Source organism: Gobius niger, assembly GCF_951799975.1.
Source record: "Gobius niger genome assembly, contig: SUPER_10_unloc_3, whole genome shotgun sequence".
NCBI classification, from domain to species: Eukaryota; Metazoa; Chordata; class Actinopteri; order Gobiiformes; family Gobiidae; genus Gobius; species Gobius niger.
The window spans coordinates 6,657-67,604 of record NW_027639330.1 but is presented as its reverse complement, the minus strand read 5'-3'; the positions used below and the strand labels follow the sequence as shown (position 1 = coordinate 67,604).

Below are 60,948 nucleotides of genomic sequence, written 5' to 3'. Positions count from 1 at the left end.
TTGAACGTGATTTAGGTTTTAGTTTTTAGCTCGGACGACACTTTTAGACTTTGTATCTAAAGTAAATGATCTAAACGTGGTCGATGGGTGAACAGCTGGAAACATCTGAGTCGTTCATGATGTGAGATGTTTGGTGGCTAATGCTAACGGCTACAGGGAAAATACATTGAACGTCACAAAAATGTTTTGCTAAAGAAAAGGTGAAAATGAAAGACGTGGCTGATGGAAAGTTGTTTTTTATTGAAGTGGTTACAGTAATTACAGAAGTCACAGAATGAACAACGTTTCATCCACTCAGATCCAAATCACCCAGAATATACAAAGTACTTTTACATCATCTGGAGGCAATCTGAGCACTGACAGATCACCACCTCGTGATGTCATCAGGTGAAGGAACTACGAGGGTTAAGGAGAGAAACACAGAGCTGTAGGTTCTACTCTGTCACAGTGATGTTCCTCGGTAAGATCTTCAGAGGAACATCTTCATCTGTGTGTAAATATGTTCTCAGTCCCTCAGAGATGAACCCTGTGACTGTGTGGAGGTCTGTGTTTGTGTCGGGGTCAGTGAAGGTCAGTGTTTTTGTGCCAAAGTCCAGCTTCACTCGGACTCTCTGCAGCTTCTTCTTCACTGAGAGAGGTTTATCGTCTGAGGGAGAAAAGGCCCAGTATTCACCACAAAAGAAACATATGGACCAGTCTCTCTCCTCAGTGACGTCTCTTCTCTGAACAAACTCTCTCACACCCAAATCCCAGGCCTTACTCTCCCCGACCTCCACGTCCCAGCTGTGAGTCCCTGAGACAAACCTCTCAGATCCAAGTACATCATAATCTCTCCTTCTCCCTGGATTCTGTTGGACCTTCTGAGCTTCTCCTCGTCTCACTGAGCTCAGATCTTCAGACAGGATTATACGAGGACCTGCAGTGTTTGGATCCAGAATCACAGGGTAGAACTGCACCAGGCTCTTCATGTTCCTCCAGATGTTGAAGCCCAGGTTGCCCAGATGTTTGGCCTGGTCTATCAGAGCTCCTGGTCCCATGTCCTCCACCAGGGGGCGCTGCTGCAGCCTCTTTGCTGCAGTCTTGTACTGGAGCAGGAAGGAGGCGTCTGCTGCTCTCAGCAGCTCCTCTGTCTCTGAGACGCTCTGGGACACGGCCTCCATGTCTCTGCTCACGGCCGCCATCATGTCCTTCATCCTCTGAGTCTTCTGCTCCTCTTCCTCCCTCAGAGCCTTCATCCTGGACTCTTCCTCCTCCCTCAGGAACTGGTGCAGCTTCTCAAACTGAGCTCTGATCTGTGTCTGAGCGCGTCGGGCCTGGGCCGTGATATGAGCCTCTGAAGACTCCAACTGTGCTCTGCTCCGAGCCAGGACCTGAGGAGAAACATCAGAGAGAGTTAGAAAGAACCAGGACCTGAGGAGAAACATCAGAGAGAGTTAGAAAGAACCAGGACCTGAGGAGAAACATCAGAGAGAGTTAGAAAGAACCAGGACCTGAGGAGAAACATCAGAGAGAGTTAGAAAGAACCAGGACCTGAGGAGAAACATCAGAGAGAGTTAGAAAGAACCAGGACCTGAGGAGAAACATCAGAGAGAGTTAGAAAGAACCAGGACCTGAGGAGAAACATCAGAGAGAGTTAGAAAGAACCAGGACCTGAGGAGAAACATCAGAGAGAGTTAGAAAGAACCAGGACCTGAGGAGAAACATCAGAGAGAGTTAGAAAGAACCAGGACCTGAGGAGAAACATCAGAGAGAGTTAGAGTTAGTTACCCTCAGGTTCTCCTGTACAGGTGTGAGGTCTCTTACCTTCAGGTTCTCCTGTACAGGTGTGAGGTCTCTTACCTTCAGGTTCTCCTGTACAGGTGTGAGGTCTCTAACCTTCAGGTTCTCCTGTACAGGTGTGAGGTCTCTTACCCTCAGGTTCTCCTGTACAGGTGTGAGGTCTCTTACCTTCAGGTTCTCCTGTACAGGTGTGAGGTCTCTTACCTTCAGGTTCTCCTGTACAGGTGTGAGGTCTCTTACCTTCAGGTTCTCCTGTACAGGTGTGAGGTCTCTTACCCTCAGGTTCTCCTGTACAGGTGTGAGGTCTCTAACCTTCAGGTTCTCCTGTACAGGTGTGAGGTCTCTTACCCTCAGGTTCTCCTGTACAGGTGTGAGGTCTCTTACCTTCAGGTTCTCCTGTACAGGTGTGAGGTCTCTTACCTTCAGGTTCTCCTGTACAGGTGTGAGGTCTCTCCTCAGCTGCTCTCTCAGCTCCTGAGCCGCCTCCTCGATGGGTCTGAAGCTGTGGTCTTTGTGAGTCCTGGAGTCTCTGCAGACCAGGCAGACCAGGTCCTGATGGTCCTCACAGAAGAGCCGCAGCTTCTCAGAGTGAAGACTGCACTCAGGCTGTGCTGGAGATGGAGATGTTTGTCTTCTCTCCTCTGTGAACGTCTCCACCAGGTTCTTCAGAGCCAGACTCAGTGGAGGATTCTTCCTTGAGGACCTTCTCTTACAGACTGGACAGGTCTTCAGGGGTTTGTCCTTCCACCAGTTCTCCAAACAGACCTTACAGAAGCTGTGGCTGCAGCTCAGAACCACAGGATCTCTGAAGAGCTCACAGCAGATGGGACAGCTCAGGTCCTGCTCCAGTCTGGACGCCATGATGATCCACCTGAAGCCACAGACAGAGGAGCACATTTATGGAACCGAAAATCTAAGAGACTCAAACCACAAAAACAAACAAACACAGAGTTTAGACTCAGAGGGAAATAAATCCTAAATCTGATGGTTTTGTTTTGAATTTTCCTAAATCTGTGAATAAATAATGAATTAAAAATGTCTAAAGTTGTAGAGCCTGAGAGAGCGGGACGTGAACAGAGAAGAGTCAATCCTAAAGTGACGTGAACAGAGATGGTTCTTCTCCTGTCGCTTTGTTTGGACGTTTAGATCTTTGGCTCAGTTTGTTTTTCCTCTTTGGGGGCGGGGCCTGTCGCTTGGTTTTTCCTCTTTGGGGGCGGGGCCTGTCGCTTGGTTTTTCCTCTTTGGGGGCGGGGCCTGTTGCTTGTTTTTTCCTCTTTGGGGGAGGGGCCTGTCGCTGTGAGCCGCCAACACAAACACAAGGAATAATACATTTTTATTCTCAAACAAGATCTGAAATCCTGCCTGAAAAAAAAAAAAAAACATTTAAATCTGGGTCCAGATTTTTAGATTTTATTCCTGAAAATATCAAAAAATGTTCATAAAACGTCTTCATGATTGAATAATTGTTTTTCACATGATTTATCTCTTAAAATGTTCAGCTCCAGCAACTTATCCGTATTCAGGAAAATTCCCCCTTCTGTAGTTTCCCAGTTTTTGAATTCTGCCCATTCATTTGTATGGGGAATTCTGTCCATTCATTTGTATGGGGAATTCTACCCATTCATTTGTATGGGGAATTCTGTCCATTCATTTGTATGGGGAATTCTGCCCATTCATTTGCATGGGGAATTCTGCCCATTCATTTGTGTGGGGAATTCTACCCATTCATTTGTATGGGGAATTCTGCCCATTCATTTGTATGGGGAATTCTACCCATTCATTTGCATGGGGAATTCTGCCCATTCATTTGTATGGGGTTTTCTGCCTATTCATTTGTATGGGGAATTCTGCCTATTCATTTGCATGGGGAATTCTGCCCATTCATTTGTATGGGGAATTCTGCCCATTCATTTGTATGGGGAATTCTGCCCATTCATTTGTATGGGGAATTCTGCCCATTCATTTGTATGGGGAATTCTGCCCATTCATTTGTATGGGGAATTCTGTCCATTCATTTGTATGGGGAATTCTGCCTATTCATTTGCATGGGGAATTCTGCCCATTCATTTGTATGGGGAATTCTGCCCATTCATTTGTATGGGGAATTCTACCCATTCATTTGTATGGGGAATTCTGCCCATTCATTTGTATGGGGAATTCTGCCCATTCATTTGCGTGGGGAATTCTGCCCATTCATTTGTATGAGGAATTCTACCCATTCATTTGTATGGGGAATTCTGCCCATTCATTTGTATGGGGAATTCTGCCCATTCATTTGTATGGGGAATTCTGCCCATTCATTTGTATGGGGAATTCTGCCCATTCATTTGCGTGGGGAATTCTGCCCATTCATTTGTATGGGGAATTCTACCCATTCATTTGTATGGGGAATTCTGCCCATTCATTTGTATGGGGAATTCTGTCCATTCATTTGTATGGGGAATTCTACCCATTCATTTGTATGGGGAATTCTGCCCATTCATTTGTATGGGGAATTCTGCCCATTCATTTGTATGGGGAATTCTGCCCATTCATTTTAGGACTTCTGATACAGTTAAGTCTATCAGCGATTTGAACAGTTTCTGCGACAAAATAGGGATTTTCACAATTAAAGTTAAGTTATCCTTTATTAATCTCTGTAGAGCAGAATAATGCAACTAAATCGGGGTTTTCACAATAAAAGCACTATTATGCAACTATATGGGATTTTCACGATAAAAGCACTACTTAGCAATACTATTCCTAAGCCATTGCAAAAGTTTCTATTTTTAAATGAAAACTTCAAATGACAGAAAACTTGTAATACTTATTGTTTCTGTTTTATATCAGAAATGCTCAGCAACACGTTCAGATTTATCTGTATTTATTATAATTATAATTATTATTTTTTTAATTATTATTATTAGGCCCGAGCAAGGGACTAATTAATATCGATAAAGGGGGACGAAAACGCAAGAATTCACGTAGCAAACGTGAACGATACACAAGTAACAGGGGTCAAAACGTAGTGCTCCACAAGCTCTAATTTTGGGTGGGGTTCGGGAGAGAGAATAATAAAAGTTGGCTCTGTGGCGCCCCCTCAAACAGGAAGTTTACATTGACCCAATGGAGGAGCGGTCGCAAGAAAAATCATCGTACAAAAGTGATATTGGCCAGGGACATAGACCACGTCAGGACATGTAATAATGATATTATGACCCCGCCCTAAATGCTACAGGAAGTCGGCCATCTTGGCTCGAACCTCAAACCTTCAAAATCGTACCTCTTGAACTTCTGGCCCCTGATCCCCGAGTTTTCAATGGAAAGCCTCCAATTTTGGCCAACATGTCCCCAACCCCTGTGGCTTTCAAAATCATCAAGTACATTTATTATTGGGCGTGGTCATGACAAGGCCGCAACTGAGAGGCCATTTTCAGCAAATTTCAAAGCCTCATATCTTTCACAGACTTTGTCGGATTGGAACGGACCCAATCCGGCGCTCGTGCACATTCCCCACCTGGACCTAATGGTGGGAACACGCAGCCGCTATCGCCAAAAATGACTTTAACTTGGCTTGTAAGGGGCTTGTAAGTGGCTTGTAAGTGGCTTGTAATTGGCTTGTAAGTGGCTTGTGAGTGGCTTGTTAGTGGCTTGTGAGTGGCTTGTAAGTGGCTTGTGAGTGGCTTGTGAGTGGCTTGTGAGTGGCTTGTAATTGGCTTGTAAGTGGCTTGTGAGTGGCTTGTTAGTGGCTTGTGAGTGGCTTGTAAGTGGCTTGTAAGTGGCTTGTGAGTGGCTTGTGAGTGGCTTGTAAGTGGCTTGTGAGTGGCTTGTAAGTGGCTTGTAAGTGGCTTGTAAGTGGCTTGTAAGTGGCTTGTAAGTGGCTTGTAAGTGGCTTGTAAGTGGCTTGTAAGTGGCTTGTAAGGGGCTTGTAAGTGGCTTGTAAGTGGCTTGTGAGTGGCTTGTGAGTGGCTTGTAAGTGGCTTGTGAGTGGCTTGTAAGTGGCTTGTAAGTGGCTTGTAAGTGGCTTGTAAGTGGCTTGTAAGTGGCTTGTAAGTGGCTTGTAAGTGGCTTGTAAGTGGCTTGTGAGTGGCTTGTAAGTGGCTTGTAAGTGGCTTGTAAGTGGCTTGTAAGTGGCTTGTAAGTGGCTTGTAAGTGGATTGTAAGTGGCTTGTAAGTGGTTTGTAAGTGGCTTGTAAGTGGATTGTAAGTGGATTGTAAGTGGCTTGTAAGTGGCTTGTGAGTGGCTTGTAAGTGGATTGTAAGTGGCTTGTAAGTGGTTTGTAAGTGGCTTGTAAGTGGCTTGTGAGTGGCTTGTAAGTGGTTTGTAAGTGGCTTGTAAGTGGTTTGTAAGTGGCTTGTAAGTGGTTTGTAAGTGGCTTGTAAGTGGTTTGTAAGTGGCTTGTAAGTGGCTTGTAAGTGGCTTGTAAGGGGCTTGTGAGTGGCTTGTAAGGGGCTTGTAAGTGGATTGTAAGTGGCTTGTAAGTGGCTTGTAAGGGGCTTGTGAGTGGCTTGTGAGTGGCTTGTGAGTGGCTTGTGAGTGGCTTGTGAGTGGCTTGTGAGTGGCTTGTGAGTGGCTTGTGAGTGGCTTGTGAGTGGCTTGTAAGTGGCTTGTAAGTGGCTTGTAAGGGGCTTGTAAGTGGATTGTAAGTGGCTTGTAAGTGACTTGTAAGTGGCTTGTAAGTGGCTTGTAAGTGACTTGTAAGTGGCTTGTAAGTGGCTTGTAAGTGGCTTGTAAGTGGCTTGTAAGGGGCTTGTGAGTGGCTTGTGAGTGGCTTGTGAGTGGCTTGTGAGTGGCTTGTGAGTGGCTTGTAAGTGGCTTGTAAGTGGCTTGTAAGGGGCTTGTAAGTGGATTGTAAGTGGCTTGTAAGTGACTTGTAAGTGGCTTGTAAGTGGCTTGTAAGTGGCTTGTAAGTGGCTTGTAAGGGGCTTGTGAGTGGCTTGTGAGTGGCTTGTGAGTGGCTTGTGAGTGGCTTGTAAGTGGCTTGTAAGTGGCTTGTGAGTGGCTTGTGAGTGGCTTGTGAGTGGCTTGTGAGTGGCTTGTAAGTGGCTTGTAAGTGGCTTGTAAGGGGCTTGTGAGTGGCTTGTGAGTGGCTTGTGAGTGGCTTGTGAGTGGCTTGTAAGTGGCTTGTGAGTGGCTTGTAAGTGGCTTGTGAGTGGCTTGTAAGTGGCTTGTAAGTGGCTTGTGAGTGGCTTGTGAGTGGCTTGTGAGTGGCTTGTGAGTGGCTTGTAAGTGGCTTGTAAGTGGCTTGTGAGTGGCTTGTAAGTGGCTTGTAAGTGGCTTGTGAGTGGCTTGTGAGTGGCTTGTGAGTGGCTTGTAAGTGGCTTGTTAGTGGCTTGTAAGTGGCTTGTAAGTGGCTTGTAAGTGGCTTGTAAGTGGCTTGTAAGTGGCTTGTAAGTGGCTTGTAAGTGGCTTGTAAGTGGCTTGTAAGTGGCTTGTAAGTGGCTTGTAAGTGGCTTGTAAGTGGCTTGTAAGTGGCTTGTAAGTGGCTTGTAAGTGGCTTGTAAGTGGCTTGTAAGTGGCTTGTAAGTGGCTTGTAAGTGGCTTGTAAGTGGCTTGTGAGTGGCTTGTAAGTGGCTTGTAAGTGGCTTGTAAGGGGCTTGTAAGTGGCTTGTAAGTGGCTTGTAAGTGGCTTGTAAGTGGCTTGTAAGTGGCCCGCCCATCCTCCGTGAAAACAGCCAGAGTTCTTTGCCTGGCAGCATGTTGGACTCAGAGTTTCTCCTGAAATTCGTAAATTTTCCAAATTTCCCCCTTTATTCACAAAAGCCACAGTTTTAGACTCGTACGGATTTATACTAAGTTGTTGTTGTTGTTGTTGTTGTAGTAGTTGTTGTTGTTGTTGTTGTTGTTGTTGTTGTTGTTGTTGTTCAGGACATGACTGAGTAAAAGTCCACTGTGAGTGAAAGGTAAAGTTACAGCTTCATGTCGATCTTTAATCAATGAAGTTTGTGTCTCGTCCTTTATTTCAGAAATATTTATCTTAAATACGTTTTTACTGTATTTTCTTTGTAATATTAAGATTTTCACTTTATACAAGTTTGTTTGTTTTCACGACTGGAACACAAGTCAGACTTTAACACAAACAGTTACTCACAGGATTTATTTCACTTTACTTTTTACTGATTTCATTTATTTATTCATTTGAGCAGAAAAAGTATGTCAACATTTTACAGAAAGAAAAAATACAAAACAAGACTTTGTGCTCAAAAGGAGTAGGAAGAAGTTCAAGAACTTATAGTAAACCTGCCCCTTATCTCTCATTCAAGTAATCTTCACATAAACTTTCCGCTCATGCAGGAAACCGATGCACGAGTCTGTTTATGATCGTACAAAATGTCAAAGAATTTCATCATTTACAGTTACCAAAAAATAAAAATAAAGGATTCATCATTTACAGTCGTAAATAAATAAATACACCATATGGTACATTAGAGTTATACTAAGGCACATCTCTCTTTCGTTCTGATCACACAAAAATATGTATAATATCGCTCAGCCCTGCTGTACCAACTATACCCAATGTACAAGCTCCGTATAACCATGTAGAAACAGAAACTATCTGTCCAAAGTCACTCACTTAAGACTGACAGGGAAAGGGAGAGAAAAAAGACCTGTATACATCCTTGAAGTATACATACGTATACGTATACATATATACATACGTATATGTAATCCATGAACATATTGGAAACGTGTGTTTTGTGCTGACCTCACTTTGAGTTCACACAAAGTAATTTCCAAACGCACTAAAACTTACTGTTGTCAAAGCAAAATAATGCTTTAGGGTCTTAACTTTCTTTATATTTTCATATTCATATCCAGGCAAATACACACAAAAACACAAGTGTGTGCCTGTCTCAGAATGTAATAGTAATTATGATACTTCACTAGCATATTTTTGAAAGATAATGTCTTTACATGTTCTTTCAAAGTAACTTCACTCTGACGTGAGCTGCTCTGCCTCACATGCCCTTCCCTGTTCCAGCTTCATTCAAACACACTCTGGACTCACCTCAGTCCAGTCGCCGCCTCTTCAGTCTTCTCTACAGAGGCTTCAGAGGCTTCAGAGGCTTCAGAGTCTTCAGAGGCTTCAGAGGCTTCAGAGTCTTCAGAGTCTTCAGAGTCTTCAGAGTCTTCAGAGTCTTCAGAGGCTTCAGAGGCTTCAGAGGCTTCAGAGTCTTCAGAGTCTTCAGAGTCTTCAGAGGCTTCAGAGGCTTCAGAGTCTTCAGAGTCTACAGAGTCTTCAGAGTCTTCAGAGTCTTCAGAGTCTACAGAGGCTTCAGAGGCTTCAGAGTCTACAGAGGCTTCAGAGTCTTCAGAGTCTACAGAGTCTACAGAGTCTTCAGAGTCTTCAGAGTCTTCAGAGGCTTCAGAGGCTTCAGAGTCTTCAGAGTCTTCAGAGTCTTCAGAGTCTTCAGAGTCTTCAGAGTCTTCAGAGTCTTCAGAGTGCTCAGAGTGTTGGGGAGAGAGCAGAGTCCTGTTTCCTGTTTCCTGTTCTGGAGGGGGCGTGTCCAGTGACTCAGCTGTGGTTCTTAACCTCTTAACTCCGCCTGAACAGAGAGGATCTTTTTCCTCACGTCATCACATTGTTTTTCCATCATTTTTATGTTGGGTATTCAACTCATTTTTTGTCACATTTTTGTCATTTTTTCGTCCATTTTTTGTCACATTTTTGTCTTGTCTTTGGTCATTTTTTCTAATTTTTTTGTAATTTTTTAATCAATTTTTTGTCATTTTTTGGTCAAATTTTTATCGTTTTTTCATCTATTTTTTGTCCATTTTTTGTCAGTTTCTTGAGACATTTTTGCCACTTTTTCATCAATTTTTTGTCACTTTTTCATCAATTTTTCATCACTTTTTCATCAATGTTTTCTCACTTCTTTATCACATTTCCATCATTGTTTTCAACTCAGTTTTGTTGCTATTTCCACAGCTTTTTCCCAGAAGCTTTTGGATTGGGGTAAAGCCAGACTGGAGAAAACGTGCTCGGTTCAGGCGGGAGTTAAGGGGTGAAAGAGACAGACCCGGTGCTGTGAGAGGATGAACCTAATGTAACACGATGACTCCGATCACACACAGGTTTCTCATCTTTTCTCTCTGAGACTCAGAAGTTCTGCCACGGCCGGAGGTTTCGCAGACACAGAGGGAGGAAAAACAACACATTTGTGCCTAAACTGGTCACTAAATGTGTGCCAGGTTATTCTCGGTTTACTGGGCGGGTTCCCACACCTGATGTACACACAGGGCTCCACTCAATCAAATGTCCTTTTGTTTTCATTTCATCCCTTTTAAAAGAAGGTGAAAAACCTCAGTGGAAGGACAATGAGTAAAAATGTAAACATGTACAAATACACAGGGAAGTATTATTTAAATGCAAAACCCAGGCACGCTCTTTGGTACAGGGAGTGATCAGATTACATGCACATTCATCTACAGCACTTTAACCCATGTCGCTTTTACGGTACGTTTTATAAATGTTTTTAAAGCAGCGGTGCCTAAACGTTTTATCTCCAAGGCCAAAATGAAAAAGTGCCTTCGGCCAAACACGGCCATGACACGCATGAAACACATATAACTGCAAACATAGCCTATACATTTGCATCTGATTCTATCTATGCAAATCACATACTATATTTAAACAAATGTAAACTATGGCAAAGGCTTAGTTTTAGTCGAACAAAATCAACTATTGTAGCGATATATATAGAGCAGAATGTAAAACAACAACACCTGTATCTGCAGTGACTTTACCTTTAAGAAAATGCAACATTAGATCATTTTGAAAGTGTCAGTTCAGCGTAAATTCTTTGATTTGTCCGTTTTTAACATGAACCTTTATTGTTCTCAACGACCTTTGCAATAAAAGTTGGAAAACTGGGAAAGTTGATGCTACGACGCTCTGTGAGAAACACCGAGACACAACAGTGTTTCCTTAACTTTGTGAAAGCAGTGAAACAGCGCCCCCAATTAAATGCTGGTGGCCAAAAACTGTACTGCATCCATATTTACCATTAGGAATCAATGGAAGAGAGTTAGTACCACACACAGCGCAAAAGTAAGCCACCCTCTGGCGGGCCAACACAATTGTTTCGGCCCTAGGGGGGGCTGAGAGACAAGATTGCCCCCCCAAAACGCTATTTCTTTGCTTATTTCCTATTTATTTAACCCCTTAACTCCCACCTGAACCGAGCACATTTTCTCCAGTTTGGCTTTACCCCAATCCAAAAGCTTCTGGAAACAAGGTGTGAAAATAGAGACAAGCCTGAGACGAAAACAATGATGGAAATGTGACAAAAAGGTGACGAAAAATGACAAAAAAATTGATAAAAATCGGATTAAAAAAATGACAAAAAATGTATAAAAATCGGACAAAAAATGGACGAAAAAATGACAAAAAACTTAGAAAATGAGTTGAATACCCAACAAAAAAATGATGGAAAAAAAATCTGATGACAGGAGGAAAAAGATCCTCTCGGTTCAGGCGGGAGTTAAGAGGTTAATATTGCCTGTAATGCATAAACGATCCACCAGGGGTTGCTGCAGCGCCCTCAGCACCCCTGCTTTAAAGGGACTATACGGAGTTTAAAAATGGTACGTACTTTCCTCCCCTACATGTTCCTCCACGTCCTCACGTGTAGAATGAGCTCAGACCTGTTCACCACAACTGCCTCTACAATCAGTTACACACACGGCCTGAGGGGGCAGTAGTGAGGGACAAAATTTACCCCCAAAATACTTTTCCTGTGCATAAATCCTATTGATTAACCTCTTGACTCCCGCCTGAACCGAGAGCGTTTTCTCCAGTTCAGCTTTACCCAAATCCTGTAGGCCAGTGTGACGCCTCATTTGAAAGACCTACAAAACTAAATGGATCTTTTTCCTCACGTCAGATTTTTTTCCATCACTTTTTTTGTCGGGCAGTCGTCTCATTTTTGTCAGATTTTTGTGACTTTTTGTCAGATTTTGGTCAAATTCGTATCACTTTTTCGTCCATTTTTTCCTCAATTTTTCGTTAAATTTTTCGCACTTTTTTTGTCAAATGTTGGTCCATTTTTGTCACTTTTTCATCAAATTATTCACATTTTTTGTCAAATTTTTATCACTTTTCGTCCATTTTTTCCTTAATTTTTCGTCCATTTTTTGTCAATATTTGTAATTTTTTTGAATTTTTTTGAATTTTTTTGAAAAATTTTTGTAATTTTTTTGTAATTTTTTTGTAATTTTTTTGTAATTTTTTTGTAATTTTTTTTGTCACTTTTTCGTCCAATTTTTCGCACTTTTTTGTCAAATGTTGGTCCATTTTTGTCATTTTTTGTACATTTTTTGTCACTTTTTCATCAAATTATTCACATTTTTTGTCAAATTTTTATCACTTTTCGTCCATTTTTTCCTCAATTTGTCGTCATTTTTTTTGCACTTTTTTTGTCAAATTTTGGTCAATTTTTTGTAATTTTTTTGGTCACTTTTTCGTGAAATTACTCGCCTTTTTTGTCAAATTCTCATCACTTTTTTTCTCAATTTTTTGTCAAATTTTTCTCACTTTTTTTGTCAAATTTTTGTCATTTTTCGTCAATGTTTTCTCACTTTTGTCACATTTTCATCCTTGTTTTCGTCTCAGTTCTGTCTCTATTTTCACACCTTTTTTCCTGAAGCTTTTGGATTGGGGTAAAGCTGGAGAAAATGTGCTCGGTTCAGGTGGGAGTTAAGGGGTTAATATTGCCTGCAGTTCATAAACTATCCACCGGGGGGGGGGGGGGGAGCTGCAGCGCCCTCAGCACCCTGGGTTCCCACGGCCTTGATAATGAGCGACTGAAAACCAGACGAAAAAGCCACAAAAAAGAAATGGGGGAAAAAAGTGACGAAAAAGCAACAAAAACACGTCAAAGCTGTGATAAAACTCGAGGAAAAAGATCTGTTTGTATCAATTGTACGGCTTTAAAGGAGGCGTGACACTCCAGTCAAAGAGCTTTTAGATTTGGGTAAAGGAACACAAGGAAAATATACCGTGAGGAACATAAGTATTTGCCTGAGATTAACATTGTAGGTGCATTTCAAACCCTGATGTTCCGCTGTGAGGAAAGATCCTGCTTTAGTTTTCCTGCAATGGTTCAGTGTGTCCAGTAGGTGTCAGTGTTTGTTCTTGTTTTGTGTTTTTTTGTCACGTTTTCTTTTCTTCGCGTGGCTTTTTTTGTTGTGTTTTTGTTGCTTCTCTGGTTTGCTCTCTTCTTTTTCTGTCATTTCTATGCTTTGACTCAACGCGGTCGTCACGGCAACAGTTTCCAACAAGGAAGTGAAACTGTAAAGGTTTAAAAAAGGTGGAAATGAAAGACGTTGCTGATGGAAAGTTGTTTTTTATTGAAGTGGTTTCAGTAATTACAGAAGTCACAGAATGAGCAGAACAACAACGTTTCATCCACTCAGATCCAAATCACCCAGAATATACAAAGTACTTTTACATCATCTGGAGGCAATCTGAGCACTGACAGATCACCACCTCGTGATGTCATCAGGTGAAGGGTTAAGGAGAGAAACACAGAGCTGTAGGTTCTACTCTGTCACAGTGATGTTCCTCGGTAAGATCTTCAGAGGAACATCTTCAAAATATGTGTGTAAATATGGTCTCAGTCCCTCAGAGATGAACCCTGTCTCTGTGAGGAGGTCTGTGTTTGTGTCGGGGTCAGTGAAGGTCAGGGTTTTTGTGCCAAAGTCCAGCTTCACTCGGACTCTCTGCAGCTTCTTCTCCACTGAGAGAAGTTTATACTGGACTGAGGGAGAAGAGGCTGAGTATTTACCAAAACAGAAACGTATGGACCACCTTCTCTCCTCAGTGACGTCTCTTCTCTGAACAAACTCACTCACACCCACCTCCCAGCGCTGATTCTCCCTGACCTCCACGTCCCAGCTGTGAGTCCCTGAGACAAACTTCTCAGATCCAAGTACCTCATAATCTCCTCCTCTCTCTGGATTCTGTGGGACCTCTTGTTCTTCTCCTTCTCCTCTCACTGAGCTCAGATCTTCAGACAGGATCATCTCACACCCTGCAGTGTTTGGATCCAGAATCACAGGGTAGAACTGCACCAGGCTCTTCATGTTCCTCCAGATGTTGAAGCCCAGGTTGCCCAGATGTTTGGCCTGGTCTATCAGAGCTCCTGGTCCCATGTCCTCCACCAGGGGGCGCTGCTGCAGCCTCTTTGCTGCAGTCTTGTACTGGAGCAGGAAGGAGGCGTCTGCTGCTCTCAGCAGCTCCTCTGTCTCTGAGACGCTCTGGGACACGGCCTCCATGTCTCTGCTCACGGCCGCCATCATGTCCTTCATCCTCTGAGTCTTCTGCTCCTCTTCCTCCCTCAGAGCCTTCATCCTGGACTCTTCCTCCTCCCTCAGGAACTGGTGCAGCTTCTCAAACTGAGCTCTGATCTGTGTCTGAGCGCGTCGGGCCTGGGCCGTGATATGAGCCTCTGAAGACTCCAACTGTGCTCTGCTCCGAGCCAGGACCTGAGGAGAAACATCAGAGAGAGTTAGAAAGAACCAGGACCTGAGGAGAAACATCAGAGAGAGTTAGAAAGAACCAGGACCTGAGGAGAAACATCAGAGAGAGTTAGAAAGAACCAGGACCTGAGGAGAAACATCAGAGAGAGTTAGAAAGAACCAGGACCTGAGGAGAAACATCAGAGAGAGTTAGAAAGAACCAGGACCTGAGGAGAAACATCAGAGAGAGTTAGAAAGAACCAGGACCTGAGGAGAAACATCAGAGAGAGTTAGAGTTAGTTACCTTCAGGTTCTCCTGTACAGGTGTGAGGTCTCTTACCTTCAGGTTCTCCTGTACAGGTGTGAGGTCTCTTACCTTCAGGTTCTCCTGTACAGGTGTGAGGTCTCTTACCTTCAGGTTCTCCTGTACAGGTGTGAGGTCTCTTACCTTCAGGTTCTCCTGTACAGGTGTGAGGTCTCTTGCCTTCAGGTTCTCCTGTACAGGTGTGAGGTCTCTCACCTTCAGGTTCTCCTGTACAGGTGTGAGGTCTCTTACCTTCAGGTTCTCCTGTACAGGTGTGAGGTCTCTCACCTTCAGGTTCTCCTGTACAGGTGTGAGGTCTCTTACCTTCAGGTTCTCCTGTACAGGTGTGAGGTCTCTAACCTTCAGGTTCTCCTGTACAGGTGTGAGGTCTCTAACCTTCAGGTTCTCCTGTACAGGTGTGAGGTCTCTTACCTTCAGGTTCTCCTGTACAGGTGTGAGGTCTCTTACCTTCAGGTTCTCCTGTACAGGTGTGAGGTCTCTTACCTTCAGGTTCTCCTGTACAGGTGTGAGGTCTCTTACCTTCAGGTTCTCCTGTACAGGTGTGAGGTCTCTTACCTTCAGGTTCTCCTGTACAGGTGTGAGGTCTCTCCTCAGCTGCTCTCTCAGCTCCTGAGCCGCCTCCTCGATGGGTCTGAAGCTGTGGTCTTTGTGAGTCCTGGAGTCTCTGCAGACCAGGCAGACCAGGTCCTGATGGTCCTCACAGAAGAGCCGCAGCTTCTCAGAGTGAAGACTGCACTCAGGCTGTGCTGGAGATGGAGATGTTTGTCTTCTCTCCTCTGTGAACGTCTCCACCAGGTTCTTCAGGGCCAGACTCAGTGGAGGATTCTTCCTCGAGGACCTTCTCTTACAGACTGGACAGGTCTTCAGGGGTTTGTCCTTCCACCAGTTCTCCAAACAGACCTTACAGAAGCTGTGGCTGCAGCTCAGAACCACAGGATCTCTGAAGAGCTCACAGCAGATGGGACAGCTCAGGTCCTGCTCCAGTCTGGACGCCATGATGATCCACCTGAAGCCACAGAGAGAAGATGAGCAGCAGGAAGATCTCAGAAGAACAACAGCAGCAGAGGAGCCATGCAGCCAATCAGGATCCAGAATCACCTTTAACATCAGGAAGAATCAGAACCTGTGAAAATAAAAACTCATCGATCTCACGGAGTCACCTCCAGGCTCCTCCCTCATGACAGGCTCCTCCCCTCATGACAGGCTCCTCCCTCATGACAGGCTCCTCCCTCATGACAGGCTCCTCCCTCATGACAGGCTCCTCCCTCACGACAGGCTCCTCCCTCACAACAGGCTCCTCCCTCACGACAGGCTCCTCCCTCACGACAGGCTCCTCCCCTCACGACAGGCTCCTCCCTCACAACAGGCTCCTCCCTCATGACAGGCTCCTCCCTCACGACAGGCTCCTCCCTCATGACAGGCTCCTCCCTCACAACAGGCTCCTCCCTCATGACAGGCTCCTCCCTCACAACAGGCTCCTCCCTCACGACAGGCTCCTCCCCTCACGACAGGCTCCTCCCTCACAACAGGCTCCTCCCTCATGACAGGCTCCTCCCTCACGACAGGCTCCTCCCTCATGACAGGCTCCTCCCTCATGACAGGCTCCTCCCTCATGACAGGCTTCTCCCCTCATGACAGGCTCCTCCCTCACAACAGGCTCCTCCCTCATGACAGGCTCCTCCCTCACAACAGGCTCCTCCCTCATGACAGGCTCCTCCCTCATGACAGGCTTCTCCCCTCATGACAGGCTCCTCCGTCATGACAGGCTCCTCCCTCATGACAGGCTCCTCCCTCATGACAGGCTCCTCCCTCACAACAGGCTCCTCCCCTCATGACAGGCTCCTCCCCTCATGACAGGCTCCTCCCTCATGACAGGCTCCTCCCTCATGACAGGCTCCTCCCCTCATGACAGGCTCCTCCCTCATGACAGGCTCCTCCCTCATGACAGGCTCCTCCCCTCATGACAGGCTCCTCCCCTCATGACAGGCTCCTCCCCTCATGACAGGCTCCTCCCTCATGACAGGCTCCTCCCTCACAACAGGCTCCTCCCCTCATGACAGGCTCCTCCCCTCATGACAGGCTCCTCCCTCATGACAGGCTCCTCCCTCATGACAGGCTCCTCCCTCATGACAGGCTCCTCCCCTCATGACAGGCTCCTCCCTCATGACAGGCTCCTCCCTCATGACAGGCTCCTCCCCTCATGACAGGCTCCTCCCTCATGACAGGCTCCTCCCTCATGACAGGCTCCTCCCTCATGACAGGCTCCTCCCTCATGACAGGCTCCTCCCTCATGACAGGCTCCTCCATCATGACAGGCTCCTCCCCTCATGACAGGCTCCTCCCTCACAACAGGCTCCTCCCCTCATGACAGGCTCCTCCCTCATGACAGGCTCCTCCCCTCATGACAGGCTCCTCCCCTCATGACAGGCTCCTCCCTCATGACAGGCTCCTCCCTCATGACAGGCTCCTCCCTCATGACAGGCTCCTCCCCTCATGACAGGCTCCTCCCCTCATGACAGGCTCCTCCCTCATGACAGGCTCTTCCCTCACGACAGGCTCCTCCCTCATGACAGGCTCCTCCCCTCATGACAGGCTCCTCCCCTCATGACAGGCTCCTCCCTCATGACAGGCTCCTCCCCTCATGACAGGCTCCTCCCCTCATGACAAGCTCCTCCCTCATGACAGGCTCTTCCCTCACGACAGGCTCCTCCCTCATGACAGGCTCCTCCCCTCATGACAGGCTCCTCCCCTCATGACAGGCTCCTCCCCTCATGACAGGCTCCTCCCCTCACGACAGGCTCCTCCCCTATGACAGGCTCCTCCCTCATGACAGGCTCCTCCCCTCATGACAGGCTCCTCCCTCATGACAGGCTCCTCCCTCATGACAGGCTCCTCCCCTCATGACAGGCTCCTCCCTCATGACAGGCTCCTCCCTCATGACAGGCTCCTCCCCTCACAACAGGCTCCTCCCCTCATGACAGGCTCCTCCCTCACTACAGGCTCCTCCCCTCATGACAGGCTCCTCCCTCATGACAGGCTCCTCCCTCATGACAGGCTCCTCCCTCATGACAGGCTCCTCCCTCATGACAGGCTCCTCCCTCATGACAGGCTCCTCCCCTCACTACAGGCTCTTCCCTCATGACAGGCTCCTCCCTCATGACAGGCTCCTCCCTCATGACAGGCTCCTCCCTCATGACAGGCTCCTCCCTCATGACAGGCTCCTCCCTCATGACAGGCTCCTCCCTCATGACAGGCTCCTCCCTCATGACAGGCTCCTCCCTCATGACAGGCTCCTCCCACATGAGAGGCTCCTCCCTCATGACAGGCTCCTCCCTCATGACAGGCTCCTCCCTCATGACAGGCTCCTCCCCTCATGACAGGCTCCTCCCTCATGACAGGCTCCTCCCTCATGACAGGCTCCTCCCTCATGACAGGCTCCTCCCCTCATGACAGGCTCCTCCCTTACAACAGGCTCCTCCCTCATGACAGGCTCCTCCCTCATGACAGGCTCCTCCCCTCACTACAGGCTCCTCCCTCATGACAGGCTCCTCCCTCATGACAGGCTCCTCCCTCATGACAGGCTCCTCCCTCATTACAGGCTCCTCCCCTCATGACAGGCTCCTCCCTCACGACAGGCTCCTCCCTCATGACAGGCTCCTCCCTCATGACAGGCTCCTCCCTCATGACAGGCTCCTCCCCTCATGACAGGCTCCTCCCCTCACTACAGGCTCCTCCCTCATGACAGGCTCCTCCCCTCATGACAGGCTCCTCCCTCATGACAGGCTCCTCCCCTCATAACAGGCTCCTCCCTCATGACAGGCTCCTCCCTCATGACAGGCTCCTCCCTCATGACAGGCTCCTCCCTCATGACAGGCTCCTCCCCTCACTACAGGCTCTTCCCTCATGACAGGCTCCTCCCTCATGACAGGCTCCTCCCCTCATGACAGGCTCCTCCCCTCACTACAGGCTCCTCCCTAATGACAGGCTCCTCCCTCATGACAGGCTCCTCCCTCATGACAGGCTCCTCCCTCATTACAGGCTCCTCCCCTCATGACAGGCTCCTCCCTCACGACAGGCTCCTCCCTCATGACAGGCTCCTCCCTCATGACAGGCTCCTCCCTCATGACAGGCTCCTCCCCTCATGACAGGCTCCTCCCCTCACTACAGGCTCCTCCCTCATGACAGGCTCCTCCCCTCATGACAGGCTCCTCCCTCATGACAGGCTCCTCCCCTCATGACAGGCTCCTCCCTCATGACAGGCTCCTCCCTCACAACAGGCTCCTCCCCTCATGACAGGCTCCTCCCTCATGACAGGCTCCTCCCTCATGACAGGCTCCTCCCTCATGACAGGCTCCTCCCTCATGACAGGCTCCTCCCTCATGACAGGCTCCTCCCTCATGACAGGCTCCTCCCTCATGACAGGCTCCTCCCTCATGACAGGCTCCTCCCTCACGACAGGCTCCTCCCTCACGACAGGCTCCTCCCTCATGACAGGCTCCTCCCTCATGACAGGCTCCTCCCTCATGACAGGCTCCTCCCTCATGACAGGCTCCTCCCCTCATGACAGGCTCCTCCCTCATGACAGGCTCCTCCCTCATGACAGGCTCCTCCCTCACAACAGGCTCCTCCCACATGACAGGCTCCTCCCTCATGACAGGCTCCTCCCTCATGACAGGCTCCTCCCTCATGACAGGCTCCTCCCTCATGACAGGCTCCTCCCTCATGACAGGCTCCTCCCTCATGACAGGCTCTTCCCTCATGACAGGCTCCTCCCTCACGACAGGCTCCTCCCTCATGACAGGCTCCTCCCTCATGACAGGCTCCTCCCTCACGACAGGCTCCTCCCTCATGACAGGCTCCTCCCTCATGACAGGCTCCTCCCTCATGACAGGCTCCTCCCTCATGACAGGCTCTTCCCTCATGACAGGCTCCTCCCTCATGACAGGCTCCTCCCCTCATGACAGGCTCCTCCCTCATGACAGGCTCTTCCCTCATGACAGGCTCCTCCCTCATGACAGGCTCCTCCCTCATGACAGGCTCCTCCCACATGAGAGGCTCCTCCCCTCATGACAGGCTCTTCCCTCACGACAGGCTCCTCCCTCATGACAGGCTCCTCCCCTCATGACAGGCTCTTCCCTCATGACAGGCTCCTCCCTCATGACAGGCTCCTCCCCTCATGACAGGCTCCTCCCTCATGACAGGCTCCTCCCTCATGACAGGCTCTTCCCTCACGACAGGCTCCTCCCTCATGACAGGCTCCTCCCCTCATGACAGGCTCCTCCCACATGACAGGCTCCTCCCTCATGACAGGCTCCTCCCACATGAGAGGCTCCTCCCTCATGACAGGCTCCTCCCTCATGACAGGCTCCTCCCTCATGACAGGCTCCTCCCCTCATGACAGGCTCCTCCCTCATGACAGGCTCCTCCCTCATGACAGGCTCCTCCCTCATGACAGGCTCCTCCCTCATGACAGGCTCCTCCCCTCATGACAGGCTCCTCCCTCATGACAGGCTCCTCCCCTCATGACAGGCTCCTCCCCTCATGACAGGCTCCTCCCTCATGACAGGCTCCTCCCTCATGACAGGCTCTTCCCTCATGACAGGCTCCTCCCACATGAGAGGCTCCTCCCTCATGACAGGCTCTTCCCTCACAACAGGCTCCTCCCCTCATGACAGGCTCCTCCCTCACTACAGGCTCCTCCCCTCACGACAGGCTCCTCCCTCATGACAGGCTCCTCCCTCATGACAGGCTCCTCCCTCACAACAGGCTCCTCCCTCATGACAGGCTCCTCCCTCATGACAGGCTCCTCCCCTCATGACAGGCTCCTCCCCTCATGACAGGCTCCTCCCTCATGACAGGCTCCTCCCTCATGACAGGCTCCTCCCACATGACAGGCTCCTCCCCTCACTACAGGCTCCTCCCTCATGACAGGCTCCTCCCTCATGACAGGCTCCTCCCACATGAGAGGCTCCTCCCTCATGACAGGCTCCTCCCTCATGACAGGCTCCTCCCTCATGACAGGCACCTCCCTCATGACAGGCTCCTCCCTCATGACAGGCTCTTCCCTCATGACAGGCTCCTCCCTCATGACAGGCTCCTCCCTCACAACAGGCTCCTCCCCTCATGACAGGCTCCTCCCTCACTACAGGCTCCTCCCCTCACGACAGGCTCCTCCCTCATGACAGGCTCCTCCCCTCATGACAGGCTCCTCCCTCACAACAGGCTCCTCCCTCATGACAGGCTCCTCCCTCATGACAGGCTCCTCCCTCATGACAGGCTCCTCCCTCATGACAGGCTCCTCCCCTCATGACAGGCTCCTCCCTCATGACAGGCTCCTCCCCTCATGACAGGCTCCTCCCCTCATGACAGGCTCCTCCCCTCATGACAGGCTCCTCCCTCATGACAGGCTCCTCCCCTCATGACAGGCTCCTCCCCTCACTAACCTGATATCTTACATTCACATCATAAACTGCAGCTCGGTTTCGGGCAGGCGAGAATTACAGGTTCTAGAATGTGATGACGTCACCGAACCCAGTGTGGGCGGAGCCAGTTCTTCCTATTAACACTTTGAAAAGTCGTATCTTAAAAGGAAACGTGTAAATGACCAGATGAACATGAGTCACTGCATCTCTCTGGACAAGACCCAACATTTCCTCTAAACTAAATCATTTAACCTCATGTTACGTCATCGGCTTTAGAGCTGTGACGTCACTCAAACACTAAAAAGCGGCGGCTGCAGTAACTCCCTCCTGCCTTCAGCCCTGGACGTCCCAAACTAGAAACAGAAACAAACCCACTTCTCCCAGAATCAGAAACACCGGCCTGAGCTCAGACTGTTCAGACTCACCTCAGAGCAGACTTTAGTCTTCAGAGTGTTCAGGGTCAGAGTCTGCAGGGTCAGAGTCTTCAGAGTCTTCAGTCTCAGAGTCTTCAGGGTCAGAGTCTTCAGTCTCAGAGTCTTCAGGGTCAGAGGATGCTGTGGCTCTTCTTCTCTGGAATGATCTGCTCTGATGAGTGTTTGCTGTTTTGTGACTCCCACAGAAACCTCTGAGCTCATCACAGACTCTGATCTAAGGTGTGTTTCAGATGAAATGTGCCTCGACCGGATTCCAGGAGAACCCGAGGGCGGAGCCGAACACCCGCCATCGAGTCCAACAGGAAAGTCTCCCGTTTGTGAATGAAAGTGTTTTTAAAGTTTGTGTTTCTCCCACAGACCAGAGCACAGTGTAGGACAAAATATATCTGAAGTAGTTTTAACACTGGTAGTTTCCCCCCTCCCCCCGACAGACTCTCCCACCCCCATCGTGGACCCCTTCACCATCACCTCCTGTGCAGCCTGTGGGGGCGCTGCAGGGAGACATGCTTCTCTGATTGGTCGACCAAACTCCACTTCCTGTTACGTCAAAGCTGGCTCAGACTGAGGGGGGGCGGGGCTTCAGCCTTTATCCACACGACAGGCCCGTCTGTCCTGTTTCTCATTGGCCTTTGTTTGTTTTTAGCGTCATTCCAACTGTTTTACATGTTTTTACTTTATTTGTATCTTGCAGCACGTGTTGTTTTGGGCCCCCATCCCCTATTAGCCCCCCCAGGGCACCACGAGGGACTGGCTGTGGACTGGTTGGTAAAACTCCCATGAACCCCTGAACGCCCGATGAAGGGTGTGGAGCGGGTCCAGTGACCACAATGTAAATAACAAACCTGTGTCTGCAGTGACTTCATTCATTTAACTACAGATCATGTGACATTAGATCATGTGACATTAGATCATGTGACATTAGATCATGTGACATTAGATCATGTGACATTAGATCATGTGACATTAGATCATGGGACATTAGATCATGTGACATTAGATCATGTGACATTAGATCATGTGACATTAGATCATGTGACATTAGATCATGTGACATCAGATCATGTGACATCAGATCATTTTGAAAGTGTCAGTTCAGCAGAAACTCTTTCATAAGTTCATGTTTGTTCCTTTGTTGATCTCACTCTGCGACAGGAGGGAAACAGCGCCCCCAATGTGACGCTGGTGGCCAAAAAGTGTACTGCACCCATATTCACCATTGAGAATGAATGAGTCAGTTTTTTATTTATTTATTTTTTATTATATAGTATTAGTATCAGCATTAACCAGAGGCGGGGCAAAAGCAGGTCACTCTCTGGAGGCCCCGCCCACTTTGTGCACCCCCGCTCCAGAGGAACCGCCCAACACTGGCCTTTTGTTGTGAAAGGTTGTCAGACAGGAAGCGCCCTTTTATTGTGAAGGCAGGATGATGGGAAAACACCCACCTGTCCTCACGCTCAGGTGATTGGATACGAGTCTGTGTGATCAGAAAAATGTGACCCCCCCTTCTCTTTGCTCATGTTTGATGCTTTCAGAACAAACTCATGATTTAAAAGGACGTCTCTGGAGTAAAGGAAACAGAGCAGGAGGTGAAGGACTTTTATTTAGGATAAACTTTAAATGAACGATATCTGAACGAGACGCTGCTGATCTGAGGCTCTCGTTGTTCTGCATGTGGAGGGTCGGATCATGGGCTTCAGGCTTTTGTCTCCGCCCCCGTTGCACCGGCTACTCTCGATCATCCAGGCGAGACACAACGGCATCTCGAACACACCTGCTATTAGGCCGTTTCTGGAAATACTCCCACACTTTTGACGACTTTTGGCTGTTTCCCCCCTCGCTCGCAGCGTCTGCATCACGAGCAGAGCTGGTCATGTGACTGTAGAGGAGGCTGGTCACGTGACTGTAGAGGAGGCTGGTCATGTGACTGTAGAGGAGGCTGGTCATGTGACTGCAGAGGAGGCTGGTCATGTGACTGTGGAGGAGGCTGGTCATGTGACTGTAGAGGAGGCTGGTCATGTGACTGTGGAGGAGGCTGGTCATGTGACTGTGGAGGAGGCTGGTCATGTGACTGTGGAGGAGGCTGGTCATGTGACTGTAGAGGAGGCTGGTCATGTGACTGTGGAGGAGGCTGGTCATGTGACTGTGGAGGAGGCTGGTCATGTGACTGTAGAGGAGGCTGGTCATGTGACTGTAGAGGAGGCTGGTCATGTGACTGTAGAGGAGGCTGGTCATGTGACTGTGGACTCTGAAAATCAGCCATTTCCTCACATATCGACTCTAAAGGCTCCGCCCCTTTAACCTCTGAACCCCCGCCCTCAGCCTACGGGCCAGCGTGACGCCTCATTTGAAAGCTAAGACCCACAAAGTGAAGCCAGAGGTGGAGGTGGGGGCTCAGAGGCTCATGAACAAACCCCCCCGTACAGACGCCTGCTCGGACAGCCTTCTCTCCTGCGACTCCAGGCCCAGTTTCCAAAGGTTTTCAAGGACAAACCGCGGGAGAAACTGTGGGTTCGGAGGCGACTCTGACACTCGGATCGGGACAGAAACAGACTGTGGGTTCGGAGGCGACTCTGACACTGGGATCGGGACAGAAACAGACTGTGGGTTCGGAGGCGACTCTGACACTCGGATCGGGACAGAAACAGACTGTGGGTTTGGAGGCGACTCTGACACTCGGATCGGGACAGAAACAGACTGTGGGTTCGGAGGCGACTCTGACACTCGGATCGGGACAGAAACAGACTGTGGGTTCGGAGGCGACTCTGACACTCGGATCGGGACAGAAACAGACTGTGGGTTCGGAGGCGACTCGGACTCTCGGATCGGGACAGAAACAGACTGTGGGTTCGGAGGCGACTCTGACACTCGGATCGGGACAGAAACAGACTGTGGGTTCGGAGGCGACTCTGACACTCGGATCGGGACAGAAACAGACTGTGGGGAACGAGGCTCGCAGGACTTTTGAGGAGGAACTTTGTACATTTTCTTTGGGTTTTTCTGGCGGGTCGAACACAGATATTTAACGGAGACGGAGATTTTCTAAAGCAGAACAAACATAGTATTTTGTGATTCAACTTTAACTTATTCGTATTAAGACACGTCCGGTTTCAGAGTTTGTACAGAGAGGACTGTCTTATTTTACACTTTTGCTTTGTGTGGACTTTCACAATAAAACACGGGTACGGCGTCCTGCCAGGAGGCGGGGCCAGAGCGGTCGGGACTCTTTTTAAAGCCACCAATCAGGAAGCCCATCCAGAGGTTAAAGGTGAAGCACTTATGGAAACGCTCGCCGCTTCACGGGTCACGCCCCTAAAGCCCCGCCCCTAAAGCTCCGCCCCTAAAGCCCAGCCCCTAAAGCTCCGCCCCTAAAGCCCCGCCCCTAACGCTCAGGTTCAAAGTGTGAAATTGACCAGAGCGTTAAATTAAAAATTAAATAGTGGAGGGTCTGAGCTCTTATAGTGGAGGGTCTGGGCTCTTATAGTGGAGGGTCTGAGCTCTTATAGTGGAGGGTCTGAGCTCTTATAGTGGAGGGTCTGAGCTCTTATAGTGGAGGGTCTGGGCTCTTATAGTGGAGGGTCTGGGCTCTTATAGTGGAGGGTCTGGGCTCTTATAGTGGAGGGTCTGAGCTCTTATAGTGGAGGGTCTGGGCTCTTATAGTGGAGGGTCTGAGCTCTTATTGTGGAGGGTCTGGGCTCTTATAGTGGAGGGTCTGAGCTCTTATAGTGGAGGGTCTGAGCTCTTATAGTGGAGGGTCTGGGCTCTTATAGTGGAGGGTCTGAGCTCTTATAGTGGAGGGTCTGAGCTCTTATAGTGGAGGGTCTGGGCTCTTATAGTGGAGGGTCTGAGCTCTTATAGTGGAGGGTCTGAGCTCTTATTGTGGAGGGTCTGAGCTCTTATAGTGGAGGGTCTGAGCTCTTATTGTGGAGGGTCTGGGCTCTTATAGTGGAGGGTCTGAGCTCTTATAGTGGAGGGTCTGAGCTCTTATAGTGGAGGGTCTGGGCTCTTATAGTGGAGGGTCTGAGCTGTTATAGTGGAGGGTCTGAGCTGTTATAGTGGAGGGTCTGAGCTGTTATAGTGGAGGGTCTGAGCTCTTATAGTGGAGGGTCTGAGCTCTTATAGTGGAGGGTCTGGGCTCTTATAGTGGAGGGTCTGAGCTCTTATTGTGGAGGGTCTGGGCTCTTATAGTGGAGGGTCTGAGCTCTTATAGTGGAGGGTCTGAGCTCTTATAGTGGAGGGTCTGGGCTCTTATAGTGGAGGGTCTGAGCTCTTATAGTGGAGGGTCTGAGCTCTTATAGTGGAGGGTCTGAGCTCTTATAGTGGAGGGTCTGGGCTCTTATAGTGGAGGGTCTGAGCTCTTATAGTGGAGGGTCTGAGCTCTTATAGTGGAGGGTCTGGGCTCTTATAGTGGAGGGTCTGGGCTCTTATAGTGGAGGGTCTGGGCTCTTATAGTGGAGGGTCTGGGCTCTTATAGTGGAGGGTCTGAGCTCTTATAGTGGAGGGTCTGAGCTCTTATAGTGGAGGATCTGAGCTCTTATTGTGGAGGGTCTTGGCTCTTATAGTGGAGGGTCTGAGCTCTTATAGTGGAGGGTCTGAGCTCTTATAGTGGAGGGTCTGAGCTCTTATTGTGGAGGGTCTGGGCTCTTATAGTGGAGGGTCTGAGCTCTTATAGTGGAGGGTCTGAGCTCTTATAGTGGAGGGTCTGAGCTCTTATTGTGGAGGGTCTGAGCTCTTATTGTGGAGGGTCTGAGCTCTTATTGTGGAGGGTCTGAGCTCTTATTGTGGAGGGTCTGGGCTCTTATAGTGGAGGATCTGAGCTCTTATTGTGGAGGGTCTGAGCTCTTATTGTGGAGGGTCTGGGCTCTTATAGTGGAGGATCTGAGCTCTTATTGTGGAGGGTCTGAGCTCTTATAGTGGAGGGTCTTGGCTCTTATAGTGGAGGGTCTGAGCTCTTATAGTGGAGGGTCTGAGCTCTTATAGTGGAGGATCTGAGCTCTTATTGTGGAGGGTCTTGGCTCTTATAGTGGAGGGTCTGAGCTCTTATAGTGGAGGGTCTGGGCTCTTATTGTGGAGGGTCTGGGCTCTTATAGTGGAGGGTCTGAGCTCTTATAGTGGAGGATCTGAGCTCTTATAGTGGAGGGTCTTGGCTCTTATTGTGGAGGGTCTGAGCTCTTATAGTGGAGGATCTGAGCTCTTATAGTGGAGGGTCTGAGCTCTTATAGTGGAGGGTCTGAGCTCTTATAGTGGAGGATCTGAGCTCTTATAGTGGAGGATCTGAGCTCTTATAGTGGAGGATCTGAGCTCTTATAGTGGAGGGTCTTGGCTCTTATAGTGGAGGGTCTGAGCTCTTATAGTGGAGGGTCTGAGCTCTTATAGTGGAGGATCTGAGCTCTTATAGTGGAGGGTCTGAGCTCTTATAGTGGAGGGTCTTGGCTCTTATAGTGGAGGGTCTGAGCTCTTATAGTGGAGGGTCTGAGCTCTTATAGTGGAGGGTCTGGGCTCTTATAGTGGAGGGTCTGAGCTCTTATAGTGGAGGGTCTTGGCTCTTATAGTGGAGGGTCTGAGCTCTTATTGTGGAGGGTCTGGGCTCTTATAGTGGAGGGTCTGAGCTCTTATAGTGGAGGGTCTGAGCTCTTATAGTGGAGGGTCTGAGCTCTTATAGTGGAGGGTCTGGGCTCTTATAGTGGAGGGTCTGAGCTCTTATAGTGGAGGGTCTTGGCTCTTATAGTGGAGGGTCTGAGCTCTTATTGTGGAGGGTCTGGGCTCTTATAGTGGAGGGTCTGAGCTCTTATAGTGGAGGGTCTTGGCTCTTATAGTGGAGGGTCTGAGCTCTTATAGTGGAGGGTCTGAGCTCTTATAGTGGAGGGTCTGAGCTCTTATTGTGGAGGGTCTGAGCTCTTATAGTGGAGGGTCTGAGCTCTTATAGTGGAGGGTCTGGGCTCTTATAGTGGAGGGTCTGGGCTCTTATAGTGGAGGGTCTGAGATCTTATAGTGGAGGGTCTGGGCTCTTATAGTGGAGGGTCTGAGCTCTTATAGTGGAGGGTCTGAGCTGTTATTGTGGAGGGTCTGAGCTCTTATAGTGGAGGGTCTGAGCTCTTATTGTGGAGGGTCTGAGCTCTTATAGTGGAGGGTCTGAGCTCTTATAGTGGAGGGTCTGAGCTCTTATTGTGGAGGGTCTGAGCTCTTATAGTGGAGGGTCTGAGCTCTTATTGTGGAGGGTCTGAGCTCTTATAGTGGAGGGTCTGAGCTCTTATAGTGGAGGGTCTGAGCTCTTATAGTGGAGGGTTTGAGCTCTTATTGTGGAGGATCTGACCTTTATTGTGAAGGCGGCGAGCGTTTCCTGTGTTTCGGAGGCTGCAGTGCTGTACAGATGATGATTATTATGAATATTAAACTTGTTTTTTCTGCGTTTGGTTCCAGTGACGCTGCGTTCACGTCCGTCTGAAAAACAAACTCTGTCGTAAAGAGTTTCTCACTGGCTCCGAACAGAAAGAGAAGCTTCTAAATGTGCTTTTACTAAAGTGTTATGAAGTGTAATAAATGTGATGAGGTTTAACCTGTTCAGGACCGTCCCTGATCCGGGACTGACTCCAGGTCCATTTACTTTCATACAGTATTTAGGCAAATTATATTTCGACCAATATAAACATGTGGCACAGATTTTTAAACAGGCGCTTCTCCCCAAAACATCTATTCCAGTCATGGAACATCATCACTTAAATCAAAGCATTAATTAAGGACAGAAAAATTTAAAAAACTGAAAAACGAGCATTAAAATTAAGCATTTCTTTTCCATATTAAATTATTTGTGGTCCAATCATAGGTCGACTGGATGTTTTTGGTCCAAAATACTCAAGTAAAATATAATTCAACAAAAATTTCAACAAAATTCTCTTTTTGGAAAATTTGGCTCATTATTTTCAATTTTCACAGAAATTACCTAAAAATACTCCACAAATGAGAAAATCTTCTTGAAAACAAACCTTTTGTCAATTCCAGTTCTGCTCCCTTTTTCCTAATGACTATTCTCTTCAAAATGAGCCGTTTCCCAAAGAAATCCACTGATATTTGTGCTGGCAATGCTCAGTGCACATGTTAGCCACTCGTTAGCCACACGTTAGCCTCATGTTAGCCACATGTTAGCCTCATGTTAGCCACATGTTAGCCACATGTTAGCCCCATGTTAGCCACATATTAGCTACATGATAGCCACATGTTAGCTACATGTTAGCCACATGTTAGCCACATGTTAGCCTCATGTTAGCCACATGTTAGCCTCATGTTAGCCACATGTTAGCCCCATGTTAGCCACATGTTAGCCTCATGTTAGCCACATGTTAGCCACATGTTAGCCTCATGTTAGCCACATGTTAGCCACATGTTAGCCTCATGTTAGCCACATGTTAGCCACATGTTAGTCTCATGTTAGTCTCATGTTAGCCACATGTTAGCCACATGTTAGCCACATGTTAGCCACACGTTAGCCACACGTTAGCCACACGTTAGCCACACGTTAGCCACACGTTAGCCACACGTTAGCCTCATGTTAGCCACATGTTAGCCACATGTTAGCTACATGTTAGCCACATGTTAGCCTCATGTTAGCCACATGTTAGCCACATGTTAGTCTCATGTTAGCCACATGTTAGCCACATGTTAGCCACATGTTAGCCACACGTTAGCCACACGTTAGCCACACGTTAGCCACATGTTAGCCTCATGTTAGCCACATGTTAGCCACATGTTAGCTACATGTTAGCCACATGTTAGCCACATGTTAGTCTCATGTTAGCCACATGTTAGCCACATGTTAGCCACATGTTAGCCTCATGTTAGCCACATGTTAGCCACATGTTAGCTACATGTTAGCCACATGTTAGCCTCATGTTAGCCACATGTTAGCCACACGTTAGCCACACGTTAGCCACCTGTTAGCCACACGTTAGCCAAACGTTAGCCACATGTTAGCCACACGTTAGCCACATATTAGCCACATGTTAGCCACACGTTATCCACACGTTAGCCACACGTTAGCCACATGTTAGCCATATATTAGCCACACGTTAGCCACACGTTAGCCACACGTTAGCCACACGTTAGCCACACGTTAGCCACACGTTAGCCACACGTTAGCCACACGTTAGCCATATATTTGCCACATGTTAGCCACACGTTAGCCACATTAGCATTTAGCACAGACTTGTTGATTTCCCAGGTGACAGTGGTGCATCTGTGTCGACGTCCATTGTCTCCAGATCCACAGTGAATGAAGACGTGTAAAAGCTTTTCTGAGTAAACAAGGCGGCCATTTTGTTTTGGGGGAAGGTGTGACTGACGCACCTTTGTGCACTGAGATAAATATGGAAAAGAAATGACCCACTTCATTTTGCTGTGATTTAGTCCATGTTTGGGAGGTTAGTTGTTGCTGCTGCACTTTGTTTGACACATTTGTGAAAATATTTTTGCTTTTATCACATTTGGCACTTTGGTTTGTGCACGATGCTAATGAGATAGCACCAAAAATGGAAAAGTTTACAAATCCAACACACTTGGACCTAGACTTCTGAGATTGTGCACACATGCTGAGCACCTGTAAGGTTAACGCTGTACTCAGTTTGGAGTCTGTGCTATGAAGTGTATTTTCAGGAAAGATATTTAAGTTTATGTGTAGTTTTCGACATATAAAAAAGCTATATTTGTATTAATGTTATAACTAAAGAACCTTTTTACATGTTTTTGTCACAAAGTCTAAATGTACAAAGAAGCTGCTTCTTGTCCTGATTCCTATGACGGTTCACATAAGACAATAACAATAACAGTAATGTTAATATGGAGAGGGGACTGTTTCATTTAGCCGGCGAGAGGACATCAGAGCAGGTGGTCCTTAACAGGTTAAACCGGTGTGTTCAGTCAGACGGCCTCACAGCGCCCCCTCCTGGATCACGTGATGCTTCTAAAGGCAGAACCTCTGAGCTGCTGTTTCCGACGGGCGTGAACGCAGAGTGTGTCCGTGGCGTGGTGGGCGGAGCCTCTTCAGAATGACTCGTTGGTGAATGTGTTTGTAAAGCGTTGTACAGTCGGAGGAGCCGCTCAGGTCTTTTCTCTTTCACACGTTTGGGAATCAGCAATAAAGACTTTGTTCATGGGTTTGTGCTGTACATACGGGCTTTTCCTTTGGCTGTGGGGGGGAGGGGCCTCTGGCTGTGGGGGGGAGGGGCCTCTGGGGGGGAGGGGCCTCTGCTCTTTTGTTTTGGGGGATGTTTTGTACAGAAATAAGCGTTTACATGAACAGAGAAGGCTTTGTGATTGGAGCAAAGGTCTGAATAAAACCCTCTGAACATCTGCCTGGTGTTGGACCTTTGTGTCGGGCTCGTTTCTTCAGCTCGTTCTTCAGTTCATCACACAGACCATTCCATTCCAACCACAGAAGCTCCAGACGGGACGGACCATCACGTGGACGGCCTGAAGGTCAGATGGTCTCATGTGTGAAGGTGAAGCTGCTCCGTCTCCCTTTGTTTCAGGTCTTGTTGATCCTGAGCAGCAGCAGGGGCGGACGGGCCACATGTCCGTCCTGGAAGAGCACAGGAGGACCACCACTTTACCCAAATCTAACAGCTTAACCTCTTAACTCCCGCCAGAACCGAGAGGAGCTTTATCCTCACGTCATCAGATTGTTTTTCCAGCATTTTTTTGTTGGGTTTTCAACTCATTTTTGTCACTTTTTTTGTCATTTTTCCGTAAATTTTTTATCACATTTTTTTGGACACTTTTTGTCACATTTTTCAAATTTTTTGGTCAAATTTTTGTGACATTTTTTTTTTTTTTTTGTCACATATTTGTAATATTTTTGCAATATTTTTGTCGAATTTTTCGTCAATATTTTTCCTTTTTTATTCCTTTTTTTTTTCCTTTTTTTTTCCTTTTTTTCAATTTTTTTTTCAATTTTTTGTCACATTTTTTTATTTATTTTTTAAATTTTTTTGTCACATTTTTTTTTTAAATTTTGGTCTTTTTTTTATGCAATTTTTTTTCCAATTTTTTTTCAATTTTTTTCTTCAATTTATGTCGAATTTTTCGTCACTTTTTTGTCACATTTCCATCATTGTTTTTGTCTCAGTTTTATCACTATTTCCACAGCTTTTTTCCAGGAGCTTTTGGATTGGGGTAAAGCCAAACTGGAGAAAATGTGCTCGGTTCAGACGGGAGTTAAGGGGTTAAAAAAAAAGCCTCCAAAAACAAAAATGGGCTGGAAAAGCAACAAAAAAGCGGCAAAAACACAACAAAATGTGACGAAAACGTGACGACAAAGCGACGAAAACACAACGAAAAAGTGACAAAAAAAGCAGCGACAACGTGACAAAAAGTTACCGTGACTTTTCTAGATTTAAGTTTTCAAATGAGTCCTCACAGTGTCGCTCTCCAGTCAAGAAGCTTTTAGATTTGGGCAAAGCTGAACTGGAGAAAATGCTCTGGGTGAAGGCGGGGGGTCAGAGGTTAATGTGTATTTGTGGAAGTGTCATATTTACGCTGATTTGGGCCTGACTGACCCGTGACCCGTGACCCGTGACCCGTGACCCGTGACCCGTGACCCGTGTGACCCGTGTGACCCGTGACCCGTGACCCGTGTGACCCGTGTGACCCGTGACCCGTGACCCGTGACCCGTGTGACCCGTGACCCGTGACCCGTGTGACCCGTGACCCGTGACCCGTGACCCGTGTGACCCGTGACCCGTGACCCGTGACCCGTGACCCGTGTGACCCGTGACCCGTGACCCGTGTGACCCCTGACCCGTGACCCGTGACCCGTGACCCGTGACCCGTGACCCGTGTGAGAGACTGATTCACCTTCGTTTGTGTCGCTGCAGTTTTGACTCTTCATCTAAACGAGTCCATTCAAACAGAAAGAGGGAAAATGATGAAGAGAAAACACGCGTGACTTCAAACAGAACACGTATGAGCAGATGTGGGTGTGAAGGCTGCCCCCTGCTGTCTGTGTCGGACAATTACAGCCTGAAAACTGATCCAGAACAATCCTCACACTTTGTCCTCAGAAAATAACACAAACCTCCAGGACGAGGAGGAGAGTTTCAAACTGAGGCGGCCATGACGGTAACTATGGCAACTGTCGGCCATTTTCTGTGTGGTCGTTTCCTCTAATATGTCGTCATTACCGGGAGAATCCATGTTTCACTGCAAAAAGTGGATTCTAAGCAAGTAAACAATGTCTTTAAGAAATAAGTTCTGATTTTTTCACATTATTACTTTTGTAATAATGTCAAACTGAGCAAAGTTTTCTTGAGAAAAAAAATCTTATTTTAGGAAATAAAATCTGTCCATTTCTTGTTCAGATAAATTTGCTAAAAAAATGCAAATTTTTCTTGTAACAAGAAAGAAAAACTTTTTGAATCTTCTTCAGTTTTAGACAAAGAATATTTGTTCTTATTTTAATAAAAACTAAGATCAACAACTCTTAATGTAAGAACTGCTTCTCACAGAGATAAAACATTCCATTCTTTAAAGCTCCTATATCCTGCTATTTTAGCCATTCCAAAGTTAAGTATAGGCATGTATATGATATATTGTACCTCTACCATTATGGAGCCTCATTTTTGTGATAAATATAAGTGTTTTCTGGAGGTATTTTTCAAACCCGGAAGACACAACGCTTCGATTCAGTTAACTCCGCCCCCTCTCTCAGTTAACTCCGCCCCCTCTCTCAGTTAACTCCGCCCCCTCTCTCCGCACATACTTTACCGTAATATAAATAAACAGCAATAAGTGAAGTTACTTCACGATGCAGTTATACGGAGTTGTCATCTGCAACACAGCTTCATAAATGGCTAACACACATGCTAATATGCTAACACACACATGCTAATATGCTAACACACATGTTAATATGCTAACACACATGCTAACACACATGCTAATATGCTAACACACATGCTAATATGCTAACACACATGCTAACACACATGCTAATATGCTAACACACATGCTAATATGCTAACACACATGCTAACACACATGCTAATATGCTAACACACATGCTAATATGCTAACACACATGCTAACACACATGCTAATATGCTAACACACATGCTAATATGCTAACACACATGCTAACACACATGCTAATATGCTAACACACATGCTAACACACATGCTAATATGCTAACACACATGCTAATATGCTAACACACATGCTAACACACATGCTAATATGCTAACACACATGCTAACACACATGCTAATATGCTAACGCGCAAGCTAATATGCTAACACACATGCTAACACACAAGCTAATATGCTAACACACAAGCTAATATGCTAACACACAAGCTAATATGCTAACACACATGCTAACCCGCGTTTGGACTGACTCACCCTCTGCTCCATCACTGTTTACATTATGGGACTCGCGTTGGTTATAAAAGTTAATCCACTTTGGTTCAGGTGAAGGTTCACCAAACATCCATCAGAGACAGTCACAGAAAAACACTATTTTGGTGAAAGTCGCTGAATCCCGGAGAGAAAAACAACTTCTGACGGGAGTGGCCTCTTCTTTAGGAAGGTTGAATCATAGACTGTATAAACTCCTCGTCCTCGTAGCCAAACACGCTTCTTTTTCTCCGTGACATGATCGTTAGGTAAGAATAAAGAACAGGTGTGTCCAGTTATAACGAGCTCCATCTTCAGCTGCTTTAGTGTTGCTAAAAAATGTGAGTAATTTAGAACATTTTGCTTAAATCAAGCAACATTTAAGTCAAATATCCACATTTTTTCACTAAATAAGAATGTTTTCCTTAAATTACTCTATTTTTTGAGGACATTTTGCTTAATTCTAGCTTTATTTGCTTAAATTTAGTGTTTCTTTCTTGTTTTATGATGAGAAAAATATTCTCCAAATAAGAATTCTTAGCAAGTAAAAAACTCTGACCTCATTGGCAGAAGTTTTTCCTTAAAACGAAACAAAAGGTCTTGTTTTAAGATGTTTTTCCTTGTTTTTAGTCGGGCACTTTTTGCCGTCTCAGAGTTCACAGTTTTCTGCGTCTGAGGTGACGTTGGCCGAGAGGAAGGACTTCCTGCCTTCACAATAAAAGCACAGCTTTGTGACTTTTCTTTTCTGCCACAGACTTGTTTTGGATCAGTGTTTGAGTTTAGTTTGAGTGAAATATTTCTCCTGTGTTTGAGTCTCGTGTTTCTAACGTTTATTAGAATCATATTTATTCCTGTTTCTCCACATGAACAAAGCTCAGAGAATCTGAATCATCTGAGGCTTTTTCAAACTCACTTTGGATCATTTGACTTTCTTTGACTTTAGTCACATTTTAGTCTCAGGAACAACTTTAGTTTCAGTCACAAAAACATGACTTTGAGTCAAATGAAAGGAAATATTTGAGTGAAAAAACATCACATGAACATAACGTGTGTCGTCTGTACTGAGGCGTTTCTGTCATTTCTTTGACTCAACGCGGTCGTCACGGCAACAGTTTCTAACAAGGAAGTGAAACTGTAAAGGTTTAAAAAGGTGAAAATGAAAGACGTGGCTGATGGAAAGTTGTTTTTTATTGAAGTGGTTTCAGTAATTACAGAAGTCACAGAATGAGCAGAACAACAACGTTTCATCCACTCAGATCCAAATCACCCAGAATATACAAAGTACTTTTACATCATCTGGAGGCAATCTGAGCACTGACAGATCACCACCTCGTGATGTCATCAGGTGAAGGAACTACGAGGGTTAAGGAGAGAAACACAGAGCTGTAGGTTCTACTCTGTCACAGTGATGTTCCTCGGTAAGATCTTCAGAGGAACGTCCTCAGGTGTGAATAAAAATGGAGTCAGTCCCTCAGAGATGAACCCTGTGACTGTGAGGAGGTCTGTGTTTGTGTCGGGGTCAGTGAAGGTCAGTGTTTTTGAGCCAAAGTCCAGCTTCACTCGGACTCTCTGCAGATTCTTCTTCACTGACAGAGGTTTACCTAAGACTGAGAGAGACCAGGCCCAGTATTTACCATCATAGAAACATATGAACCACCTTCTCTCCTTAGTGACGTTTCTTCCTTGAACAAACCCTCTCACACCCACAAACCAGCGCTGATTCTCCCCGACCTCCACGTCCCAGCTGTGAGTCCCTGAGACAAACTTCTCAGATCCAAGTACATAATAATATCTCCTTCTCTCTGGATTCTGTGGGACCTCCTGAGCTTCTCCTCGTCTCACTGAGCTCAGATCTTCAGACAGGATCATCTCAGGTCCTGCAGTGTTTGGATCCAGAATCACAGGGTAGAACTGCACCAGGCTCTTCATGTTCCTCCAGATGTTGAAGCCCAGGTTGCCCAGATGTTTGGCCTGGTCTATCAGAGCTCCTGGTCCCATGTCCTCCACCAGGGGGCGCTGCTGCAGCCTCTTTGCTGCAGTCTTGTACTGGAGCAGGAAGGAGGCGTCTGCTGCTCTCAGCAGCTCCTCTGTCTCTGAGACGCTCTGGGACACGGCCTCCATGTCTCTGCTCACGGCCGCCATCATGTCCTTCATCCTCTGAGTCTTCTGCTCCTCTTCCTCCCTCAGAGCCTTCATCCTGGACTCTTCCTCCTCCCTCAGGAACTGGTGCAGCTTCTCAAACTGAGCTCTGATCTGTGTCTGAGCGCGTCGGGCCTGGGCCGTGATATGAGCCTCTGAAGACTCCAACTGTGCTCTGCTCCGAGCCAGGACCTGAGGAGAAACATCAGAGAGAGTTAGAAAGAACCATGACCTGAGGAGAAACATCAGAGAGAGTTAGAAAGAACCAGGACCTGAGGAGAAACATCAGAGAGAGTTAGAAAGAACCAGGACCTGAGGAGAAACATCAGAGAGAGTTAGAAAGAACCAGGACCTGAGGAGAAACATCAGAGAGAGTTAGAAAGAACCAGGACCTGAGGAGAAACATCAGAGAGAGTTAGAAAGAACCAGGACCTGAGGAGAAACATCAGAGAGAGTTAGAAAGAACCAGGACCTGAGGAGAAACATCAGAGAGAGTTAGAAAGAACCAGGACCTGAGGAGAAACATCAGAGAGAGTTAGAAAGAACCAGGACCTGAGGAGAAACATCAGAGAGAGTTTGAGTTAGTTACCTTCAGGTTCTCCTGTACAGGTGTGAGGTCTCTTACCCTCAGGTTCTCCTGTACAGGTGTGAGGTCTCTAACCTTCAGGTTCTCCTGTACAGGTGTGAGGTCTCTTACCTTCAGGTTCTCCTGTACAGGTGTGAGGTCTCTTACCTTCAGGTTCTCCTGTACAGGTGTGAGGTCTCTTACCTTCAGGTTCTCCTGTACAGGTGTGAGGTCTCTTACCTTCAGGTTCTCCTGTACAGGTGTGAGGTCTCTTACCTTCAGGTTCTCCTGTACAGGTGTGAGGTCTCTAACCTTCAGGTTCTCCTGTACAGGTGTGAGGTCTCTTACCTTCAGGTTCTCCTGTACAGGTGTGAGGTCTCTAACCTTCAGGTTCTCCTGTACAGGTGTGAGGTCTCTTACCCTCAGGTTCTCCTGTACAGGTGTGAGGTCTCTTACCCTCAGGTTCTCCTGTACAGGTGTGAGGTCTCTAACCTTCAGGTTCTCCTGTACAGGTGTGAGGTCTCTTACCCTCAGGTTCTCCTGTACAGGTGTGAGGTCTCTCCTCAGCTGCTCTCTCAGCTCCTGAGCCGCCTCCTCGATGGGTCTGAAGCTGTGGTCTTTGTGAGTCCTGGAGTCTCTACAGATCACACAGATCAGGTCCTGATGGTCCTCACAGAAGAGCCGCAGCTTCTCAGAGTGAAGACTGCACTCAGGCTGTGCTGGAGATGGAGATGTTTGTCTTCTCTCCTCTGTGAACGTCCCCACCAGGTTCTTCAGAGCCAGACTCAGTGGAGGATTCTCCCTTGAGGACCTTCTGGTACAGACTGGACAGGTCTTCAGGGGTTTGTCCTTCCACCAGTTCTCCAAACAGACCTTACAGAAGCTGTGGCTGCAGCTCAGAACCATAGGATCTCTGAAGAGCTCACAGCAGATGGGACAGCTCAGGTCCTGCTCCAGTCTGGACGCCATGATGATCCACCTGAAGCCACAGACAGAGGAGCACATTTATGGAACCGAGAATCTAAGAAACTCAAACCACAAAAACAAACAAACACAGAGTTTAGACTCAGAGGGAAATAAATCCTAAATCTGATGGTTTTGTTTTGAATTTTCCTAAATCTGTGAATAAATAATGAAATAAAAATGTCTAAAGTTGTAGAGCCTGAGAGAGCGGGACGTGAACAGAGAAGAGTCAATCCTAAAGTGACGTAAACAGAGATGGTTCTTCTCCTGTCGCTTTGTTTGGACGTTTAGATCTTTGGCTCAGTTTGTTTTTCCTCTTTGGGGGCGGGGCCTGTCGCTTGTTTTTTCCTCTTTGGGGGCGGGGCCTGTCGCTTGGTTTTTCCTCTTTGGGGGCGGGGCCTGTCGCTTGGTTTTTCCTCTTTGGGGGCGGGGCCTGTCGCTTGGTTTTTCCTCTTTGGATTTTTAGATTTTATTCCTGAAAATATCAAAAAATGTTCATAAAACGTCTTAATGATTGAATAATTGTTTTTCACGTGATTTATCTCTTAAAATGATAAACTTATCCGTATTCAGGAAAATTCCCCCTTCTGTAGTTTCCCAGTTTTTGAATTCTGCCTATTCATTTGCATGGGGAATTCTGCCCATTCATTTGTATGGGGAATTCTGTCCATTCATTTGTATGGGGAATTCTGCCTATTCATTTGCATGGGGAATTCTGCCTATTCATTTGCATGGGGAATTCTGCCCATTCATTTGTATGGGGAATTCTGCCCATTCATTTGTATGGGGAATTCTGCCCATTCATTTGTATGGGGAATTCTGCCCATTCATTTGTATGGGGAATTCTGCCCATTCATTTGTATGGGGAATTCTGCCTATTCATTTGCATGGGGAATTCTGCCCATTCATTTGTATGGGGAATTCTGCCCATTCATTTGTATGGGGAATTCTGCCCATTCATTTGTATGGGGAATTCTGCCCATTCATTTGTATGGGGAATTCTGTCCATTCATTTGTATGGGGAATTCTGCCTATTCATTTGCATGGGGAATTCTGCCCATTCATTTGTATGGGGAATTCTGCCCATTCATTTGTATGGGGAATTCTACCCATTCATTTGTATGGGGAATTCTGCCCATTCATTTGTATGGGGAATTCTGCCCATTCATTTGCGTGGGGAATTCTGTCCATTCATTTGTATGGGGAATTCTGCCCATTCATTTGTATGGGGAATTCTGCCCATTCATTTGCGTGGGGAATTCTGCCCATTCATTTGTATGGGGAATTCTACCCCTTCATTTGTGTGGGGAATTCTGCCCATTCATTTGTATGGGGAATTCTGCCCATTCATTTGTATGGGGAATTCTGCCCATTCATTTGTATGGGGAATTCTGCCCATTCATTTGCGTGGGGAATTCTGCCCATTCATTTGTATGGGGAATTCTACCCATTCATTTGTATGGGGAATTCTGCCCATTCATTTGTATGGGGAATTCTGTCCATTCATTTGTATGGGGAATTCTACCCATTCATTTGTATGGGGAATTCTGCCCATTCATTTGTATGGGGAATTCTGCCCATTCATTTGTATGGGGAATTCTGCCCATTCATTTGTATGGGGAATTCTGCCCATTCATTTTAGGACTTCTGATACAGTTAAGTCTATCAGCGATTTGAACAGTTTCTGCGACAAAATAGGGATTTTCACAATTAAAGTTAAGTTATCCTTTATTAATCTCTGTAGAGCAGAATAATGCAACTAAATCGGGGTTTTCACAATAAAAGCACTATTATGTAACTATATGGGATTTTCACGATAAAAGCACTACTTAGCAATACTATTCCTAAGCCATTGCAAAAGTTTCTATTTTTAAATGAAAACTTCAAATGACAGAAAACTTGTAATACTTATTGTTTCTGTTTTATATCAGAAATGCTCAGCAACACGTTCAGATTTATCTGTATTTATTATAATTATTATTATTATTTTTTTAATTATTATTATTAGGCCCGAGCAAGGGACTAATTAATATCGATAAAGGGGGACGAAAACGCAAGAATTCACGTAGCAAACGTGAACGATACACAAGTAACAGGGGTCAAAACGTAGCGCTCCACAAGCTCTAATTTTGGGTGGGGTTCGTGAGAGAGAATAATAAAAGTTGGCTCAGTGGCGCCCCCTCAAACAGGAAGTTTACATTGACCCAATGGAGGAGCGGTCGCAAGAAAAATCATCGTACAAAAGTGATATTGGCCATGGACATAGACCACGTCAGGACATGTAAAAATGATATTATGACCCCGCCCTAAATGCTACAGGAAGTCGGCCATCTTGGCTCGAACCTCAAACCTTCAAAATCGTACCTCTTGAACTTCTGGCCCCTGATCCCCGAGTTTTCTATGGAAAGCCTCCAATTTTGGCCAACATGTCCCAAACCCCTGTGGCTTTCAAAATCATCAAGTACATTTATTATTGGGCGTGGTCATGACAAGGCCACAACTGAGAGGCCATTTTCAGCAAATTTCAAAGCCTCATATCTTTCACAGACTTTGTTGGATTGGAACGGACCCAATCCGGCGCACGTGCACATTCCCCACCTGGACCTGATGGTGCACACGCAGCCGCTGTCGCCAAAAATGCCTTTAAATTGGCTTGTAAGGGGCTTGTAAGTGGCTTGTAAGGGGCTTGTGAGTGGCTTGTAAGTGGCTTGTAAGTGGCTTGTAAGTGGCTTGTAAGTGGCTTGTAAGTGGCTTGTAAGTGGCTTGCAAGTGGCTTGTAAGGGGCTTGTAAGTGGCTTGTAAGTGGCTTGTAAGTGGCTTGTAAGTGGCTTGTAAGTGGCTTGTAAGTGGCTTGTAAGGGGCTTGTAAGTGGCTTGTAAGTGGCTTGTGAGTGGCTTGTAAGTGGCTTGTAAGTGGCTTGTAAGTGGCTTGTAAGTGGCTTGTGAGTGGCTTGTAAGTGGCTTGTAAGTGGCTTGTGAGTGGCTTGTAAGTGGCTTGTTAGTGGCTTGTTAGTGGCTTGTAAGTGGCTTGTAAGTGGCTTGTAAGTGGCTTGTAAGTGGCTTGTAAGTGGATTGTAAGGGGCTTGTAAGTGGCTTGTAAGTGGCTTGTGAGTGGCTTGTAAGTGGCTTGTTAGTGGCTTGTTAGTGGCTTGTAAGTGGCTTGTAAGTGGCTTGTAAGTGGCTTGTAAGTGGCTTGTGAGTGGCTTGTAAGTGGCTTGTGAGTGGCTTGTAAGTGGCTTGTAAGTGGCTTGTTAGTGGCTTGTTAGTGGCTTGTAAGTGGCTTGTAAGTGGCTTGTAAGTGGCTTGTAAGTGGCTTGTGAGTGGCTTGTAAGTGGCTTGTGAGTGGCTTGTGAGTGGCTTGTAAGTGGCTTGTAAGTGGCTTGTAAGTGGCTTGTAAGTGGCTTGCAAGTGGCTTGTAAGGGGCTTGTAAGTTGCTTGTAAGTGGCTTGTAAGTGGCTTGTAAGTGGCTTGTAAGTGGCTTGTAAGTGGCTTGTAAGTGGCTTGTAAGGGGCTTGTAAGTGGCTTGTAAGTGGCTTGTGAGTGGCTTGTAAGTGGCTTGTAAGTGGCTTGTAAGTGGCTTGTAAGGGGCTTGTGAGTGGCTTGTAAGTGGCTTGTTAGTGGCTTGTTAGTGGCTTGTAAGTGGCTTGTAAGTGGCTTGTAAGTGGCTTGTAAGTGGCTTGTAAGTGGTTTGTAAGTGGCTTGTAAGTGGATTGTAAGGGGCTTGTAAGTGGCTTGTAAGTGGCTTGTGAGTGGCTTGTAAGTGGCTTGTTAGTGGCTTGTTAGTGGCTTGTAAGTGGCTTGTAAGTGGCTTGTAAGTGGCTTGTAAGTGGCTTGTGAGTGGCTTGTAAGTGGCTTGTAAGTGGCTTGTGAGTGGCTTGTAAGTGGCTTGTAAGTGGATTGTAAGGGGCTTGTAAGTGGCTTGTAAGTGGCTTGTGAGTGGCTTGTAAGTGGCTTGTGAGTGGCTTGTAAGTGGCTTGTAAGTGGCTTGTAAGTGGCTTGTAAGTGGCTTGTAAGTGGCTTGTAAGTGGCTTGTAAGTGGCTTGTAAGTGGCTTGTAAGTGGCTTGTGAGTGGCTTGTAAGTGGCTTGTTAGTGGCTTGTTAGTGGCTTGTAAGTGGCTTGTAAGTGGCTTGTAAGTGGATTGTAAGGGGCTTGTAAGTGGCTTGTAAGTGGCTTGTGAGTGGCTTGTAAGTGGCTTGTTAGTGGCTTGTTAGTGGCTTGTAAGTGGCTTGTAAGTGGCTTGTAAGTGGCTTGTGAGTGGCTTGTAAGTGGCTTGTAAGTGGCTTGTGAGTGGCTTGTAAGTGGCTTGTAAGTGGCTTGTTAGTGGCTTGTTAGTGGCTTGTAAGTGGCTTGTAAGTGGCTTGTAAGTGGCTTGTAAGTGGCTTGTGAGTGGCTTGTAGTGGCTTGTGAGTGGCTTGTGAGTGGCTTGTAAGTGGCTTGTAAGTGGATTGTAAGTGGATTGTAAGTGGCTTGTAAGGGGCTTGTAAGTGGCTTGTAAGGGGCTTGTAAGTGGCTTGTAAGTGGCTTGTAAGGGCTTGTAAGGGGCTTGTAAGTGGCTTGTAAGTGGCTTGTGAGTGGCTTGTAAGTGGCTTGTTAGTGGCTTGTTAGTGGCTTGTAAGTGGCTTGTAAGTGGCTTGTAAGTGGCTTGTAAGTGGCTTGTGAGTGGCTTGTAAGTTGGCTTGTAAGTGGCTTGTGAGTGGCTTGTAAGTGGCTTGTAAGTGGCTTGTTAGTGGCTTGTTAGTGGCTTGTAAGTGGCTTGTAAGTGGCTTGTAAGTGGCTTGTAAGTGGCTTGTGAGTGGCTTGTAAGTGGCTTGTGAGTGGCTTGTGAGTGGCTTGTAAGTGGCTTGTAAGTGGCTTGTGAGTGGCTTGTAAGTGGCTTGTAAGTGGCTTGTAAGTGGCTTGTAAGTGGCTTGTAAGTGGCTTGTGAGTGGCTTGTAAGTGGCTTGTAAGTGGCTTGTAAGTGGCTTGTAAGGGGTCTTGTAAGTGGCTTGTAAGTGGCTTGTAAGGGGCTTGTGAGTGGCTTGTAAGTGGCTTGTAAGTGGCTTGTAAGTGGCTTGTGAGTGGCTGTAAGTGGCTTGTGAGTGGCTTGTAAGTGGCTTGTAAGTGGCTTGTAAGTGGCTTGTAAGGGGCTTGTAAGTGGCTTGTAAGTGGCTTGTAAGTGGCTTGTGAGTGGCTTGTAAGTGGCTTGTAAGTGGCTTGTAAGTGGCTTGTGAGTGGCTTGTAAGTGGCTTGTAAGTGGCTTGTAAGTGGCTTGTGAGTGGCTTGTGAGTGGCTTGTGAGTGGCTTTGTAAGTGGCTTGTAAGTGGCTTGTAAGTGGCTTGTAAGGGGCTTGTAAGTGGCTTGTAAGTGGCTTGTGAGTGGCTTGTGAGGCTGTGTGAGTGCTTGTTGAGTGGCTTGTGAGTGGCTTGTGAGTGGCTTGTGAGTGGCTTGTGAGTGGCTTGTAAGTGCTTGAAGTGGCTTGTAAGGGGCTTGTGAGTGGCTTGTGAGTGGCTTGTGAGTGGCTTGTGAGTGGCTTGTAAGTGGCTTGTGAGTGGCTTGTAAGTGGCTTGTGAGTGGCTTGTAAGTGGCTTGTAAGTGGCTTGTGAGTGGCTTGTGAGTGGCTTGTGAGTGGCTTGTGAGTGGCTTGTAAGTGGCTTGTAAGTGGCTTGTGAGTGGCTTGTAAGTGGCTTGGTAAGTGGCTTGTGAGTGGCTTGTGAGTGGCTTGTGAGTGGCTTGTAAGTGGCTTGTAAGTGGCTTGTAAGTGGCTTGTAAGTGGCTTGTAAGTGGCTTGTAAGTGGCTTGTAAGTGGCTTGTAAGTGGCTTGTAAGGGGCTTGTAAGTGGCTTGTAAGTGGCTTGTAAGTGGCTTGTAAGTGGCTTGTAAGTGGCTTGTGAGTGGCTTGTAAGTGGCTTGTAAGTGGCTTGTAAGTGGCTTGTAAGGGGCTTGTAAGTGGCTTGTAAGTGGCTTGTAAGGGGCTTGTAAGTGGCTTGTAAGTGGCTTGTAAGTGGCTTGTAAGTGGCTTGTAAGTGGCTTGTAAGTGGCTTGTAAGTGGATTGTAAGGGGCTTGTAAGTGGCTTGTAAGTGGCTTGTAAGTGGCTTGTAAGTGGCTTGTAAGGGGCTTGTAAGTGGCTTGTAAGTGGCTTGTAATGGCTTGTAAGTGGATTGTAAGGGGCTTGTAAGTGGCTTGTAAGTGGCTTGTAAGTGGCTTGTAAGTGGCTTGTAAGGGGCTTGTAAGTGGCTTGTAAGTGGCTTGTAAGTGGCTTGTGAGTGGCTTGTAAGTGGCTTGTAAGTGGCTTGTAAGTGGCTTGTAAGCGGCTTGTAAGGGGCTTGTAAGTGGCTTGTAAGTGGCTTGTAAGGGCTTGTAAGTGGCTTGTAAGTGGCTTGTAAGGGGCTTGTAAGTGGCTTGTAAGTGGCTTGTAAGGGGCTTGTAAGTGGCTTGTAAGTGGCTTGTAAGTGGCTTGTAAGTGGCTTGTAAGTGGCTTGTAAGTGGCTTGTAAGTGGCTTGTAAGTGGCTTGTAAGTGGCTTGTAAGTGGCTGTAAGTGGCTTGTTAGTGGCTTGTTAGTGGCTTGTAAGTGGCTTGTAAGTGGCTTGTAAGTGGCTTGTAAGTGGCTTGTAAGTGGCTTGTAAGTGGCTTGTTAGTGGCTTGTTAGTGGCTTGTAAGTGGCTTGTGAGTGGCTTGTAAGTGGCTTGTAAGTGGCTTGTAAGTGGCTTGTAAGTGGATTGTAAGGGGCTTGTAAGTGGCTTGTAAGTGGCTTGTTAGTGGCTTGTAAGGGGGCTTGTAAGTGGCTTGTAAGTGGCTTGTAAGTGGCTTGTGAGTGGCTTGTAAGTGGCTTGTAAGTGGCTTGTAAGTGGCTTGTTAGTGGCTTGTAAGGGGCTTGTAAGTGGCTTGTAAGTGGCTTGTAAGTGGCTTGTTAGTGGCTTGTAAGTGGCTTGTGAGTGGCTTGTAAGTGGTTTGTAAGTGGCTTGTAAGTGGCTTGTAAGGGGCTTGTAAGGGGCTTGTAAGTGGCTTGTAAGTGGCTTGTAAGTGGCTTGTAAGTGCTTGTAAGTGGCTTGTGAGTGGCTTGTAAGTGGCTTGTAAGTGGCTTGTGAGTGGCTTGTAAGTGGCTTGTAAGTGGCTTGTTAGTGGCTTGTTAGTGGCTTGTAAGTGGCTTGTAAGTGGCTTGTAAGTGGCTTGTAAGTGCTGTGAGTGGCTTGTAAGTGGCTTGTGAGTGGCTTGTGAGTGGCTTGTAAGTGGCTTGTAAGTGGCTTGTGAGTGGCTTGTAAGTGGATTGTAAGGGGCTTGTAAGTGGCTTGTAAGTGGCTTGTGAGTGGCTTGTAAGTGGCTTGTTAGTGGCTTGTTAGTGGCTTGTAAGTGGCTGTAAGTGGCTTGTAAGTGGCTTGTAAGTGGCTTGTGAGTGGCTTGTAAGTGGCTTGTAAGTGGCTTGTGAGTGGCTTGTAAGTGGCTTGTAAGTGGCTTGTTAGTGGCTTGTTAGTGGCTGTAAGTGGCTTGTAAGTGCTTGTAAGTGGCTTGTAAGTGGCTTGTGAGTGGCTTGTAAGTGGCTTGTGAGTGGCTTGTGAGTGGCTTGTAAGTGGCTTGTAAGTGGCTTGTAAGTGGCTTGTAAGTGGCTTGTGAGTGGCTTGTAAGTGGCTTGTAAGTGGCTTGTGAGTGGCTTGTAAGTGGCTTGTAAGTGGCTTGTAAGTGGCTTGTAAGTGGCTTGTAAGGGGCTTGTAAGTGGCTTGTAAGTGGCTTGTAAGGGGCTTGTAAGTGGCTTGTAAGTGGCTTGTAAGTGGCTTGTGAGTGGCTTGTAAGTGGCTTGTAAGGGGCTTGTAAGTGGCTTGTAAGTGGCTTGTAAGTGGCTTGTAAGTGGCTTGTAAGGGGCTTGTAAGTGGCTTGTAAGTGGCTTGTAAGGGGCTTGTAAGTGGCTTGTAAGTGGCTTGTAAGGGGCTTGTAAGTGGCTTGTAAGTGGCTTGTAAGTGGCTTGTGAGTGGCTTGTAAGCGGCTTGTAAGGGGCTTGTAAGTGGCTTGTAAGGGGCTTGTAAGTGGCTTGTAAGTGGCTTGTGAGTGGCTTGTGAGTGGCTTGTAAGCGGCTTGTAAGGGGCTTGTAAGTGGCTTGTAAGCGGCTTGCAAGTGGCTTGTAAGTGGCTTGTGAGTGGCTTGTAAGTGGCTTGTAAGTGGCTTGTAAGTGGCCCGCCCATCCTCCGTGAAAATAGCCAGAGTTCTTTGCCTGGCAGCATGTTGGACTCAGAGTTTCTCCTGAAATTCGTAAATTTTCCAAATTTCCCCCTTTATTCACAAAAGCCACAGTTTTAGACTCGTACGGACTTATACTAAGTTGTTGTTGTTGTTGTTGTTGTTGTTGTTGTTGTTAGACTGTCCTTATTCCAGTATTCAGTTCATGACTGAGTAAAAGTCCACTGTGAGTGAAAGTTAAAGTTACAGCTTCATGTCGATCTTTAATCAATAAAGTTTGTGTCTCGTCCTTTATTTCAGAAATATTTATCTTTAATACATTTTTACTGTATTTTCTTTGTCATATAAATTTTCACTTTACACAAGTTTTGTTTGTTTTCACGACTGGAACACAAGTCAGACTTTAACGCAAACAGTTACTCACAGGATTTATTTCACTTTACTTTTCACTGATTTCAAAGTAACTTTACTCTGACGTGAGCTGTTCTGTTTCCTGCTCTGCCTCACTTGCCCTTCCCTGTTCCAGCTTTATTCAAACACACTCTGGACTCACCTCAGTCCAGTCGCTGCCTCTCCAGTCTTCTCTACAGAGGCTTCAGAGGCTTCAGAGGCTTCAGAGTGCTCAGAGTGCTCAGACTGTTGTGGAGAGAGCAGAGTCCTGTTTCCTGAGTCCTGTTCTGGAGGGGGCGTGTCCAGTGACTCAGCTGTGGTTCTTAACCTCTTAACTCCCGCCTGAACCGAGAGGATCTTTTTCCTCAGATTGTTTTTCTATAATTTTTTGTTGGGTATTCAACTCATTTTTGTAACTTTATTTTGTCATTTTTTCATACATTTTTTATCAATTTCTTGTGACATTTTGCCACTTTTTCATCAATTTTTCATCAATGTTTTCTCACTTCTTTGTCACATTTCCATCATTGTTTTCGTCTCAGTTTTTGTTGCGATTTTCCCAGCTTTTTCCCAGAAGCTTTAAGATTGGGGTAAAGCCAGACTGGAGGAAAGGTGCTCGGTTCAGGCGGGAGTTAAGGGGTGAAAGAGACAGACCCGGTGCTGTGAGAGGATGAACCTAATGTAACACGATGACTCCGATCACACACAGGTTTTTCATCTTTTCTCTCTGAGACTCACAAGTTCTGCCACGGCCGGAGGTTTCGCAGATACAGTGGGAGGAAAAACAACACATTTGTGCCTAAACTGGTCACTAAATGTGTGTCAGGTTATTCTCCGTTTACTGGGCGGGTTCCCACACCTGATGCACACACAGGGCTCCACTCAATCAAATGTCCTTTTGTTTTCATTTCATCCGTTTTAAAAGAAGGGGAAAAACCTCAGTGGAAGGACAATGAGTAAAAATGTAAACATGTACAAATACACAGGGAAGTAATATTCAAATGCAAAACCCAGGCACGCTCTTTGGTACAGGGAGTAATCAGTGTCTTATGTGGCTTACAGTGGCTTATGGGACGGCACATAGCTCCTAATCACCGGTTAGTTAGCATCAGAGGTCGCTATGCTAAAGAGGCTATGATAGTTAGCATCAGAGGTCTCTATGCTAAAGTGGCTATGATAGTTAGCACCAGAGGTCTCTATGCTAAAGAGGCTATGATAGTTAGCATCAGAGGTCGCTATGCTAAAGGGGCTATGATAGTTAGCATCAGAGGTCTCTATGCTAAAGTGGCTATGATAGTTAGCACCAGAGGTCTCTATGCTAAAGGGGCTATGATAGTTAGCACCAGAGGTCTCTATGCTAAAGTGGCTATGATAGTTAGCACCAGAGGTCCCTATGCTAAAGTGGTTATGATAGTTAGCATCAGAGGTCTCTATGCTAAAGAGGCTATGATAGTTAGCATCAGAGGTCCCTATGCTAAAGTGGTTATGATAGTTAGCATCAGAGGTCCCTATGCTAAAGAGGCTATGATAGTTAGCATCAGAGGTCCCTATGCTAAAGAGGCTATGATAGTTAGCATCAGAGGTCTCTATGCTAAAGTGGCTATGATAGTTAGCATCAGAGGTCCCTATGCTAAAGAGGCTATGATAGTTAGCACCAGAGGTCCCTATGCTAAAGTGGTTATGATAGTTAGCATCAGAGGTCCCTATGCTAAAGTGGTTATGATAGTTAGCATCAGAGGTCCCTATGCTAAAGTGGTTATGATAGTTAGCATCAGAGGTCCCTATGCTAAAGTGGTTATGATAGTTAGCATCAGAGGTCTCTATGCTAAAGTGGCTATGATAGTTAGCATCAGAGGTCCCTATGCTAAAGTGGCTATGATAGTTAGCATCAGAGGTCCCTATGCTAAAGTGGCTATGATAGTTAGCACCAGAGGTCCCTATGCTAAAGTGGCTGTGATAGTTAGCATCAGAGGTCCCTATGCTAAAGTGGCTATGATAGTTAGCATCAGAGGTCCCTATGCTAAAGTGGCTATGATAGTTAGCATCAGAGGTCCCTATGCTAAAGTGGCTATGATAGTTAGCATCAGAGGTCCCTATGCTAAAGTGGCTATGATAGTTAGCATCAGAGGTCCCTATGCTAAAGTGGTTATGATAGTTAGCATCAGAGGTCTCTATGCTAAAGTGGCTATGATAGTTAGCATCAGAGGTCCCTATGCTAAAGAGGCTATGATAGTTAGCACCAGAGGTCCCTATGCTAAAGTGGTTATGATAGTTAGCATCAGAGGTCCCTATGCTAAAGTGGTTATGATAGTTAGCATCAGAGGTCCCTATGCTAAAGTGGTTATGATAGTTAGCATCAGAGGTCCCTATGCTAAAGTGGTTATGATAGTTAGCATCAGAGGTCTCTATGCTAAAGTGGCTATGATAGTTAGCATCAGAGGTCCCTATGCTAAAGTGGCTATGATAGTTAGCATCAGAGGTCCCTATGCTAAAGTGGCTATGATAGTTAGCACCAGAGGTCCCTATGCTAAAGTGGCTGTGATAGTTAGCATCAGAGGTCCCTATGCTAAAGTGGCTATGATAGTTAGCATCAGAGGTCCCTATGCTAAAGTGGCTATGATAGTTAGCATCAGAGGTCCCTATGCTAAAGTGGCTATGATAGTTAGCATCAGAGGTCCCTATGCTAAAGTGACTATGATAGTTAGCACCAGAGGTCCCTATGCTAAAGTGGCTATGATAGTTAGCACCAGAGGTCCCTATGCTAAAGTGGTTATGATAGTTAGCATCAGAGGTCCCTATGCTAAAGTGGCTATGATAGTTAGCATCAGAGGTCCCTATGCTAAAGTGGCTATGATAGTTAGCATCAGAGGTCCCTATGCTAAAGTGGTTATGATAGTTAGCACCAGAGGTCCCTATGCTAAAGTGGCTATGATAGTTAGCATCAGAGGTCCCTATGCTAAAGTGGTTATGATAGTTAGCACCAGAGGTCCCTATGCTAAAGTGGCTATGATAGTTAGCACCAGAGGTCCCTATGCTAAAGTGGCTATGATAGTTAGCATCAGAGGTCCCTATGCTAAAGTGGCTATGATAGTTAGCATCAGAGGTCCCTAGGGGGGTTCAGGTGGGGGTTCAGGTGGGGTTCAGGTGGGGGTTCTTTGCCTGGCAGCATGTTGGACTCAGAGCTTCTCCTGAAATTCGTCAATTTTTGTCAAAATTTCCCCCTTTATTCACAAAAGCCACAGTTTTAGACTCCTACGGACTTATACTAAGTTGTTGTTGTTGTTGTTGTTGTTGTTGTTGTTGTTAGACTGTCCTTATTCCAGTATTCAGTTCATGACTGAGTAAAAGTTCACTGTGAGTGAAAGTTAAAGTTACAGCTTCATGTCGATCTTTAATCAATGAAGTTTATGTCTCGTCCTTTATTTCAGAAATATTTATCTTAAATACGTTTTTACTGTATTTTCTTTGTAATATTAAGATTTTCACTTTATACAAGTTTTGTTTGTTTTCACGACTGGAACACAAGTCACACTTTAAACAGTTACTCACAGGATTTATTTCACTTTACTTTTTACTGATTTCAAAGTAACTTTACTCTGACGTGAGCTGTTCTGCCTCACATGCCCTTCCCTGTTCCAGCTTCATTCAAACACACTCTGGACTCACCTCAGTCCAGTCGCCGCCTCTCCAGTCTTCTCTACAGAGTCTTCAGAGTCTTCAGAGTCTACAGAGTGTTGTGGAGAGAGCAGAGTCCTTTTTCCTGTTTCCTGTTCTGGAGGGGGCGTGTCCAGTGACTCAGCTGTGGTTCTTAACCTCTTAACTCCCGCCTGAACCGAGAGGATCTTTTTCCTCACGTCATCACATTGTTTTTCCATCATTCTTTTGTTGGGTATTCAACTCATTTTTTTGTCACATTTTTGTCCATTTTTTTTTTTATTTTTATCACATTTTTATCAAATTTTTGTCATTTTTTGTCACATTTTTGTCATTTTTTTTGTCATTTTTTGTCATTTTTTCATAATTTTTTTGTCAACATATTTTTTTACCGCCCTGTCACAGGATGAAAGAGTTCCAGAATAAAGCCGACAGTGAAGGGAGAGACTTAAGGTGAGACTCCAGAAACACCAGAGTCCAGATGTTTCCTCCAGCTGTTTCTGAGGAATCACAAACATGTGGCTTAAAGCAGTGGTTCTCAACTTTTTTGGAGCCGCGACCCCCATTATAACAGGTAAAGGGGTTCGTGACCCCCCGTCCGGGTCACACTGTGAGAAATAGGAACATTAGCCGACATAATTCTTAAAAAGCAAAGAAAAAAGCAAATGGCTGAAATGAAATTCATCAAACTACAATCAAATAATGGCCCTCTGGTAAAATAGCAACACATGCTACAATAAAACGTTAGGTTATATGCTAATGAAAATATGTATATTTTATCTAAATGATCTGGCGACCCCCCAAATTTGTCTCGCGACCCCCTTGGTGGTCCCGACCCCCAGGTTGAGAACCACTGGCTTAAAGGACGGAGATCGATTGATAATAATGTCTCTAATATCAGTATTGTGTAACTTTACTTTCTTCAATGGTGGAAAGTCACTTTTACTTCACTACATTTAGAGCTGTATCTGTACTTTTACTCCATTACATTTTTAAATTGGGTTAAACGTAAAAGTATTTTCAAACTGACCTTTCTATTCGAATTGGTTTAGTTCCAGTTTAGACTTGGTTTAGTGGTTTACTCCTTTAGACCTGGTTTAGACCTGTTTCAGTGTAGTCCAGGTTCAGTCCAGGTTCAGTCCAGGTTCAGTCCAGGTTCAGTCCAGGTTCAGTCCATGTTCAGTCCAGGTTCAGTCCAGGTTCCGTCCAGGTTCAGTCCAGGTTCAGTCCAGGTTCAGTCCAGGTTCAGTCCAGGTTCAGTCCAGGTTCAGTCCATGTTCAGTCCAGGTTCAGTCCATGTTCAGTCCAGGTTCAGTCCAGGTTCAGTCCATGTTCAGTCCATGTTCAGTCCAGGTTCAGTCCATGTTCAGTCCAGGTTCAGTCCAGGTTCAGTCCATGTTCAGTCCATGTTCAGTCCAGGTTCAGTCCAGGTTCCGTCCAGGTTCAGTCCAGGTTCCGTCCAGGTTCAGTCCAGGTTCAGTCCAGGTTCCGTCCAGGTTCAGTCCATGTTCAGTCCATGTTCAGTCCAGGTTCAGTCCAGGTTCCGTCCAGGTTCAGTCCAGGTTCCGTCCAGGTTCAGTCCAGGTTCAGTCCAGGTTCCGTCCAGGTTCAGTCCAGGTTCAGTCCAGGTTCAGTCCAGGTTCAGTCCAGGTTCAGTCCAGGTTCAGTCCATGTTCAGTCCAGGTTCAGTCCAGGTTCCGTCCAGGTTCAGTCCATGTTCAGTCCAGGTTCAGTCCAGGTTGAGTCCAGGTTCAGTCCAGGTTCAGTCCAGGTTCAGTCCAGGTTTAGTTCCTGTTTTTGACCTGAGTTCATGGTTTACTCCTTTAGACCTGGTTCGAATTAACTCTCTTAAATACTTTTACTTTGTACTGATAAAGTAAATTTTATAATCCATACTTTTACTTAAGTACAAATTGTATTAGATACTTTTACTATTACTTAAGTACAGCTTTGGTCCTGTATCTGCACTTTTACTTAAGTAAGAATATTGAGTACTTCTTCCACCACTGGTTACTTTCTCAAATTTGGAGCATCCCCACAATAACACCAAACCTGATGCTAACTGATGCTAACTGAAGCTAGCTGATGCTAACTAATGCTAGCTGAAGCTTTCTGATGCTAACTAATGCTAGCTGAAGCTAACTGATGCTAACTGAAGCTAACTGATGCTAACTGAAGCTAACTGAAGCTATCTGATGCCAACTGAAGCTAAGTGATGCTAAATGATGCTAACTAATGCTAACTGAAGCTAGCTGATGCTAGCTGATGCTAGCTGATGCTAAATGATGCTAACTAATGCCAACTGAAGCTAACTGATGCTAACTGAAGCTAACTGAAATGGTGCTAATTGATGCTAACTGAGGCTAACTGATGCTAACTGAAGCTAACTGATGCTAACTGATGCTGATGCTAACTGAAGCTAACTGATGCTAGCTGATGCTAACTGAGGCTAACTGATGCTAACTGAAATGATGCTAACTGAAGCTAACTGATGCTAACTGAGGCTAACCGATGCTAACTGAAGCTAACTGATGCTAACTGATGCTGATGCTAACTGAAGCTAACTGATGCTAACTGAAGCTAACTGATGCTAACTGATGCTAACTGAAGCTAACTGAAGTTAACTGATGCTAACTGATGCTAACTGAAGCTAACCGATGCTAACTTAAGCTAACTGATGCTAACTGATGCTAACTGAAGCTAACTGATGCTAACTGAAGCTAACTGATGCTGATGCTAACTGAAGCTAACCGATGCTAACTTAAGCTAACTGATTGCTAACTGAAGCTAACAGATCCTAACTGATGCTAACTTAACAGGAAAAAAACACTGAAGCTAATGCTAACGGACTCTTGTTAACCGTCCACATACGTCAAGATCGAATGCCGCTGCTTCTTCTCATCACTATGGAACACCTGATGTTCCTCCTGCACATGTGGATCATGAAGCTCATAAAGCAGGTAAAACACAGAAGAACATCACAATAAACACATTCACCTTTTATTGTTTCTTTTTCACTGACAAACACAGAGCTGTAGGTTCTACTCTGTCACAGTGATGTTCCTCGGTAAGATCTTCAGAGGAACGTCCTCAGATGTGAATAAATATGGAGTCAGTCCCTCAGAGATGAACCCTGCGACTGTGTGGAGGGGGGTGAAAGAAACAGACCCGGTGCTGTGAGAGGATGAACCTAATGTAACACGATGACTCCGATCACACACAGGTTTCTCATCTTTTCTCTCTGAGACTCAGAAGTTCTGCCACGGCCGGAGGTTTCGCAGATACAGTGGGAGGAAAAACAACACATTTGTGCCTAAACTGGTCACTAAATGTGTGCCAGGTTATTCTCCGTTTACTGGGCGGGTTCCCACACCTGATGTACACACAGGGCTCCACTCAATCAAATGTCCTTTTGTTTTCATTTCATCCGTTTTAAAAGAAGGTGAAAAACCTCAGTGGAAGGACAATGAGTAAAAATGTAAACATGTACAAATACACAGGGAAGTAATATTTAAATGCAAAACCCAGGCACGCTCTTTGGTACAGGGAGTAATCAGATTACATGCACATTCATCTACAGCACTTTAACCCATGTCGCTTTTACGGTACGTTTTATAAATGTTTTTAAAGCAGCGGTGCCTAAACCTTTTATCTCCAAGGCCAAAATGAAAAAGTGCCTTTGGCCAAACACGGCCATGACACGCATGAAACACGTATAACTGCAAACATAGCCTATACATTTGCATCTGATTCTATCTATGCAAATCACATACTATATTTAAACAAATGTAAACTATGGCAAAGGCTTAGTTTTAGTCGAACAAAATCCACTATTGTAGCGATATATATAGAGCAGAATGTAAAACAACAACACCTGTATCTGCAGTGACTTTACCTTTAAGAAAATGCAACATTAGATCATTTTGAAAGTGTCAGTTCAGCATAAATTCTTTGATTTGTCCGTTTTTAACATGAAACTTTATTGTTCTCAACGACCTTTGCAATAAAAGTTGGAAAACTGGGAAAGTTGATGCTACGACGCTCTGTGAGAAACACCGAGACACAACAGAGTTTCCTTAACTCTGTGAAAGCAGTGAAACAGCGCCCCCAATTTGATGCCGGTGGCCAAAAACTGCACTGCATCCATATTTACCATTAGGAATCAATGGAAGAGAGTTAGTACCACACACAGCGCAAAAGTAAGCCACCCTCTGGCGGGCCAACACAATTGTTTCGGCCCTAGGGGGGGCTGAGAGACAAGATTGCCCCCCAAAACGCTATTTCTTTGCTTATTTCCTATTTATTTAACCCCTTAACTCCCACCTGAACCGAGCACATTTTCTCCAGTTTGGCTTTACCCCAATCCAAAAGCTTCTGGAAACAAGGTGTGAAAATAGAGACAAGCCTGAGACGAAAACAATGATGGAAATGTGACAAAAAGGTGACGAAAAATGACAAAAAAATTGATAAAAATCGGATTAAAAAAATGACAAAAAATGTATAAAAATCGGACAAAAAATGGACGAAAAAATGACAAAAAACTTAGAAAATGAGTTGAATACCCAACAAAAAAATGATGGAAAAAAAATCTGATGACAGGAGGAAAAAGATCCTCTCGGTTCAGGCGGGAGTTAAGAGGTTAATATTGCCTGTAATGCATAAACGATCCACCAGGGGTTGCTGCAGCGCCCTCAGCACCCTTGCTTTAAAGGGACTATACGGAGTTTGAAAATGGTACGTACTTTCCTCCCCTACATGTTCCTCCACGTCCTCATGTGTAGAATGAGCTCAGACCTGTTCACCACAACGGCCTCTACAATTAGTTACACACACGGCCTGAGGGGGCAGTAGTGAGTAAACAAACTCGCATCCAGCCCCTTTAAGGATTTGAGCTTTTATACTTATACACATTGCAAACGCTCCATTATTGATGCTGTTTCTGAGTTTGGCGGATTACCTGAGTGGTTTAGTAAAACGCAGGGATGAATTATCGAGGACTAAAATGTCACAAATGTTCATTAACCCCGTGTTAATCCCAGAACATAAACAAATCAACGTTTACAGAGTGTAAACGCTCACAGGACAGCGTGGAATAAGTAAGTGAACCCCTGAATCTGACTGATCCGAGATTCCTCCTGATCGTTTGGATGTTTGGTTTTATTAGTTTAATGTTTCCTGTGGTTTTGATGAGGCTCAGACACAGTTAGTGACCAGTTTAGACCAGAGGGTGCACTTACTTTCTCCTCCCACTGTCATTATTCTGTTTCAGGCTTTTCTAGAACGAGACTGAGCTTTAACGACGTGTTATTTTAAGGCCCTTTTAACCCCTTTAGCACATTTTCTCCAGTTTGGCCAAAAATCGCAACATGAAAGCTGCTAATGAGCAGAGCCGTGGGAGGATGTTTTAGTTAGGGGGCGCTGAGGGACAAAATGTACCCCCAAAATACTTTTTCTGTGCATAAAACCTCTTAACTCCCGCCTGAACCGAGAGCGTTTTCTCCAGTTCAACTTTACCCAAACCCTGTAGGCCAGTGTAACGCCTCATTTGAAAGACCTACAAAACTAAATGGATCTTTTTCCTCACGTCAGATTTTTTTTCATCATTTTTGTCAAATTTTTGTGACTTTTTGTCATTTTTTGGTCAAATTCTAATCACTTTTTCGTCAATTTTTTCCTCAATTTTTCGTTAAATTTTTCGCACTTTTTTGTCAAATTTTGGTCCATTTTTGTCATTTTTTGTCATTTTTTGTACATTTTTTGTCACTTTTTCATCAAATTATTCACATTTTTTTGTCAAAATTTTATCACTTTTCGTCCATTTTTTCCTCAATTTGTCGTCATTTTTTTTGCACTTTTTTGTCAAATTTTGGTCAATTTCTGTCAATTTTTTTAAATTTTTTCTGTCACTTTTTCGTGAAATTACTCGCCTTTTTGTCAAATTCTCATCACTTTTTCGTCCATTTTTTCTCCATTTTTCGTCAATGTTTTCTCACTTTTATCACATTTTCATCCTTGTTTTCGTCTCAGTTTTGTCGCTATTTTCGCACCTTTTTTCCTGAAGCTTTTGGATTGGGGTAAAGCTGGAGAAAATGTGCTCGGTTCAGGTGGGAGTTAAGGGGTTAATATTGCCTGCAGTTCATAAACTATCCACCAGGGGGGGGGGGGGACTGAAAACCAGACGAAAAAGCCACAAAAAAGAAATGGGGGAAAAAAGTGACGAAAAAGCAACAAAAACACGTCAAAGCTGTGATAAAACTCGAGGAAAAAGATCTGTTTGTATCAATTGTACGGCTTTAAAGGAGGCGTGACACTCCAGTCAAAGAGCTTTTAGATTTGGGTAAAGGAACACAAGGAAAATATACCGTGAGGAACATAAGTGTTTGCCTGAGATTAACATTGTAGGTGCATTTCAAACCCTGATGTTCCGCTGTGAGGAAAGATCCTGCTTTAGTTTTCCTGCAATGGTTCAGTGTGTCCAGTAGAGGTCAGTGTTTGTTCTTGTTTTGTGTTTTTGTCACGTTTTCTTTACTCGCGTGGCTTTTTTTGTTGTGTTTTTGTTGCTTCTCTGGTTTTCTCTCTTCTTTTTCTGTCATTTCTTTGCTTTGACTTAACGCGGTCGTCACGGCAACAGTTTCCAACGAGGAAGTGAAACTGTAAAGGTTTTAAAAAGGTGGAAATGAAAGACGTGGCTGATGGAAAGTTGTTTTTTATTGAAGTGGTTTCAGTAATTACAGAAGTCACAGAATGAACAGAACAACAACGTTTCATCCACTCAGATCCAAATCACCCAGAATATACAAAGTACTTTTACATCATCTGGAGGCAATCTGAGCACTGACAGATCACCACCTCGTGATGTCATCAGGTGAAGGAACTACGAGGGTTAAGGAGAGAAACACAGAGCTGTAGGTTCTACTGTCACAGTGATGTTCCTCGGTAAGATCTTCAGAGGAACATCCTGAGATGTGTGTAAATATGGAGTCAGTCCCTCAGAGATGAACCCTGTGACTGTGTGGTCTGTGTTTGTGTCGGGGTCAGTGAAGGTCAGTGTTTTTGAGCCAAAGTCCAGCTTCACTCGGACTCTCTGCAGCTTCTCCACTGACAGAGGTTTATCGTCTGAGGGAGAACAGGCTGAGTAATCACCATCATAGAACTCTATGTACCACTCTCTCTCCTCAGTGACGTCTCTTCCTTGAACAAACTCTGTCACACCCACATACCAGCGCTGATTCTCCCCGACCTCCACGTCCCAGCTGTGAGTCCCTGAGACAAACCTCTCAGATCCAAGTACCTCGTTATATTCTCTTCTCTCTGGATTCTGTGGGACCTCCTGTTCTTCTCTTCCTCCTCTCACTGAGCTCAGATCTTCAGACAGGATCATACGAGGTCCTGCAGTGTTTGGATCCAGAATCACAGGGTAGAACTGCACCAGGCTCTTCATGTTCCTCCAGATGTTGAAGCCCAGGTTGCCCAGATGTTTGGCCTGGTCTATCAGAGCTCCTGGTCCCATGTCCTCCACCAGGGGGCGCTGCTGCAGCCTCTTTGCTGCAGTCTTGTACTGGAGCAGGAAGGAGGCGTCTGCTGCTCTCAGCAGCTCCTCTGTCTCTGAGACGCTCTGGGACACGGCCTCCATGTCTCTGCTCACGGCCGCCATCATGTCCTTCATCCTCTGAGTCTTCTGCTCCTCTTCCTCCCTCAGAGCCTTCATCCTGGACTCTTCCTCCTCCCTCAGGAACTGGTGCAGCTTCTCAAACTGAGCTCTGATCTGTGTCTGAGCGCGTCGGGCCTGGGCCGTGATATGAGCCTCTGAAGACTCCAACTGTGCTCTGCTCCGAGCCAGGACCTGAGGAGAAACATCAGAGAGAGTTAGAAAGAACCAGGACCTGAGGAGAAACATCAGAGAGAGTTAGAAAGAACCAGGACCTGAGGAGAAACATCAGAGAGAGTTAGAAAGAACCAGGACCTGAGGAGAAACATCAGAGAGAGTTAGAAAGAACCAGGACCTGAGGAGAAACATCAGAGAGAGTTAGAAAGAACCAGGACCTGAGGAGAAACATCAGAGAGAGTTAGAAAGAACCAGGACCTGAGGAGAAACATCAGAGAGAGTTAGAAAGAACCAGGACCTGAGGAGAAACATCAGAGAGAGTTAGAAAGAACCAGGACCTGAGGAGAAACATCAGAGAGAGTTAGAGTTAGTTACCTTCAGGTTCTCCTGTACAGGTGTGAGGTCTCTTACCTTCAGGTTCTCCTGTACAGGTGTGAGGTCTCTAACCTTCAGGTTCTCCTTTACAGGTGTGAGGTCTCTTACCCTCAGGTTCTCCTGTACAGGTGTGAGGTCTCTTACCTTCAGGTTCTCCTGTACAGGTGTGAGGTCTCTTACCTTCAGGTTCTCCTGTACAGGTGTGAGGTCTCTTACCCTCAGGTTCTCCTGTACAGGTTTGAGGTCTCTTACCTTCAGGTTCTCCTGTACAGGTGTGAGGTCTCTTACCTTCAGGTTCTCCTTTACAGGTGTGAGGTCTCTTACCTTCAGGTTCTCCTGTACAGGTGTGAGGTCTCTTACCTTCAGGTTCTCCTGTACAGGTGTGAGGTCTCTTACCTTCAGGTTCTCCTTTACAGGTGTGAGGTCTCTTACCTTCAGGTTCTCCTGTACAGGTGTGAGGTCTCTTACCTTCAGGTTCTCCTGTACAGGTGTGAGGTCTCTTACCTTCAGGTTCTCCTGTACAGGTGTGAGGTCTCTTACCTTCAGGTTCTCCTGTACAGGTGTGAGGTCTCTTACCTTCAGGTTCTCCTGTACAGGTGTGAGGTCTCTTACCTTCAGGTTCTCCTGTACAGGTGTGAGGTCTCTTACCTTCAGGTTCTCCTGTACAGGTTTGAGGTCTCTTACCTTCAGGTTCTCCTGTACAGGTGTGAGGTCTCTTACCCTCAGGTTCTCCTGTACAGGTTTGAGGTCTCTTACCTTCAGGTTCTCCTGTACAGGTGTGAGGTCTCTTACCCTCAGGTTCTCCTGTACAGGTGTGAGGTCTCTTACCTTCAGGTTCTCCTGTACAGGTGTGAGGTCTCTTACCTTCAGGTTCTCCTGTACAGGTGTGAGGTCTCTTACCTTCAGGTTCTCCTGTACAGGTGTGAGGTCTCTTACCTTCAGGTTCTCCTGTACAGGTGTGAGGTCTCTCCTCAGCTGCTCTCTCAGCTCCTGAGCCGCCTCCTCGATGGGTGTGAAGCTGTGGTCTTTGTGAGTCCTGGAGTCTCTGCAGACCAGGCAGACCAGGTCCTGATGGTCCTCACAGAAGAGCCGCAGCTTCTCAGAGTGAAGACTGCACTCAGGCTGTGCTGGAGATGGAGATGTTTGTCTTCTCTCCTCTGTGAACGTCTCCACCAGGTTCTTCAGGGTGAGGCTCAGTGATGGATCCATGGAGATCTTGCTCTTACAGACTGGACAGGTCTTCAGGGGTTTGTCCTTCCACCAGTTCTCCAAACAGACCTTACAGAAGCTGTGGCTGCAGCTCAGAACCACAGGATCTCTGAAGAGCTCACAGCAGATGGGACAGCTCAGGTCCTGCTCCAGTCTGGACGCCATGATGATCCACCTGAAGCCACAGACAGAGGAGAACATTTATGGAACCGAGAATCTAAGAAACTCAAACCACAAAAACAAACAAACACAGAGTTTAGACTCAGAGGGAAATAAATCCTAAATCTGATGGTTTTGTTTTGAATTTTCCTAAATCTGTGAATAAATAATGAAATAAAAATGTCTAAAGTTGTAGAGCCTGAGAGAGCGGGACGTGAACAGAGAAGAGTCAATCCTAAAGTGACGTAAACAAACCGGAAACAGACGAGAATCCACGAGCACAGGTTCCACATCTGCTCCAGAGGTTTTGTAAGAGACAAATGTGTCAGTGATGGAATCAATTTAGTCATGGAGGTTCTGAGCTTTACTCAAGTACTATTTGTGAAAGAAAAACACATTTGTATAAAGGCTCCAAAGTCCAGAGGAACATGAGGAACATGAGGAACATGAGGAACAAGAGGAACATGAGGAACATGAGGAACAAGAGGAACATGAGGAACATGAGGAACAGGAGGAACAAGAGGAACAGGAGGAACATGAGGAACAAGAGGAACATGAGGAACATGAGGAACATGAGGAACATGAGGAACATGAGCCTCGAAACAACACAATCTCACTTCCTGTTCTCACTGAGCGGCTAAAGCTCCAGACTCACCTCAGTCCAGTCGCAGCAGACTTCACTCTACAGTCTTCACTCTACAGTCTTCACTCTACAGTCTTCAGAGTCTTCAGAGCGAGTGCAGAGTCTTCTCTCCGTCCTCTGCTGCAGCTCGGTCTCTGTTTCCTGTTCTGAGTCGAGGCGTTTCCTGTGACTCAAACCGGATCTTCTGAGGTTGGTCTTGTCTCTGCGCTTTGTTTCCACGGAGCCCTGGGAGCGACGTCAGACAAAACACACTCTTTTAGGGGTGAAAAAGTGCCTCGGGGTAAACAAGGTTAAAATAAAAGGTTCTTCTCATTCCCCCGTGATAATGAACTCGTTCACGGTGTAAAAAAATATTAAAATTAAAAAAATATATATATACATTTTTTTGTTTCTTCAAAGAATATTCTATATATGTATGTTTGTTTTGTCTGATGTCACTTCCAGGCCTCCGTAGTTTCAGTGCAGTTTTCGACAACATTAGAGATGAACTCCTGGACCTACAAACAAAGGCAAAGTCACGTCAGAGTCAGAGCCTTTATGTGGAATCTCACACAAACTCTTTCTGTGAGATCTTTACAGGAGATCTTTGTCACATTTTTATCACATTTTGGTATTTTTTTTGTTTTTTTAGTCATTTTTTGGTCTTTTTTTGTCATTTTTTGTCACATTTTTGTCACATTTTTGTATTTTTTTTTCTGTTTTTCTTCTTTTTTTCGGGTCATTTTTTTGTCTTTTTTGTCACTTTTTTTTCACTTGTTTTTTTTCACATTTTAGTCATTTTTTGTCTTTTTTTTGGGTCATTTTTTGGTATTTTTTTGTCACATTTTTTCTTTTTTTGTCATTATTTGTCATTTTTTTCTTTTTCTTTTCTTTGTTTCGGGTCATTTTTTGGTCTTTTTTGGCCTTTTTTTGGTCTTTTTTTGTCACATTTTTGTCACATTTTTTGTCATTTTTTTGTGTTTATTTTTTTATTTTTTGTTTGTTATTTTTTGTCATTTTTTGTCTTTTTTGTCACATTTTTGGTTATTTTTTGGGTCATTTTTTGTCATTGTTTTTGTCTTTTTTTGTCACATTTTTTTCACATCTTTTTTTTTCACATT

At 45.9% G+C, this 60,948-nt stretch overlaps 4 protein-coding genes across 4 annotated transcripts; all 4 read right to left on the bottom strand.

The window, feature by feature from the left end:
- Positions 1 to 416: 416 nt before the first annotated feature.
- LOC306969790 (nuclear factor 7, ovary-like) lies at positions 417 to 2,640 on the bottom strand (the record flags this gene model as incomplete). Its single annotated transcript, XM_079583021.1, has 2 exons — positions 417 to 1,370; positions 2,200 to 2,640. The coding sequence occupies 2 exons, from the start codon at positions 2,638 to 2,640 to the stop codon at positions 435 to 437; spliced, it is 1,377 nt and encodes a 458-aa protein (XP_079439147.1). The 3' UTR covers positions 417 to 434.
- Positions 2,641 to 13,303: 10,663 nt separating this feature from the next.
- On the bottom strand, positions 13,304 to 15,542 carry LOC306969796 (nuclear factor 7, ovary-like; the record flags this gene model as incomplete). Its single annotated transcript, XM_079583025.1, has 2 exons — positions 13,304 to 14,248; positions 15,102 to 15,542. The coding sequence occupies 2 exons, from the start codon at positions 15,540 to 15,542 to the stop codon at positions 13,304 to 13,306; spliced, it is 1,386 nt and encodes a 461-aa protein (XP_079439151.1).
- A 19,612-nt stretch (positions 15,543 to 35,154) lies between these two features.
- On the bottom strand, positions 35,155 to 37,453 carry LOC306969795 (E3 ubiquitin-protein ligase TRIM35-like; the record flags this gene model as incomplete). The annotated part of the gene is made up of 2 exons (XM_079583024.1): positions 35,155 to 36,111; positions 36,992 to 37,453. The coding sequence occupies 2 exons, from the start codon at positions 37,451 to 37,453 to the stop codon at positions 35,173 to 35,175; spliced, it is 1,401 nt and encodes a 466-aa protein (XP_079439150.1). The 3' UTR covers positions 35,155 to 35,172.
- Positions 37,454 to 56,520: 19,067 nt separating this feature from the next.
- On the bottom strand, positions 56,521 to 59,870 carry LOC306969794 (E3 ubiquitin-protein ligase TRIM35-like; the record flags this gene model as incomplete). Its single annotated transcript, XM_079583023.1, has 3 exons — positions 59,861 to 59,870; positions 58,780 to 59,221; positions 56,521 to 57,510 (listed from the first exon to the last, which is right to left on the bottom strand). The coding sequence occupies exons 2-3, from the start codon at positions 59,209 to 59,211 to the stop codon at positions 56,521 to 56,523; spliced, it is 1,422 nt and encodes a 473-aa protein (XP_079439149.1). The 5' UTR covers positions 59,212 to 59,221; positions 59,861 to 59,870.
- Positions 59,871 to 60,948: the final 1,078 nt, after the last annotated feature.